The sequence below is a fragment of the Colossoma macropomum genome, unplaced genomic scaffold (assembly GCF_904425465.1).
Source record: "Colossoma macropomum unplaced genomic scaffold, Colossoma_macropomum, whole genome shotgun sequence".
Lineage (NCBI taxonomy): Eukaryota > Metazoa > Chordata > Actinopteri > Characiformes > Serrasalmidae > Colossoma > Colossoma macropomum.
The window spans coordinates 4,927,008-4,999,096 of record NW_023494803.1 but is presented as its reverse complement, the minus strand read 5'-3'; the positions used below and the strand labels follow the sequence as shown (position 1 = coordinate 4,999,096).

Genomic DNA, 72,089 nt, shown 5'->3' with positions numbered 1-72,089 from the left:
AATCCTGTATCAAACAAGAAAAAGAAAACATTTCTCTTTCAAAACTACAGCAGTGTCTCCTCAGTTCACAAACTCTTACAGAGTGTTGTTAAAAGACGAGGTGATGAAACTCAGTGGTAAACAGCCCCCCGTCCCAACTATTTTTGGAACATGTTGTTGGCATCAAATTTAAAAATGGGCAATTATTTTTCAAAAAACAATAAAATATCTCAGTTTCACCATTTGATATGTTGTCTTTGTAGTATTTTCCTTTAAACATATGGTTTACATGATTTGCACATCATTGCTTTCTATTTTTATTTACATTCTGCACAGCGTCCCAACTTTTTTGGATGCTTACGTTTGTGGCTCCCTCATATTTCTTACTTGCTTCATCTTTCTTTCTTTCTTTCTTTCTTTCTAAGCTATTCTTTCACCTCTGCATCTCTCTCTCTGACACCCTCTCTCTCTCTTTCTCTGTCTCTCCCTTCCAATCTCTCTCTCTCCTCTGTCTCTCTCTCTCTCTGTTGTCCTTGCTCTCTCTCTGTCTTTCTCTATCGCTCCCTCCTTTTCAGCTTTCTGTCATGTTAACAACTTGAACTGACTCTTTCTGTTTGCTTTTCTTTTCTTTTCTTTTCTTTTCTTTTCTATTGACTACCCTGCTGGCTCCATATTAATTTTTTATTTCCTTCATTGATTCTCTGTTTCTTCTCTCTCTCTCTCTCTCTCTCTCTCTCTCTCTCTCTCTGTCTCTCTTCATGCCTCCCATTTTTCTCTCATTGCATCTACCCCTCTTTGCTCACTTTTAAATCCTTCCTTCCTTTTTCTCTTTGCTGTCCTTTCTGTTTACCCTCTTTGCTGCTCTCTCTCTTTCTCTCTATCTCTCTCTGTCTCTCTCTCTCTGCTGTCCTTGCTCTCTCTCTCCCTTTTCAGCCTTTCTTATCTTAACTGACTCTTTTTTCTTTTCTTTTCTTCTCTTTTCTTTTCTTTTCTTTTCCCTGCTCGGTCCCTCTTAATTTTTACTTATTTCACTGCTTCTCTCTCATTTCTTTTTCTCCCTCTTTCTATCTTCTTCCTGCTTTTCTCTCATTGTAGTAACCTTCTTTACTCTCCTTTAAATATTTCCTTCCTTTTTCTCTTTGTCATCCTTTCTGTTCTCTCTCTCTCTCTCTCTCTCTCTCTCTCTCTCTCTCTCTCTCTTTTTTTCTCTGTATGAATGATAATTAAAAGCAGTCTGGAGGAAGTGATGTCACAGGTTTTTTCCCCACTGGCCATATTGATACACCTCACATGAAGATCAATGAAGCTGCGCTACACAGAACAGCATCGATTCAGGCGAAGCGTTAACGGGTTTCTGCAGTGTGTGCATGTAGATGTATGTGTGTGCGCCGCTGCTTTAAACTTGCATGCTGAAATATAATTAGCTCGTCACTAACGGCTCCAGCGCTGACAGCCGAGCACAATACACATAATAGACCCTTCAAACGAGTGATTGGCAGGTATATATGAGCATGTTCATGTCCATCAACTCAGTGCATTAAAAGTTTCAGAATAACAAAAGCACAGAATCGTTCAGTCACAGCCATGAGACCTTAATGCACCTGTACCGTCCACTTTATTAGAGACACCTAATTTGTACTTCCACATATCGTCACTGTCAGGGAAAAAATAACGGTCTCCAAAATGGTAACTTTACAGTAGAAGAAGAAAATGTTCTTAACCATCCATGAACATTAATGCAGCAGTTATTTGCAAGTAACTTCCATATCTGATGAAATATTGATGAAACATAAAGGGCATCTGGTAGCTGACAAATCATATCAAAAAATGAAAAACAACAAAAATAGAGATGTGAAGTTTTATCCTAAAAAGCAATGATATTAAATTTATTGATTAAATGTAAGGATTTGTAGTTTATTGCATTTTATTACAATTTACATAGCATATTAAATAAAATCTTTATCAAAAATGATACATTCTCACATAACATTTAAATAAAAACATGTTAGGGAACCCAAAACGTTCTCAAAATTGGATTCACCTTGACAGAAAAGCACAGTGCCCTCGGGAGTCTCCTAAAGTTTTAGCATTAGCTAGACCCCTGGCCTGTTCCAGGGGTCAGCAACTCAAATGTTAAGTAGAGCCATTTTGTCCTTTCAACAAAAATCAAACCACCTTGGGAGCCACAACGTTTTATGTCCATTCGTTTTGTCCATCTTGCCTGTAAATATGTCTCATTATGTGCTAATGTGCTAGTATAGGTTAAAAAGTATAATATAAATGAAAACACAAACTTACTTTGCTCCGCTTTAAGCTTTAGCTTTTTCACTTTTCTCGCATCTCCAGCAGGAACCTTTTCTGCAAAAGTGGAATAGTTTCTTAAAAATGTCTCTTGATTTTTAATTTTTTACGAGGCTGAAGTCGCTTCTCATTCGCCAACTTCTTGTTTGAATTTTCTCGTTCCACCTTAAACGATGCCTGAGGTGCCAGAATGTTACTGTTGCACTATTTAAGGTGGAGCGGGAGAATTCGAACAAGAAGCTGGCGAACGAGAAACTGACTTTTAGTCACGTGTTTGATAGTTTCTCGTAGCAGATTAAATGTATAAATCAGCTCATCTCCAAATCACTGATGTTCATCTTAAATCTTTCTCTTTGCCTTTTCGTTAGCTACTAGCTGGGTGAGATTTTCTGTCTGTGTTCTTATGGTGACCAGCAGTCTGCACACCAACCTTCAGGATTAAAGGGTGAATTAGCAGTTCTACATTAACTCCAGCATTTAAGACCATTTACTGTTAAACTGTGTTGAACGACCAGCAGAGCTTTATTTCACTGCAAAGAGGATTATTTTATTTTTTATCTACAAATCTAATTCTGCTGTGGAGCCGCGACAGGGCGGTAAAAGAGCCACATGCGCCCCAGAGCCGCATGTTGTCGACCCCTGACCTAGTCATTGTGGCCTTAACCAACAGGTGCAGCATGCTGTTTGGCCAGCCACAGAGTAGAAGTTTTATTTTGTCCCATAACTTCTTTCTGTGTATCAGACATAATTGGTTAACGATGTGGGCTAATAAACATTAGGCTCATTAAAACGTTATTTTCAACAATTATGCCTGAAAACAGCTGCCATGCATTCACAGGAGACCGCTTCACAATGCAACGCCAGGTAACACTAATACATTATAGGCTGTTAAAGACAATATCAATTAGTGCTGAAGAGCTCTTTGCCCACCATACGTGGACAAGGTTGAGTTTGTGCTCACTGTAAGAATATGTGGCCTGCTGGGCTACAGGATAGCAACATATTACACACCAACAGATGGGCTGCAGTCTCTAACTGTGCCCCAGCAAGGTCAGGGTTTCTGGTAAAGTGGCCAGTGAGTGTAGAACCCCCCCACACACACCCATATTCTAGAATATTTTGTAATATTCTGTAATCCCCTGCCTCCTCTTTGCCCATCTCGCTGGGTGCTGTCTCTTGGCCAATTGTGCCGAAAGTTAACGGCGGGACCATTTTTACCTCGCCTTGAATTATTAAGCCTCGTTCATAATTCATTAAGCATAATAACTGTTGAACGCGCACTTGAATAATGGAGGGCTGATCATTTTTAAGCACTTTTTTTTCTCCAGGACTTTGCCTGGTTTAAAAATAGCCGTGCCATTTCACAGCCAGAGGTTACAGGACAGGAGAGAGAGAATGAGGGATTAGACAAAAAAAGGAATAAAACAGCAAAAAAGGGTCAGGACTGATGGACAGAGAGCGAAAAAAGGAAGCAGGAGAGAAAGGATGGGGAGGGGTAGAGCAAAGGATGGAAGGATGAGGCAGCAAAAAAAGGAGAAGGAGGCAGCAGGGGGCAGGCTGTAGTTGTGGGATAAGATTGAAAGAGAGAGCAGAGAAGAAGAGGGAAAGGGAAGGGGGGTCAGAGTGGGATGGGTGGATGGAGGAGGAGAGAAACAAACTGTAGAGAGAGAGAGAGAGAGAGAGAGAGAGAGAGAGAGAGAGCAGGACAAATGCAGCATCATCAAATGTCTGCAGCAACGCATTTATTTAGCTCCTGCTGATTTTCCTGCAGAGCTTCATTGCAGCTCTAATCAGATGCACCTGATTTCTCCTTTCAGATGCTCCGTTATTTTTTTATTTAACCTTTAATTTAACCGGCTGTTAAGCAAGCCATACATGACATACATTAATGCATCATCAGCGTATTCATGAATAGAGCAATTACAGCAGCAGGGAAGATGATTTATAATATATTTAGAAAACTGAATGGGACCTACAATTGACCCCTGTGGTACATCTCTAAAGAGGTCTTTTAAAATCAGGTAAAGGAGGGACTCAAAACCCCAATACTGTGCGATCTGTTCTGTAAAACGGATGATCAACATCTTTCGCTAAAGTAGACGCCAAAATATGATTTATGTTGCTGATAAAATCACTTGGTTTAAAATATTTTTGAAAAGTTAAAAAATCACAGCTTTTTGTTGTCACGCATCCCTCGGGCTCAGAGGTCTCTAAGGACTCCATTTCCCAGAATCCCCAGAGGGATCACGTGATCTTCAGCCTTTGCCCCTTGGACTTTGGTTGCCAGGTTATGTTTGTGTTTTTGTGTCTTTTGTCATTTCTGGATTTGACCTTTGCCTCTGACCACGTTTCTGGATCGCGATTCTAACATTAAAGCCTCACTTTCTCTTTTTATCCGCGAGCGCCTGAGTTATTCTGCCTTGTTACATTTGGCCTATGGTGCATAATGGAACTAAATCAGTGATGTCCAGTCTTATCCGCAGAGGGCTGCAGTGTGGCTGCAGGTTTTCATCCCTCATCCCTTTACTCTCTCATGTCTTTCAGTATGATCAGAAGGATGAGAGTAAAGTAAATTGATAATTGCATTGCTTATGGCTTCTGGATGAGAAGCAAGTGATTAATTTATGGTGTGAATTAAAATTGGCAGAGGAGACGAAATTGAACAGGAATTCATTTTAATATTGTATCAGCCACACTGTGTGTGTGTGTGTGCGTGTGTGTGGTGTGTGTGTGTGTGTGCGTGTGTGTGTGTGTGTGTGTGTGTGTGTGTGTGTGTGTTCAGGGGGGTCACCTCTTTTCTGACTCTATTTGTCGGTGTGCTGCCTGCTGTCGGCTCACGTCCACCTTTCCTCTGATCTCTCTCCCCCTCTCTCTCTCTCTCCCTCTCTCCCTCTGTCACTCTCTCTCACTGAGATTGCTTTCTCACTCTCCCTAAATTCTGTCTTTTTCTCTGTCTCATTCTTTCTTTCTCCTTTTCTCCCCTGCTCACTCTCTCTTTTTCTCTCTCATTCTTTCTGTCTCGCTCTCATTCTTGTCGCCTCTCTCTCTCTCTCTCTCTCATTCTTGCTCTCTCTGCCATATTCTTTTTTTATTCTCACTTGCTCATTCTTCCTTTCTCTCTTTCACCTCCTCTCACTCTCTCTCCTCTCTTTTTCCCTCTGCCACTTTCTCTCCTGTATTGTATCTCCCTCTCTGTCATTCTTTCTCTAATTCATTCTTCCTTTATCTTCTCCCTCACTCTCTTTCTGTCACTTTATCTCCTTCATTCTCTCTCTCTCTTTCTCTCTCTCTCTAGCTCTTATGCTATCTCTCTCTATCGCTCCCTCTCCATCATTCTTCCTTTCTCTAGTTAATTCTTGCTTTTTCTCTCTCCCACTCTCTCTCCCTCCCTTTTTCTTTCTCTCTCTCTCTCAGTCACTTTCTCACCTTCAGTCTCTCACTCCCTCTCTCTCTCTCTCTCTGGGCCCTTTCTCTTTCTCTCTCTCTCTTTCCCTCTCTCTCTCTCTCTCTCTCTCTCTCTCTCTCTCTGTGTCACTTTCTCTCCTTCGTTCTCTCTGTCTCTCTCTCTCATTCTTGCTCTCTGCCATTCTTTTTCTCTCTAATTCATTCTTACTCTCTCACTAAATTATTCTCTCTTTACATATATATATATATATATATATATATATATATGTATATATATCGCCACTGTTTGTGTTGAACCTGCAGGTGTGTTCCTCCTCCTGTCCCTTCCATTTACCCCCCCATCTCCACCACAGACCACGCAGGAGGTCCTCCCTCAGAGCTACTGATCACTCTTAATTTGGAAATTCTGATCTATGAAGCGTCGCTTTGATCCAGTGAAGCTCGGAGCTTCGGTGAATTTGTTTCTCTCCAAGCATGAAATATTAAACCAATTTGGACTCAGCGCCGCTGCCTGTAAACAGCTCTCCCATTATACAGGAATTAGCCTTGAGAGCCAGTCTTCTGGCTATTGCCATAGAGTCTGGTAGGTTTTGTCCCTCAACATGGCAAAGCATTGCTTACGTCTTACGTCTTACGGTTTGGTGATTTCCCTGCTCACCTGATTTAATAAGTTTAGCAGATATGGTGATGAAAATACCCAAACTGTGCTGGACTTTGACCCTCCAGGACCAGAATTGATGACCCCAACCTACTTTGACAGGAAAGTGCCATTTGACTCACTTGCCAAACAACAGATCAGACTTTTACCCAATTTTTACTCATGGCCAATTCCTATCCAGTAAGTCTTCTCCTATCACAATATGCTAACAAGCTGGACGAGTGAGGCTAGTACATGCTTCCCTCAAGGCGCATGAAGCACCACCACATCTTTTCAAACTGCCACTAATGCACTTTCGACAGCTCAACACGCTTGGAGGAGAATGCTAATTGATAATTCTTCTACAGCAGCCAACAAACACCTAGCATTGCATTGAGTGATGGGGGAACAGAGGGGCCATCCTACCCAGCCAGAGAGAGCGAGGCCACCAGCTGTGGTGTATTACCGTCCAGTTCATTCTCTGATAACAGGTACACACAGTAGACCAAGCTGGTCCAGACTGTAACAGATCTTCCATTTGCTGACCACCTGAATGCAAACAACTGGTAGCTATGATCTGATGACGTGGCAGTTTTCTGACTTTAGGAGTCGACAAGGACTGTCCAGTTACAGCATTTATACACATCAGACATTCTGTGGAGCATCTAAAGCTGATAATGTATAGGACTAGACCAAATAATGGAAACCCCATCACAAAAAAAAGAAATATTTTTAGAGGCACAAAACTCACTTCATTTTATTACTATTTTATTAACTAATAATAATAATAACAATCAATATAGTTTCTCTGCCAGAGTTAAAAACAATAGAGCCTTCAGAAACCCACATACCTCTTTTGGCGGCCCGACTTCACCCTAAAACTCCTTCCAAATTAATATTGCATCATTTCACATGATCAATATTTCATGTGACACCCAATTCTATTCATTATTCATGCGACTCATGCAATTTACTCAAACATTTCTCTTTAATAATTAAGAAACGTGCGTTATTTTGGTGTTTTGTTTCATGAACGTTACACGTTTAAGGTAAGTAGTCCTTGATGGTGCCAGCCTCGGAGCTTAAAAGGCCTTATCAGAAGCAAGCAGTTCATTATTTGCTGAGCTTTTGTGCACTGGGCGATGCTTGTTGGAGCTGATAAGGAGACATAATCCCTTTGTTTCAGACACATTTGGCACCCTTATTTTTCCATATTTAACATTACGGTGATCTGAAAGCACTTGTACTTGAAGGGAAGTACTTCATAGACCTGGCTTATGATATATTCACTCACTCACATTTAGCTAGCTAAACATTTGCCACAAGGGGGAGCTGTTAGCATTCAAGTCAATTTCAGAGATGCCAAAATGGGAGGTTGCCCACCAAATTGGGTGGATTTTTGGTGGATTTTGCAGGCTAAAGCGTTTTAGTGGATACGCTGGTTCATCTTTATTTGGCGGTTTATAAAAAAGTATATAAAATCAATAAACTGCATTACTTAGTAATGTGAATGAAACTTGAATAGGCCTACCATTTTCTCAAATTCAGACAGTTGTAAGAACTTGTTTATCCATCTGTATCGTTGGCAAACAGCGGCCAATAATTCATTATTTATTTAATAATTGTGCGTTCTGTCTAACACGGCATAAATAATCTAGTTTATGTGGCAAAAAAAACAAAAAAATTTTTAAACGCTGAAAACAGTGGTGAGTTTATGCAAGTTCTGCAAGTTATGGAAGTAAGATGCACATACAAATCAAGTCATTTCAAAATTTTAATGATATTATTTATGGTTTCTTTATCCAGGCCTTTCTCAGATGCTAAAAATTATGTAAAAAGCTTTGGTTCATTGTAGCAGTAATTAAATAAACATATTTATTAATTTTGGCAAGACATAACCAGGTGACATACCCAGAAGATTATTATTGATGTCTTGGTTAAATGCTGTATTACTGAGCATTATGGTTAAAATAATCTATTTTAGATATGTACTTCTCGGCAGGTTTGGAACATTTTTAGATGGAAACTGTAGAAGCAATCTGGCAACCCTGGTCACTCAACCATGCTTTGTTGAAATGGATGAACCCACACCAGCAGGATCTCACAACTGGATGCGTTTGCCTTCACATATTGTGCCACCAAAGACCCGAAACAAGCCCTAAGCTCATGAATGCAGAATATATTCAATGCTGCCTCCATTGCGGTACAAGAACTGTTTACTGATATGGGAAATGTTTGTGTGATCAGAGTAAATATACTGTATCTCGTGGAGATCACAACTGTGCAACCCAGTACAGGGAGCTGATAAATTGCGCTGCAACTGATGTTCGATCTGTAATTTCAAACCTATATAGTAAACCTATAAGACACGTGGAGCTCATGAAGTGGCCAGCGAGTGGAAATACATGGTATGGGTTTCTAATAAAGTGGACGGTTAGCTACAGACCAACGGAAAAAGCTTTCACATCATTGCTAACTAAAATCCCTCCTTGGACCATTTCCGTGGTAGCAGCATAAAGCTGGCGTATACAGAGAAATAAATGCCTAAATGTGTGCGTCCGTGTGTCTTCAAGACAAGGTGCTAACTCGCAAAGGCCACAGGCCTCAAGGAGAATACAGAGTGTCTGTTTTTATTTACGTCTGGCTGCGCCGTCTGCCGCTTTCAAGGACGACCCTTCAGGCACGTCAAGCAGCCAACAATTTACACTGAAGGGAAGCATCAGGAGCTTCCACACACACCTGCGACACAACCGCTGACACAAAATGCCTTATGCAAGAAAGATTTAGCTGAACTAAGCCAGGCATAATTTAGAAAACATGTTCAATGATTTGCCTGTACAGCCTTTGGTTCATACACTGGTCAGGCATAACATTATGGCCACCTCTTTGTTTCTACGCTCATTGTCCATTTTATCAGCTCCACTTACTATATAGGTGCACTTTGTAGTTCTACAGTTACAGACTGTAGTCCATCTGTTTCTCTGATACTTTGTTAGCCCCCTTTTACCCTGTTCTTCAGTGGTCAGGACCCCCATGGACCCTCACAGAGCAGAGGTACTATTTGGGTGGTGGATCATTCTCAGCACTGCAGTAACACTGATGTGGTGGTGGTGTGTTAGTGTGTGTTGTGCTGGTGCGAGTGGATCAGACACAGCAGTGCTGCTGGAGTTTTTAAACACTGTGTCCACTCACTGTCCACTCTATTAGACACTCCTACCTTGTGAGTCCACCTTGTACATGTAAAGTCAGAGACGATAGCTCATCTGCTGCTGCACAGTTTGTGTTGGTCACCCTCTAGTTCTTCATCAGTGGTCACAGGACGCTGCCCACAGGACGCTGTTGGCTGGATATTTTCGGTTGGTGGATGATTATCAGTCCAGCAGTGACACTGAGGTGTTTAAAAACTCCAGCAGCGCTGCTGTGTCTGATCCACTCAGACCAGCGCAAAACACACTAACACACCACAACCACGTCAGTGTTACTGCAGTGCTGAGAACTATATACTACCTATATAGTAAGTGGAGCTGATAAAATGGACAATGAGCGTAGAAACAAGGAGGTGGTCATAATGTTATGCCTGATCAGTTTATGTTTGCACTGAATGGTAATGATCTGTCTGATGGACATGCCTGAGGGCACTTCTAGGCCTTCAAAGAAGACCTATTGATGTCTGAAAACTGCAATAAATATGTTTCATTTAATAGGATCATTAAATCTTATTTCAAAAAATATCACACTAGGCCTTCTGGAAGTCTTAGACTCGTCACTGACTGGAAACACACGAGCAAAATCGCTGCTTGCTGAATCTACTGCAGTATACATTGAAATACGGTGTAATAGTCTAGATGTTTGTTCATATCAGTTGGACTAGTACACATTTGTTGTGCAGCACAAACCTCAGCATCAATCCTCTGCGTCTCTTCGCAAATATGTTTACATGAGTCTTTTCAACAGTATAAATTAGCCTTTACAGCATGATGTGGGTGTTTCACAGCCACACATGTTGTAAAATGGAGAGAAAATGGAAATAATCATTAGTATTGTACCAACAAAAGCGCCAACAAGACTATTAACACAAATGGATGCTATTGTCTGTAATGGAGCAGCTCTAAGATAAGGATAATAAAAAGCGGAGTCTGTGCTGAAGTCTGCATGAGCACAGTGTGTGTATGTTGTGGAGTCTGAACTCCACATACACATTCACTGGCCACTTTATTAGAAACACCTACCTTGTGCTTCCACTCACTGGCCACTTTATTAGAAACACCTACCTTGTGCTTCCACTCACTGGCCACTTTATTAGAAACACCTACCTTGTGCTTTCTCACTGGCCACTTTATTAGAAACACCTACTTTGTTCTTCCACTCACTGGCCACTTTATTAGAAACACCTACTTTGTTCTTCCATTCACTGGCCACTTTATTAGAAACACCTACCTGGTACTTTCTCACTGGCCGCTTTATTAGAAACACCTACTTTGTTCTTCCACTCACTGGCCACTTTATTAGAAACACCTACTTTGTTCTTCCACTCACTGGCCACTTTATTAGAAACACCTACCTTGTACTTCCACTCACTGGTCACTTTATTAGAAACACCTACCTTGTGCTTCCACTCACTGGCCACTTTATTAGAAACACCTACCTTGTGCTTCCACTCACTGGCCACTTTATTAGAAACACCTACCTTGTACTTTCTCACCGGCCACTTTATTAGAAACACCTACCTTGTGCTTCCACTCACTGGCCATTTTATTAGAAACACCTATCTTGTACTTTCTCACTATCTTGTACAAAGCACACTGGCAAAGCATGCTGGTTTGTACACTTTGTTTAAGGACGCTGCCAGTCTAATGATGTCAATTCAGTGCACAGTAACATTAGCTTACATGTAGCAATATTCATATATCGACTCTTTAACAACCTCGTAATTCAGATGTTCCAGTGATAATCGAGAGAAAAATGTTCACTGGATAAAATGTATCAGCTTTGGACCATTTTTGATAACCCCAGGATTCGAATTCGTGGAGGCAATTTTCAAAAAAAAATTTTTCTCATAGAGAAATTCCTTTTAGACTCTGAGCTCCTAATATGGCCATAAGAGCATAGTGCCGACTACAGAATGACGACACAACTTCAGTGGACTATTTAGGATCTATGTATGTAATGTATTGATTTAGGGAATGCTTGTTTCATTCAATACCACTACTGTTTGCTTGAGATGTGTTTTTTTTTTTTATTAAAGCTGCCACTCCTGCTCCTCTCACATCTCCATCGTGGCAAATGGCAAAGCTTTTTCTTCACTGTGTGCGTGGCCCCCTCGCCCCCTCTCTTGGCCGGTGGAGTATAATATTAGAGATTAGTCTGACTGACACACCAATGAGTAAGCACCAGGCCTCATTCTGGGCCCATTACATTACCAAGAAGCCGCCAGTCACACTGGAGAACAGCTGATTGCAGACTTGTTCTCTACACAGAGGCACTCAGGATACAGCTAAATATTATGATACAGTGGCCCCCAAAGGCCAACAACAGGGAAAAACACAGCAGACTGCACAGCGAGGGGCCGCAAATGCACAAGGCTTAAAGTAATAGGCATTTCTATACGGCAAGCCTCATATCTTTGCCACATAGGTGTAACATCTGCTTTGGCAACTAAGCAACAATGTTTATTTCCAATGTTTATTTTCATGGCTTAATATGTTTTGAAAAAATCTTAGCGTCAAACTGGAAAAATGTTTTATTGCTATTACCGATTTGGTATGTGTGTGTGTGTATATGCTATAATAGGAAATAATAGGAACCACTACTAGCCCAACCCTAATCCTCACCCTAATCCTCACCCTAATCCTAGCCTTAACCTTACCCTCAACTTAAAATTTACTGGTTTACGCAAGCTGGTCCCCATACTGGGGTGGTACCCTCAAGGGTACATCTCAGTACCTTTAGTCAGGGAACATAACTGTAATAATCCATTGAAATGATATTTTTAAGTTGTACTGACTCCACACACCCCGTCTCATCTCCAGGCTTTTATTTTACTGTTCAGTTTTAAAACATTCGGTTATGAAAAGGTCCAAATACGAACTTTTCACCTGGAAAAACTTATTTTTGGTTCATAATCAGACCTTAAAACCAATGTTGCACCTTACAGGGTACCTTTACATTGTTTGTACCTCGATGAATGAAAAATGTACCTGAACAGAACCTTTTTTACTAACAGTACACAAGGAAGGCAGGTCCCCACAACAGGAGTGTATGAACAGGTTTGGGCCCCCACAATGTGGCATAAACCTGGTCCACACACACACACATTTATATTTGCAACACAGAGCATAAACAACAGCATAAAGTGTTTATATTATACTAAAACATTCAGTCCAAATACAGCTTTAAAAAAGTGCATAAATTAAAAAAAATAATAATTAATTAATTAATTAAAAATGCATCAGATAGAGGGGCATAAAGCCCCCCCAACATGTTGAGTTGTGGAGCAGTGGAACTGTGTTCTCTGAAGTGATCCCAATACCTTTAAGCTGGGTTGGAGTGCTCCAGAACTGATCATCCAAATGACCTCACTAATGCTCTTGTGGCTGTATGCAATCAAATCCTCACAGCAATGTTCCAACATCTAGTGTACGCCTTCCCAGAAGAGTAGAGTAATACCCTTAACTTCAGAAGTAATTATGGATTATGCATGCATTTATGGATGCATTTAAAGGGTTAAACCACACAGAGCCAGACTGGCAGGTCAGGAATAGGCCTAAATAAACATGCATAAAGATCAATAGTATGAATACAGAGCAAGTCTACCTATAAAGGCATTCGACTGATCTATTCATTGAGTGGAGCTGCTTCCCTCTTGCAGTAAATCTATATATTGAATAAGCTCATCTGAAGCCAGTCTCCAGCCCTAATCAGCCACTGAACATCCTCATTACGTCCAGATCCACAAGCTAAGCATGACCTTAGTCTCCAAAGCCTGACCCAACACCTCAAATGTCAACCAAACTGTAACACTGACCATCACCCTCGTGACCTTAATTGGAGGTTTTCTCCCTTTCTATGCTACATTCATTGGTCAGCTTGCTAAGTCATAGTGTGCTCAAGGTGTTCGAGTTTTGTTGACGGGTCAGCCGTTTGTTGATGAGGTACTCATGTGTCCGTCGATGTCTTCGGGGACAATTTGGCTTGTTAAGGCAGACAAAAGATACACATCGATCATAAATCCAGTAAGTCACACTCTCGAGTGTGTATTTCTATCTTTGTGGGGTTTCCACTGTTGTCTGTAGCTAAATGCTAAATGCTAAACCCTGCTGTGTGGCACCAAACCAGACCCTAACCTTACGTTTTATACATTATTTCCACTCATCCTCATCCCCATCTGCTTGGCCTAATTTATTATCCTTTTTGTGCCGCCATCAACGTTCTCTCACTACAATACCCAGCACGCATTGCACAAACATGTCATACATTGATAATCGCCCAGGGTCATAAAATATTTACTAATTTGGAAGCCAACAAATATGGACGTGATATTGATGTTTGCTATCTGGCTTGCTATCACATTAGCCAGCTAGTTGGGGGGAAACAGCACAGCCCACCAAACACAAGTTTTCCAAAAGTTCCACCTACCTTCAAGTTACATCATCACAAGGGCTTTTCCAAGTCTTTAAATCAGAAAATCTCTCTACTGCAGCCCAGCTGTAGGAGGCTACTGTGCACGTTTACAACCAATGTAGCAACATTTTTCATTGTTGCCCCTTTAAGCCACAGTCAGCAGTCTTAACAGTGACGTTAACTATCTGTCTGCCCTTATTAACCAGCTAACTGGGAAAAAATAACATTTTAAGCCACATGCTTTATGTATCCACTCTGAAGTGCACGACTTACAATTTGATCATTTCACACAGGTACGTAAAGGTAGTGTTGGGAGTCTTGCCCAAGGACTCCTAATAGTAATGTAGTTTCATTTGTGCCAGGGAGCCCTTTTAAGCTGTCAGAGTGAAGTGGACAAAAAGCCAATTTAGGACACAGGACAAGAAAAATGCCTTCATTCCACACCATGCTGGCTTCACGTAGGCGAACTTCAACCTCACGAATTATGCAAACCCTGGAAGTGTGAGCGGAGGGTGAGCTGCAGAATCTTATTTCTGAAAAGAGATAGGAAAAACAAATGAAGGAGCCGCTCCTCGGTCAGTGTAGTGTCACTTATCCCTCACAGTTCTGAAAAACAAGCCTAGCTATCTGGCTAATATTAGCTGTTTACCAAACTGTGTTCCTTCCAAAACTACATCACATCAGGACTGGCATTAAAGAGAAATTTGGCATTTATAATTTCTGCAAGATTAAAGGTTTAAGATGTAAACAAAACCCTTCAGAGTGGTTTGATGTGAAGTGGCTCATTGTAGAGAAACTGTGACTCAGATTTCTTTACAGTGGCGGTGACAGGAACCAGGGGTCGCCATGACTACAACACAAATATAGCCATTTTATTTACTATCCAAAACCACCAGTGACCCTACACAAGTCTTCTGAGCTTTTATACATAATGCTGATGATGGTAAAATAGTTTAAAAAAGGTCTCTTTGGGAACTATCTTGTCTTACAACAGCCTGTATGTACCTCTTGGCACTAAACAGGTTTTAAACAATGTTTTAGGCCAAAACTTCATCTCCAAACTATCATAACACAATGTCTCAGGTATCATGCAGTGAATTCATAACCATCTCGTATAATAACTTTCTGTGAAGGAGCTTTTAGAGGCATTAAACTCTTCAGATGTCTGGTTCCTATCGCCATCACTGTGAACTATTCTGACTCAGTGAGTTTCTCTAGAACAGAGCATTTCACACCAAACCACTCTGAATGACTTTGTTTACATCTCAATCATTTAATTATGCAGAAATTTCCCCGTTCTGATATATGTAAATGAGCTCTGACATCACATTGAATTTTTAGTATGGGCTCAGTTCTCATATATGTACTGCATGCACTGGTGAATGAGTGGTTACATAGTACGCCGAACTCTTTATTTAAAAAAAGGAGTTTTCAGTGAAGTGTGCCCTTCAACCCCAGCAAATATGGCCTTTTTTTCAAATAAAAGTTGTGCTTTTGGTATTAAAAACTGTATAATGTCCTCACGTTTTCACATTTTCCATCACTCTGGGGACACTTGGTCCCCACAAGGTGCTAAATACATGGCCACACACACTTCTCTCAGTGCCGCGTTTCGAGGTCTCTAATCAAAGCCCCCAGAGCTTGCTCATTATTGGCCACCTGTGTCTGTCCCAGCCAATCACGTCTCCTCCCTCCTGCATAAACTATCAGCAGCGCTCCTCTCCTGCAGATATGATGATTAATAAACGGCTGCCCGTCGCTGATGGAGCTCTTCTAGAAGCTGCTTAATTTGTTTCCTGACGCGTCCGCAGACAGCCTGTCACGCAGGAAAATTGGAAAAGCTTGTGTTGGGTTGTGCCAAAGGAGGATTTAGACGGCATCTATAAACCTGACAGCCGCACCGGCCTTCACTCTCTCTCTCTCTCTCTCTCTCTCTCTCTCTCTCTCTCTCTCAGCTCATTATTTACCTGTACGGTCGCTCTCTCAGTCCGCTACCTGTACAGTCCCAATCTCTGTCTGACTCTCTCTCTCTCTTCTCACTTTCTCTCCTGTCCCTCTTTCTCTCTTTCTCCACCCTCTATCTTCCTCTCTGTATTCTCTCTTTGTTTTCATTCTCTCCCTTTACACACACACACACACACATATATATATATATATATATATATATATATATGTATATATATGTATGTATGTATATCCATTCCATTTTGTCACTAACAAAACAATCACAACACTACTAAAACTACAAAGTTTCAGTAGTGACTGTTCCAGTGGTGACAATTTGAACTCATTTTAAGCAGAACTCAGAGACGCTAGACAGTACATGACCAGCAAACACAGCTCTGAACAGCTGTACACATAAAATCGTCATATTTTTCTTAAAACACAAAAAGTTTACTCAATTGCAGAAAATATGTGTTTCGGTAGTGACATTCCTTAATGTTACACACTGATTTTCAGACTTTGAGACACATTTACTTCATTACTACAAGGGGATCTAACTGCTCACCATGTACAGGTATGCAGCCTCACTTCTGCTCTAAAATGCTGAGGTGAGGCTAAAATAAAGGTCTGCCTACAGACTAAAACTCTGTGTTTCGGTAGTGACCGAAACACACGAAAAGGCAGGGCAGCATTTTTTATGTATTTTATTTCAAAAGTAAACTCATGATGAATCAAAATATTTTAACTTCACTTTAAAAGGAATTAAAAAGATATGTTTAAAAGAAATTTGAGAAAAAAAATACCAAAAAATAAATTTAGGGGTTAGGGTTTGGGACAGACACCTCTCAATACAAAAGTAATATATATATATATATATATATATATATACATATATACATACGTGTGTGTGTGTGTGTGTGTATTACTATCTCTAATAATTTACTGGCTCTCAATAGATTGTAATATAATCCTTGAAGATTTTAAAGTCTGAATACTTACTACATCTAATATCCTCTCTCTTTCTCTATATATATCTCTCTCTCCCTCTCTCTCTCTCTCACTCTCTCTCTCTCTCTCTCCTCTCTCTCTCTCTCTCTCTCTCCTCTCTCTCTCTCTCTCTCTCTCTCTCTCTCTCTCTCTCTCTCTCTCTCCCTCTCTCTCTCTTTCTCTCTCTCTCCCTCTCTCTCTATCTCCTCCACTGGTCAGATAAAGTTGTGTGAGGCAGCGTGTGCTGATAGTTGTGTGGAGGTTTCTCTCTCGTCTCGGCGACTGAAACCTGCTGCCTGCAGCTGATGATAAAGGAGCTCCGCGGGCTGCAGATCACACCGTCTGAAAGGGGCCTACCAGATCGCTTTCCTCACTCCACTGATGCGCTGAGAATAGCGCTACGCCAAGCTTCAACTACTGGCCATCTGACAGCACAGCTTTGATACGGACAACGGGCGCCAATTAGGTGAATGTTTAGCAGAGCAGACCCGAGGGGCGCTCACCTGGAGAACGCCGCAGAGTGTGAATGGAGACGTGTACCTGCAGCTTCAACTGAAATATTAAAAACCCACAGCCTGTCAGGTATAGTTAAAGCCAAGAGTCATCTCCGAAACATTTTAACATCACTCTGGATGGAGGAGCCGACTACCAGTGAAAAAGATGAAGTCAGAAGTTGGTCTGGAACAACCCCATTTCCAAAAAAGTTGGGATGCTGCAGAATGTAAATTAAAGCAAAATTCAATGATGTGCAAATCATGCAAACTATATATTTAATTGAAAATACTACAATGACAACATATCAAATGTTGAAACTGAGAAATTCTATTGTTTTTTGAAAAATATATGCCCATCTATAATTAAATGCCAACAACACGTTCCAAAAATACCACTGTGTTTCATCACCTCTTCTTTTAACACACTCTGTAAGCGTTTGGGAACTGAGGAGACACTGCTGTAGTTTTCAAAGTGAAATGTTTTCCCGTTCTTACTTGATTTAGGATTTCAGCTGCTCAACAATTCAGGGGCTCATTTGTTGTATTTTTAATTTCATAATGCACCATATTTTTTTCAGTGGTGACAGGTCTTGATTGCAGGCAGGTCAGTTTAGCATGTTGTAAGGAATGTAGTTTGACATTGTCTTGCTGAAAAAGACGTCGTCTGGATGGCAGCATATGTTGCCAAAACATGTATATATCACTCAGCATTAATGGTGCCTTCACAGATGTACGTCACCCATGCCATGTGCACTGATAACAAGTTGAGTGGTTTTAGCCCGGTGTCCATGATTTCCAAAAACAATTTCAAATGTTGATTCGTCGGACCACAGGACACTTTTCCAATTCACCTCAGTCCATTTTTAATGAGCTCAGGCCCAGAGAAGGTGGCAGCATTTCTGGATCCTGTTTATATTTGGTTTCTTCTTTGTGTTTTAGAGTTTTAACTTGCATTTGTGGATGCAGCGACGAACTGTTTTCATAAACAGTGCTTTCAGAAGAGTTTCTGAACCCATGAAGTGATTATTATTATTATAGTGTTATTCTTGAATTGTTGCACTATTTGATCATGCAGTCTTTCACAGAGTGGTGAACCCCTCCTCATCTTTACTTCTAAAAAGACTCCGCCTCTCTGAGATGCTCTTTTATACCCAGCCATGTTACTGACCTGTTACCAATCAACCACCAGGTGTTTTTTTCAGCATTACGCAACTTTACCAGCCTTTTGTTGCCCCCTTTCCAACTTTCTTGGAATGTGTTGTTGGCATCAAAATGGGCAAATATTTTTCAAAAAACAATAAAATTTCTCAGTTTCAACATTTGAAATGTTTGTCTTTGTGCTATTTTTAATGAAATATAGGGTTTAAATGATTTGCACTGTAACACTGCACAAGCACAAGAAGACGCTCGCGGATCTTAAAAACAAAAGGCTGTTTAATGAGAGAGGTAAAGATGGAAAGGCAGTTTCAGGGCAAATCCAAAATCAAGATCCAAAAACCAGGCAAGAGTCAAAAACCAGAAAAGACAAAAAACATACAGGCAACCAGATCAGAAGGGCAAATACAAAAAGCAAAATCCACAAAACAGGCAAAGGGTTCAAAACACAAGTCAAAAGATCAGAATAACAGTGAGGAGAGCAAACCAAAGACTATTTAAAGTCTGAGACAAACAGACACAGGTGAATCGCATTAAAACTCAGGTGACTGAGTACGAGGCAGTTGCACGTGATTGGAGGAATTGGTGACATCATAGGGACTGGAATTATGGGAAATGGAATCCTGGAGCGTGCTAGGCAAGGAAGGAGAACCCGGAAGCGTGATATGCACATCATTGCATTTTGTTTTGATTAACATTTTGCACAGCATCACAACTTTTTTGGAAATGGGGTTGTATTACGTGTACCGTGCTGTACACATAATACAATCACAGGCCACCCTGGTTAATTTCCAGTTAAGTACATATGATTCATTTTTCAGCATCAGGAAAAAAAGCAGAATGTTTTTATTAAATATATTTATTAGAAAATTGCACAGAAGCCTCAACAACTAAGCATAATACAACATTCTCAGTATTTAGTGTGTCCACTCTTTACCTCTATTACAGCTTCCATTTTTTCCACGAGACTCTGCAGGGATATTTTTCCACACCTCCAAAGTTCAGTCTTAGAAGTTGGTTGCATTTTCTGCTTCTTACAATCCAAATAATCCAAACACATGCAGTGATGTTAAGGTCTGGACCACCGCCAACTTATTCGTTTGATTTATAAATTATCTTCCTTTTCTCAGGAAGAACTTCTGAACTGCCACACATCCTTTCAGACCCATAGCGCTGAGTTGTTATCTCACAGTGGAAGGATGGACAGAAACACCTGTGGATGTTTTCAGATCTGAAGCAGCTTGATTTTCTCCTCTCTCTCAAAGATGGAAGCTTTAAGTGCTGTTTATCTGTTGGGGACTGTCTTGGTGGTCTACCAGGTCTTCAAGGTGGTTGGAGTCCCATTTTCTCACTTTTCTCACTCATTTTCCTTTGATTTTTCATTTTTTGTATGTAAGTGGAATATCTTATATGTAATCTCATCAGAAGTATCTCCTGAGAAACCGATAACTTAGTGTTTAGTACCACCCACTAGTCACTGCACCACAAACCACCAAAGAACATTTGATGTTTATTACTTTCAGGCAAGTACGCTGTATTTGTGGTGCCTCACTTCCACTTTTAATTAAGAAGTACTTTGACAAAAGTTCTTTATACTTTCACTTAAAGAGGCAATTCTCTGTACTTTTGCCACCCTTGGCTAGCACAGCTAGGTTTGAAGCACTCTTTAGGCACAGACCAGTCATATGATGCCCTATATAGCAGTGGTGGACAGTAACGAAGTAAATGTAACTCGTTACTGTACTTAAGTAGTTTTTTCGTGTATCTGTACTTTACTGAAGTTTTTCCATTTGGGTGACTTTTTTCACTCCACTACATTTCAGAGTCAAATATTTCACTTTTTACTCCTCTACATTATGAGAAATCTGTCGTTCCTTTTGGTTTATGTGTGTATAAAAAATGTAACATGTCAAAACGAAAGAATCGCAAAGCAAAAACACCAATCAGGGCACAGCGCACTTTGTTTTGAGCTTGTTTTGACCTGTTGGTCATACCGACCCAGTGCAGCACACGGTTCAACATCAGTGCAGCAACGTAAAATTTTGGGAGAGTCTATTCAACATAAATGATGAACTAACCTAACTTTGTGTAAATAGACCACAATATAGAAATATGTACACATATGCAGTTGTGACTGACGTGTCTTTATTCTGAATTTATACAAACACATTTCATTTTATAGTAAATTTGTTTTGGCTAGTTTATGTTTATGAACAGAGACCTACAGATGCAGTTTAGTAAAGGAAACTCATTTGTGAATCTGAGATTAAAACAAGTTTTATTCAATTTAGTTGTTTAAATTTAAACTCATTTTTATTTAAACTAGGTTGCAAATAAATCTTAAACCAAAACTTCACTTGTTTGCAAAAAAAAAAATTCAGTCCATTCAGTTCTACCTGATGGAAACTGTTTCCCTTCAGTGTTTTGTGCTTATTATCATTTTAATAGACATCAGCGTCACTAATTAATGACATTCTATTAAAATATTGTTACAAGATTAAAAGGTGTTACAAGAGAGACACTGGAGTTTTTTCACCTAAAATGAGTTAATGAAGCGAGCCTTGTTACAAAAATGATAACAGGACATTAAAGTCATAATTAATCTTTCAGTACTTTTACTTTTGATACTTAAGTACATTTGAAGGTGAATACTTCTGTACTTTTACTCAAGTGGAGGTCTAAAGGGAGGAACTTCTACTTTTACTGGAGTAATATTTTACCTTGGGTCTCTCTACTTTAACTCAAGTACATGGTTTGTGTACTTCGTCCACCACTGCTATATAGTGTGCACTAGAAAGGGAGAGTAGAGCTATTTGAGATGTGTCCTAGGTGAATTTAAATACAGGCATTATTTACGTTTTATTCGTAGTCAACCGGTCAGTTAAACATTACAGCACTTCAAGAGAATGTTTTTATTTTTGTTCTTGCATTATTTTTTTAAGGTCGTCGATAATAATAATAATAATAATAATAATAATAATAATAATAATAATGATAAATAGGAAGAAGAAGAAAAAGAAAAGAACGAAGAAGAATGGTACTAATTAATTAATTTTATAATCCTATGAATAAACGATAAACGATACACGATGGGATGTTTTTAGGCAGGCATGTCTTTCGACTCCTTGTTGTGTGTTTGGGACCTCTCTCCTCGTTTGAAGATGGCGGCGGCCGCTGGGCTAGGCTGTGTCCTCCGTGTTTCGGCTGAAGGTGAGGTTCTCCTCTCCTCTCTTTAGTTTAAACCCCTCACAGCCTCTGATGAACTCAGCTCAGAGCGACCACCATCCGCACTGGTGTAGCTCCACAGCAGTGAAGCTGCAGAACACAGAGTTCGGGGTGGTAATGTGCAGCGTGGGTCTGCCGCGCATGCGCACTGTCATTGACATTAACAGTACATTAATGACTTTCTGAGGGTTTCTTATTTTAGTCAGTTGGTGCTTCTGCTAGTCTCATTCTCTGATAAGATCATGCGGTTCTGTAGCAGACAGTCCGTCCAGAAAGGCTGACTGAGCTGCGCTCACTGACCGCTTTACAGCGACCAGCCACTTCACTATGACCACCTCCTAGCTTCTACGCTCACTGTCCATTTTATCAGCTCCACTTACTATATAGGTGCACTTTGTAGTTCTACAGTTACAGACTGTAGTCCATCTGTTTCTCTGCATACTTTGTTAGCCCCCTTTTACCCTGTTCTTCAGGGGTCAGGACCCCCATGGACCCTCACCGAGCAGGTACTATTTGGGTGATGGGTCATTCTCAGCACAGCAGTAACACTGACATGGTGGTTGTGTGTTAGTGTGTGTTGTGCTGGTCTGAGTGGATCAGACACAGCAGTGCTGCTGGAGTTTTTAAACACCTCAGTGTCACTGCTGGACTGAGAATAGTCCACCAACCAAAAATATCCAGCCGACAGCGTCCTGTGACCACTGATGAAGGACTAGACGATGACCAACACAAACTGTGCAGCAGATGAGCTATCGTCTCTGACTTTACATCTACAAGGTGGACCAACGAAGTAGAAGTGTCTAATCGAGTGGACAGTGAGTGGACACAGTGTTTACAAACTCCAGCAGCACTGCTGTGTCTGATCCACTCGTACCAGCTCAACACACACTAACACACCACCACCACGTCAGTGTTGCTGCAGTGCCGAGAATGATCCACCACCCGAATAGTACCTGCTCTGTGAGGGTCCATGGGGGTCCTGACCACTGAAGAACAGGGTAAAAGGGGGCTAACAAAGTATCAGAGAAACAGATGGACTACAGTCTGTAACTGTAGAACTACAAAGTGCACCTATATAGTAAGTGGAGCTGATAAAATGGACAGTGAGTGTTATACAGGCTGAGATATAGATGTAGAGTTATAGAGAAGAGGTTCCCAAAGCCAATCATGGGGACAGAACACTATTCACATCTGTGGAAACTGCTTGTCTCTGCTTCTTAGTACTCTCGTATAGCTAATACTTTTTCTCTGGCTCTCTTCTTTTCTAAAGCTGTTGGGATGTTCCGAGCACTGCGGACCGCTGCCCTCTTCTCGCCTTTGACCCGACCCAGTTTGACCCATCATGGATCAGCGGTTGCCGCTGCCACCCCAGCCGCCTGGCAGCAGACTCGCTCTTCCAGCTTCTTCAACAAACGTAAGCGGTCAATAGTATTTGGGACCACTTTTCCAAAAGTGTCATTGCCCAAACTGACAATACAAAATGTGCTTCCGCATCTTGCGTGCAATTACATATTTCCACCAAAGAGGTCTCCAAAACCCAAAATCTTACATAGTGCTCCTTTTATTTTTTTTGACTATTCACTTTCATTCATTGTTAGCAACATTAGCTTTAGTGACTGAACCATTGCTTTATTTTTTTAACCCACTCCTGCCTGTATAACCAACATTAAAATATCAAATACCAAATATAGTGCAAAAGCAGGACTATTAACATTTTATAAAAATATATATTTTATAAAATAACTTTTCTTTTTTTTATATTGAAGATGCGCATTCAGTGTTGATATTTGAGTATCTGTAGGAGTTAATGAGCGACTATCCAGTTAACCACAGGGAAGAAAACATCAACAACAGAAAGGGAAAAAACAAACTTTGGCTAAAATAAGCGTAGTTTAGTGACACAACTTGCATATAGTATGGCTCTTATTCAGGTCCCTTTGCCCTTCAACTTCACAGAAGCCAAATGAAGTCAGCTTCTCTTTCAAATTCTCGTGTCCACCTTAAATGGTGCCATATTTACATTCTAGCACCTCAGGCAGAATTTAAGGTGGAACGGGAAAATTCAAACAAGAAGCTGGAGAATAAGAAGCTGATTTTAGCCTCGTAAAACAGTCGAACGCTGAGAGACATTTTACAAGAAACTATTCAACTTTTGAGGAAACGTTTTCTGGCGGAGATGGGAGGAAAGCGGCTATAGCTAAAGCTTAAAGCAGAGCAAAGTAAGTCCGTGTTTTCGTTTATATTGTTTAGCCTACACTAGGACATTAACACATACTGAGACATACTGGACATTAAATGTTGTGGTTTGATTTTTGTTTAAAGGACAAAATGGCTCTTCTTATCATTTGTGTTGTGACTCCTGACCTGACCCAGCTTTAATGCAGAGGGAGCCGGTCGGATTTCTCGCTTCTCCAGTAGTGTTTTTGTTACGTGCCGCCACAGACTGTCCGGGCGCTGCACCTCCGCACTTCCAAGTTCCGCCTTTTGCGTTCCGTCAACATTACGTTATAAATTAAATATTTAGAAACTCGATTTTTGACATTTGTGAATCGATTCAGAATCGTTCACGTCCGCGTCGCGATGCATCTAAGAATCGATTTTTCTCGCACCCCTAATGATGAATACCCGAATACTGATTTCAGTATTCAAATACTGAGTACTCAGCTACCCCTGCACATCTCCTTACATTTAAAACCACACCTGAGCAGCCCAGTCTAAATTCTTATAGTCTTATAATGTAGTTATAATGGTCTGTATCCACCAGTTAAATGGCCCTGTTTCTCTTCTGATGCTCCAGGTGCTGCAAGGTCTAATTCCAATTCATGCCATGTGCCTGGCGTTAGCATACATAAAGCTGTAAAATGTCTTAACATTCATTTCGCTGTGCTTCGTGTGACTTTGTGCCATCGTTGCTGATCGCTGGAGTGCTAGTGCTAAACGTTGAGACGCACAATAGATTTGCTTTAAAACCTTCCAACCAAGACAAATGAGTTTGATGTTTTGGACTAATTGGATGATTCATGGAGAGTCTGAGACTCGTGACTGTGACAGTCTGACTCAGTGACTAGCATTTATTAGCTTTCTGAAAGAGATTCAGGAAACATGCTAAGATAATTTGCGCTCTTCGTTTAAAGTACTTCCAGGAAATATTAGGATTTATGAGTAATTTGCAAGAAAACACTCTGTTTGGCTCTGTGTAACTATTTACTTAGTGACTTATTTATTCATTTAATTCTGCAGCATCACGTACGGTTAATCTTGACTACCGTAACTATTTATTTTTTTATTTTCTGTCACATAGTTAATTTTGACTGCAATAACTGTTTACTTACATAATATTATGTATATTTAAGTGTTTTTCTTAACTATCAATATCAACAATATGTTAATCTTCATTAGCATATCTGTTTTCACTTTTTATTTGTTTATGCAATATTGCATGCAGTTGTTCTGGACTATCATATTTAGTTTTATTAATATACATTTAGGCAATATCACACAGTTAATCTTGACTATAATGACCATTTATGTATTTATTTAGTGTCACTCAAACTTAATATTGACCATTGGAACTATTTATTTGTTTGTTTGTTTGTTTATATATATATTTATATATTCCTGTTGTGTATATTTTACCTCAACTACCAAAACTATTTATTTACTCGTTTATCTATGCAGTATTACATTAGTTAACCTTGATTACCCAAACTATTTATTTATTTATTTATTTATTTATTTATGCACACTTGCATGCAATATCACTCTGAATTCTGTTTTTTGAGACTTTTCTCTCGGATTATTCTTCAGCTGTAGTGACTTCTTTGACATTGCAGCAATTCAGTTCTCAAGCACGCTGAATGTGTTTGCAGTCAATGTTTTTTTTTGCGGTTTGGCATGGTTATAGAAACACAGACTGCACAATAAACAATATCTCAGTGTTTAAAAATGACGCGTACCAACTTTTGTGTGCATATCCGGCAGCATATGGTCATCGCAGCACTGAGAAGCTGAATTATGCTTAAGCTGACGTTTCTAAAATGGGATCTTCCGTCTGTTAATGCGCTTTTACTGCTAACTGTGCCGAGTCGTCTCATTTTGCGAGCGCTGTTCTTCCTTTTACTGCAGCGTTACACCAGAGTCTTTTGAGGATAGCCTTGATTTATAATACGTTCAGGCCTGTGTGTAAGTCTCGTCTCAAACGCTTCTGTTTAGCCAACTTCACAAGGACGTGCTCCTCATCTGTGTCCTCGCTGTTCTGAATGCACTGTGTGTTATTAAGCACAGCTGTTTATTGAGAAGTGCCAAATGTGAGAGCTGAAAAAATCAGAAGGTGGCTAATAAGATGATGTATTGTCATTACGCTAATAAAGTAATTGACTGTTGTCTGTATCAATTTGATGCAGCAGCAAAAGCAGGAATGCCTTTTAGCTCATGTAGTATGTAAACAGTGTTAGAAGTTCAGTCTACCAGTCCATAGAGTCCATATAAGAAAACTGACCTGCTAAAACAGCCTGTTTTGAATTCATTGTTGTGATGTCACAAAAACAAGCCAGTGTGTTTAAGTATATCAGCGAGTTCAGTCTTCAGCAGTTCAGCCCTGCGTATTCACATGGAGGTTATAGAGTGTTTCAGCCTGTACTGCTTTTTGAATGAGGTACAGTACAGGGCAGCCAATCAGAACAGAGCTCATTTACATATATTATTGTTAAAGCTGTTTAGACCTCTTATACTTGTGGGTATATTTTGTTTTTTTCATCTGCATTTACATGCAAAAATCGTAAGACAAATTATTCAGTAACGGCATGAAATAAATTTTGTAAAAGCTCCCTCAAATGAAAATGAGGGACATGATCTCTCATTTATGATCATAAAACACATAAAATGTGTTTTATGATCATAAACATAATGCCATATACTTACAATTTACTGCTGAAAGCCAAAAATCTTAGATGCTCTTTATTTTTTTTATAAAAGTAATTTTTACAGAGCAGATCACTGAAGAGACGCCGTCTGTTTATAGTTTATAGCCCAGATTTGTGGAAAAATGTGTCGACTTTCAGTAGAAATAAAAATTGTGAGTTCAGCTTCTTTTATTATAAAGTTTTATAATTGTATCACACATCTGTTTGACTGGAAAGAAGACAGTTACAGCTCCCATATGACACCAAACTTTTGAATGTAGCTTATGAAATAGGAAAGTTATGTTATAAAGGCACCGGTGGTTCCAAGGAGTTAAAGAGGTTAATTTTAAACAAAGAATGAGAGGTTGGAAAATGGGCATGTAAAAATGAATCATGACTGTTTTGAGTACATTAAACCATCATATGTGAACCTTGGGGTAAAATTGAAATGCAAAAAGTAGAATTTTTAAAAACGAGTTGAAATGAGAGGAAATTGAAGGATTGAGTCTCACAGTTTGGTGATGCATAGTGACAGATTGATATTTGGACCAGTTGAAGTCAGGAGGTGGTCTTGGAACATGTGCTGGTTTTGAGTTCTATTTAGCAGCCAGCACAAACTGTGGCTTACAAAAATTGAAGTATACTGGCAGTCATGGTGCGCCAGCAGCGATGCCGGTTGCCACGTTTTTCAGGAGCGTGTGTGCCAAGTATTTTACGTTTTAGTGTCAGTTAGGCTGGCATTACAGGGTAAAACTTTCACGCAACTTTAGTTGTCAGTTTTTTAAAAAATCTACTGTACGTTGGGGACATTTAAAAAGGTTTAACAGTTATCCACAGATAATGTAGTCAATTGCTTTATAGAAAACTATTTTTAAAAATAAAATTATTTTTGAATTTTTCAGTGTTGTTGTAGTTTTGGCATATTTTGAATAAACAATGGTCAGTTGGGGTCACGGCAAAATGTTAAGTAAAAATAAAATAAAAACACAGCTGGCCCACAGATCTGTTAAATTTCTTTAATACGGCCCTTTTAGTGGTTAAGTCCGACACCCCGATATAAAGCACGACGCAACTCGCTTGAAACTCAGCTGCAACAGTTGCAAGCATATCAGCTTCATGGAACAAGTTTCATAAAACAGCCAGTCAAAACAGCAATAACGAGTCATGTTATCACGACGAGTGACATACTTTGTTCTGAATCAGTGGACAAGATACTAAATAGGAGATGGTTTTTTTGGTTGATTGAAAAAGGGACCCTCTGTTGTCACATGATCTAAACGTGGCACCGCCCATGTGTGGACCCTCACGCCTTTATGATTAAATTTATATAAGCCTATGAAGCCATTTGAGCCTTTGTTTCAGGTGAGTCTACTTTATGAAAGAAACTGAAAGACAATGACAAATCGCTTCTATACATAGCATTTGTTTGTTTTTTTGCTTATTGCTCCTTTAAGTAAACCTGTTTTTTATTTTTATTTTTTTTGTTAACATTAGCTTATTATTCTGTCCCTTAACTGCACTAATAAGATCTAAAATATTTGAATTGTGCAAAATAGTAATTCTCATCTTTTTTTCTACATGGCCTCGAGTTTTTTTGTTCCACCTTAAACGGAATGGCAGTTACATTCTGCCTCTTGTACAGGTGCCTGAATGTAAGTGCTGCGCCATTTAAGGTGGAACAGGAAATTTGAATAAGAAGCCAACTTCAGCTTTGTCAGATATCTCGGGTCATTTGTCTCATATGTGCGTCCCATACTCGTCCCTCTTACCCCCAGACTCTGACAGAATTTGGGAAATGTTAGTCATTCACAGTCATTACAGGAATTAGACTTTTGGGCAGAAGGCCAACAAGAGGCAAGTGAAGTGCGGCTTTTCCTCTGGTGCCCAAGTTAGACTAACCCCAAAAGACCAGCCACGTCCGCTGCCTTGTAAACAAAGTGGACTACTTCAGATGCAACGGACTAGACGGTGTGAGGAGATCGAGGGATGGCTGTGCTTTCATTGTTGAACTTAAAAAAAAATTGAGGAACCCAGATGCCTTAAAGAAGTTAAGGAATGTGTAACGAAAACTTGAGTTAGAATAACTAATTTTTGTGTTGGGTTAACACAAAATGCATGTTATTAGGTTAGTATAAATGCATGTTTGTTCATCTCGTAAATTCTAATTATTTTAATTCAACGTTTTTAAATTGCAATTTAATTATATGTTCCATTAGGAAACTAAGAATCAGAAATTTTTCTGATTAAGTGATATCGACCGCTTTGCCAAACAGCCAAGGGTTAACCTTTAGTGTGTATGTGGTCACTGACCAACGCAAACCCCGACTCATCAGCGAAGTTAATATTAACCTTCGCTTTTAGCCAACAACACAAGGTCAGGCAGCTGAATAAAACATGGGTCGTTCTATAGACATGTTCATTTTTGTGTCCCTAGCGTTTACAGATATATTACACTTTAAATACATGTTAGGGTTACAATTTATTTATATTTAAAAATAAAACTAAGTTATTTGAACAATTACACATTTTCGTTTTCATTTGAAACGTGACTGAAACATCCCTCAGCCACTCAGCTAAACGGGATAACGTTAACGTGGTTTGCATAGCGTATTGCGGTGTGCGTACACGGCCGTGTGTATGCGTGAAGTGGTGTTTGGGATGTCGGCGCTGTCAGATAGAATTATGATATTTCTTTTGCTGCTTTTGTTGCGATCTGATGCTTCATTAGGCCTGCCAGGCCCTTCCGTCTCTTTTAATTAAGTTCTAATTAAATCAGAACAACATCAAACAACTCCCAACATCCCACTACAGTCCCCCCCCGAAAAAGCTACAGCGGCAAGAGGACGCGAGAGTGGGGTGGGGTGGGGGGACCCACGGCAAAAACAAACTGAGCCATTCTGAGAGCAAAACGTGCTGTTTTTATCTGAACACACACACAGTGGATCAGGCTGCACAGTGGAAGCCGAATGTGAGATCCGTCATGTTTTCAGGCCTGAATAGAGTTCTGTGATTGACAGGTTTGCTATTTAAGTGCTGTGTGTGCAGCCTTTTCACTTCCTCTCTTGTCTGTGGAGCACCTGATGTCTGCACTGTCTGTATCTGCTTTATGGAGGAAGTTGGGACTGTGGCTGAGTATCGAAATTCAGGGCTTTTGTGACACTAACCCAGTTAGTTCAGTACTAAAGAATAGGGGTGAACTAAAATATCAGCCAACGGAAATTTGAAAAGTAAAAAGTGGCATTTTTGGTTTTTGTCTGAAAGAGAAAAACAGGAAATTTTAATTTAAGAAATGGATAAAATAGACCTACAATTAGTACTAATTTAGTACATTAATGGTGATGAAGATGCAATAATTAAAAACGCTGTGTTTTCTCTCACTCTCCTGTGCTGTTCAGCACAGATGTGTTCAAACCCTTAAAGAAAATGGTTCTTCAGGGGTTCTTTAAAAAAGAAAAAGGTTCTGTATAGAACTCTGAACACACATGATTAAATCTGTTCTTTGCATCATTATATAGTTCTTCAGATTAATGGGGAATATGCTGTAGATTGTTCTATATAGTACCTTTTTGAGTACTTTTTTGTACTCACAGTACCTTTTTTGAGGTTTGGTGTGAAATGCTCTGTTCTACAGAAACCTGCTGAGTCAGAATTGTTCACAGTGGTGGTGATAGGAACCAGACGTCTGAGGTGTGTGATGCCTCCTAAAGCTACTTATTATTACATGAGGAGGATATGAGTGCTGTCACTGATGTCTGGAACATTGTTTTATGATAGTTCTGTAATACTGGCGGAGACATATAAGCATTGCCATGCAAGCCAAGTTCACTGGGTATTTTGCGTAGTATACAAAAAAAATGGTAATTTTACAGGAGAAGGAAAAAACATACTTTACTTTCAATGTAAGTCAATGGAACCAGACTTTTTTAGAGTAATTTTGGGCCATTTCTTTTGGTCTATTCTTCTAATTTACACACAATGTAAAGAACAGTAGGTAGATTCAAATTATATCAAAAACTGAAAAACAACAAAAAAAGAAATACAAAGTTTTGGTCCGACAGCAGTGATATACTTTGTAGACATCGAGGCATTTGGTTCATATCACCACCACTGTAAAGAAATCTGAGCAGGTAAACTTCTCCACAAATAACTATTTCACATCAAACAACTTTGAATGGCTTTATTTACAACTTAACCACTGAATTATGCAGAACGTTTGTGAAATTGGTGGAACTCCCCCTTAAGGTAAACAATTAGACCTTAAAGATCATGTTGTACCTTTGAGGGTACATTTAGACGTGGTAGACGAAGTATAATAGCTTTTTTTGACAGAGTATATACTGATATACATATAAAGTACAGTGCAAAATTACAATTTGAACTGCAATTTTTTTAGGTAGTATTTGTTTATTTGCTCAGAAAAAGACTAATATTAGAATAATATTAGAATAAACACAAAGAATATTACTATAGAAAAATAAATAGCGATTTATATATGTCAGCATGGGTTCCGTGTAGCTAGAACAAGTTTAGAACTTCTTTTTAGAATGCGTTCATTAATTTGAGTTCAGTTATTTTTGTTTTGTTTAGTTTTTTTTTATTTTAGAGTGAATTTTTTACTTTAGAATAAGTTATTTTACTGTAGCTATCCTGCCATTTAGATTATTCACTTGTTTGCCGAATTTCACTACACGTATATGTTGCCCCACTCCCACCTGCACTGTGCTGGTTAATCACCTGCTGCCATGCGTGACACTGAAATTTAGCCACGCACTCCAAAACATTGCAGACGCTGTAGTTCAAACTGTTTGAGCAGCAGCAGATCAACAGTGAAAATGCCCGTTGCTACCCAACGGTCTATAATCTCTGTTCATGCTCAAGACATGATACAAAACAAAAAGCTTCTCCACTACGGGTTTGATACACCTTTTAAAAACACAGCATCCTGCTTAATACGCAGAAAACAGCAAAACAGCAGAAGCTGAAACTCCCTGTAAGCATAATGACAATGAATGCAGCCCCAGTTTATGAAATAAACATAAATGACAGCCAAAGTGGAAAATATAACTAAAACATAATAAAACTTGTTGCTTTGGATGGCCAGCTGTTCTCCCTTGTCGAGGATATATTTTGTGGTACATACTGTATCCTACATACTCTTACTGTTGATTTTTTTTTTCCCACGATTCCAATGTGGTATAACTATAGCTGTGTTTGTACTGTCTGCTTTGTGGTGCTGGTGCTTCTCAGCCGGTGTAGGGTGGCCTTTAGACGGCTGCAGTATTCTTTCTATGTTTCCTTCTTTGGACTAAACAGATAAAATATGCTGAGAAGAACATCAAACAGAGGATCTGCACTGCCCTCTGGTGGAGGATAGAGTTCAAAACTTGTGGCTCTTAAAGATGTGAACGTGTAACGTTAGAGAGAAGTAAAATTTCTTATCAGAATTCTAATTTACAATTTTTTAAGACCTTTTCTGTGACTTATCCCTAGTTCCATTTTAGACTAAATATTTTTAATATTTTTTTTAATTATTTTATTCTGTTGCTGTTGGTTCTACTTTTTTCTCACTGGAGCTTCATCGCTTTATTTTAGACCAGAAGAATCCAAGAAAGAAAAGAACAGCAGCTGAAGTTCCTATGCTGATAGAAGCTGGATGGTCTAGTGCTACGTTCACATTACCAGGCTGAAGTGGCACAAATCTGATTTTTTTGCCCTAATGTGACTCAGATCTGATGTTTTCAGAGCTGTGTGGACACGCAAATCCGACCTGAGTCACTTTAATATGTGGTCCTACATCAGATACGTATCCGATTCGAGGCCGTGCGACCTTAATGTGACGCTCAGATCGGAATTCATGTGCTTTTTCTCCACTGCGCGTGACCATCATTCAGCGTTACCATGGCAGCAGCGCCGAACAGAAGTTAAAGCCTGTAAACGGTGGAAAAGCAGCTCATCTCACCTTTTTCTCCTTCGTCTCGCTCTAATAATGAAGCTGAGAGCTGATCAGAGTTAATGATCTTCTCAGCGAAGCTCGTTCTGCTCGTTAGTTTGTGCTGATGATGCTCGTGATTCATTCACGTGACGTTACTGAGTAGGATGTGCTCATGAGGGTCATTTCAGGACGCCGGTTCATCACATTAATGACAGATTTGACTCATTTACCTAAACCAGTGTGAACCATCGTGTCAGAGAGATCGGATTTGAGCAAAAAATCAGATTTGAGTGACGAGGCTTGTAATGTGAGCGTAGCGTAAGAAATTCCACGGCAGCTTTATAGTGAATTCGGTACTGTAGCAGTTTTTGGACCACATGTTTTTGGTAGCTTTACCTGCTCACTCTGCTTCAGTCATTATTGGCCTTATTAGACTTTTTTTCACCCTCCTCTGAGATGTGGATTGAGCAGCGTGAGGCGTTTAGTGATTATTGATTGACGTTTGAATGCCTTTGCGGAGTTCCTGCACTGGGACAGAGAGGCTGCGCACACATTCAGCCAATAACTATGACATGATTAGAAGTGAATGAATGAACTCATTTCTTCTGTCACTGGTTTGTCAGAGTACAGCCAACTTTACCTTGCTGAGTCATGCAGAGCAGTCAGCCATGTATGACTCATTGAGGGAACGTTGAATATATTCTGGCAAGTAAATATTGATGACACATACATTTTCTGATAAGATGTGAATGTGTAAATAGGCAGTGGCTCAGGACAGGACACTGGATGCTGTTGCTGTCAGTGAAGCACGTTCAGATTCTGTTGGTTTGAGCAGGTTGGATTGCTCCAACCTACAGTTTCATTTATTTCCATATATGAAATTGTAAAGCGTACAGACATTTCCAGAATTCCGGAGCTTCTAGAGTGAAGAATGGAACCAAACCAACTGCAGTGTTTTTCATAAAGGAAGAAAAATGAGTATTTTGACTTGTGTGGATATAAATATTGCAGATTGTTTGCCAGGGTGTTTTTAGCTGCATTATACAGTATTTCAGGCACTCTGTGAATAAGAATTTAATGTTAAGTAATAAATTCTAATGATTTATTTTGTGAAGTTATCTGGCTTGAGATTTGATAAATTCTGAATATTACTTATAACTTCATTCTCTTCACTTTTTTTAGAATGTTCTTCAGCTCCGTTCATCATTCTATCTAACGTCAATCACATCTACATACATACATACATCATCTAAACCGCTTATCCTTCTGGGTCGCGGTAGGGTGCTGGAGCCTATCCCAGCTGTCATTGGGCGGAAGGCAGGATACACCCTAGACAGGTCGCCAGTCCATCACAGGGCAGACAGAGAGACATACACATTCACACACTCACTCACAACTAGGGGCAGTTTCAGCATGTCCAATTGGCCTGACTGCATGTTTTTGGGAGGAAACCCACACAGACACGGGGAGAACAGGCAAACTCCACACAGAAATGACCCTGGTCACCCGGCCGGGAATCGAACCCAGGCCATTCTTGCTGCGCCACCGTGCCGCCCAATCACATCTAACATACCTTCATTTCATTTACAGCTTCCTAGTGACCCACTAATTGTTTGAAACGTGAAGTTTAGAATCATTTTATACATTGTTTTATATGAGTGACCTGATTGGACCAATTAGCATAATGGAGAAATATATTTAACATAACATAATAGTTTGTAAGCAATTTTCTGCCAATGCTGATATGATCATGCATCCCTATTTTTAACAGGATCCATTTGTTTGTACTGTTACAGCCTTTTTTGTGAGAGATGCTAAGGGTTGGGGGTCTTGCGTTGTATTAGGGCTGAAAGATTAATCGCTTTTATATTGAAATTGAATTTCTAAACAAGCAGTATTCGAGTCGTCTTAGCAGGTTTTAACTGGCGAAATTGAGCCTAATAGAATGGAGCTTGTGAACTGTCTGTAGAAGAGTTGGAAGCAGTTAAAACCCCCGTGTGCTGTAACATGGCAGTCGGGCAGACCTTCAGCCTTTAAGCCAGAGAAAGTGGACATGCTGATGTTTGTGGTCCAAAACTACAAGACTGGACCTTAATTGATAAAGAAATAATTGCAATTTAAAATACTGTCACTATACTGGTCAGAGCTCACCAGCAGTTTGCACTAGTAGTTAATGTTCAGTAGATATAAAATTTGTCAACACATCATTTATTTACAAACAAAAGGCGCCCTAGAATGTGATAAAGACTGCAATGCACTACAGAAAACATAGGAGGCGATACGACTTGCAAAGTTGCACCATAAAAGAAGAAATGGCTTGTATTTCATGTGTAACTGAGTGCATATCTCTGTGTTTTACAGTGACGGCTGAGGAGTTGTGGCGCGGCGTGGTGGCCGACACTGGCAGTGGTGCCAGGAAGGGCAGAGGGAAGAGAACCAAACGGAAACTGAAGAAGGACCTCAACCGTGGTCAGACCATCGGAGAAGGTATGATCAGAGAACTTGTAGAGGAGAATTACTGCTCTGCAGTGTCTTCAGGGTTTCTCAAACGCTAGAGGGCGCTCCCGAGCGAGTCCAAAATGAACGGGTTGATATGGAGGATTTGAGCAAAATCATAGTTTATAAATGCTGAAACATTTTTAATGTGAAAGAATACAATCATTTCCTGAACACAGAGCAGATTAAAACATTTTAACACCGCTGTTATATTTGTAAGAGCTTTTAAACTCGAGTTATAGGGGTTTAAAACGGCGCCTCATGTACGTCCATGACGTCAGTGAGTGCAAACAGCCAATGAGTCAGTCATCACACTCTAGCAGTAATGCCCGCCTCTTGCTGCCCTAAACCTGTTTGCTGTAGAAAAAAACAAAATATAAAGGTGGGATTTCTTTGTTTTTGTTTTTTTAGTGAAATACATCCTTCTACTTTCTAAAATTATTAGAAACTATTTTAACTGTTCGTTTTTTAGCCGTTGAGCTCCATTCACTCCCATTCATTGAGGACTCACTCGGGGGCGCCCTCTGCTGTTCAGCAGTCCTGTTTTTGATATAACGGGGGAAATAAGAAGTGGCCAGGCTCCTCATAAACCGGCTCTGGTACAATCACTCCCCACTGACGCAGTATCTACTGTAGCTTAACCCCTAAAATTTAGTGCACTTTTCCTACATCGATGTCTGTAATTATGTAGAATCATATGTAGAATCAACAAAGCTGATATTTTTGTCGAGCATAAAAACATAAGCAAAAACACTCTGACTAGCGTATATCACCTTGGGAGAGTCTTTACAACGGAATGTTTTTGGAGCCGATGCCAAGCTGTCGGCCGATAGCCGATCGAGGGCCGGGCTGGGTGCCGCATTTAAAGGCGCAGTGGCGATTTTCAACAGCAGAACAAATGCACTCCTCTCTTCAGTGCTCCTTCAGAAGCTCTGCCCCCCAAATTCATGGACACACATTACCAAGACGAGCAACACTTTTTATAGGTCTTCGTAGCCATAAAGTCATTCGCAAATGTTGTACAGACAAATATGATATAACGTCAGAGCGAACAACACAGGAAGTAATGTCACCAACATTAGCTAGACTGTGGGTTAGCAAACTCACTATAAACTCACCGTTTGCTATCTGGTGTTGACCAGAGGAGGATGGGTTCCCCTTTTGAGCCTTGGCTCCTCTCAAGGCTCCTCCTTTTGCTCTTAGGGAGTTTTTTACCTCCTGTAAAAAGCGCTATATAAATAAACTTTGACCTGACTTGACCATAGTTGCTACTGCAAAGCTAACCACTAACATTAGCAAACGGAATGTAGCCAGTGCAGTGTAAGCCAAGCTAAGATTAGCACTCGGATGCTTATATGCTAACAGAAACTAATCTTCGAAGGACAAACAGTGTTAATTACGGCTCTGCACGTTCACAGGGCGAGTTTACAGCAGAAAAGGAGACAAATATGTGATACAGCTCCGGAAAAATGTTCTTCATTAGTGAGGCTACTATGATGAGGCTGAAGTTGGCTTCCTGTTTGCCAGCTTCTTGTTCTAATTTTCCCGTTCCACCTTAAATGGTGCAGCAGTTACATTCTGGTGCCTGAGGGGAAATCTGGCTCATGTGCGTTATGTAAATGATCAGCTCTCAGGATTGGGCTGAAAATCTGTCAATACTGATCCTTCCATTTCTGATGTTCAAGTACCCTTATAGGTCTGGAGCAGGGGTACTTAACTAAAATGGTCCAGTTAGAGAAAATATCCTCAAGCAAAGGTCCAGAACATCATAATGTCTAACTTGCACCATGATTCAGTGCCATATACTGTTTACTGAAGTAGCCTAGTAGGTATATCAACATCTTATACAGTCAACAACTGAATATCAGATCAAATAAAGTACAGTTCAGTAACATTTCAACAACATTTATAGTCAGTTTTCTCTTTTTAGAGCACGACATGTGAAATAACTTGGATAATGACTCACTTTCTTCTCTGACTGCTGTTTCTCGCCTCGTCCCTCCCCTGTGTGTGCGTCACTCACTCGAGTCTCAGTGCTCATCGTAATGCTCAGATCTGATTGGCTGAGTATTGCACGTGTGATACTTACAACGCATGCGATTGGTCTGTGAGTTTCCCGGGCCGCTAAAGCTACTGTAAAGGCTAGCAAAGCTACACCGATTAAAATAGTAAAACCCTGTCGAAATTAAATAATTCTCCATAGCTTATCGGTTATAGGTCCAGGTCCGCACAGGACAGCATCTGGGTCCGGACTCGGACCGGGGTCCGTCTATTAGTGACCTCTTGTCTAGAGTCTAGAGTAGGTACCAAAAACCATAAAGCAACAACCCTCTGCACTGGACCAATGGCCAAAGACCAAAAGCACAGCTCCAGTTTTCTGATTCTAAACCTTGGACGGTGTAAAAATGCTAGTTTAACTGTAATGATTGCATCTCTGTAATAGAGCTAAGCTTCCATTCTGCTTTACTGAGACTGAAGCACTGCATTCGATACACTCAGTGTAATTTCTGAATAGTTCTGTGTGGCTCTGATTGCTGCCTCAATCATTTAAGTTTTCCCTTAGGCTGAAATGAGCAGCACTCAGTGCTTGAGCCAACTCGCTGATATGACTGTAATAAGCTACAGAATGAATATTCCACAATTTCACAAGTGCTGCTGGCACTTAGGCTAATGTTACATGGCCATATATTCATTAGTTAAGCAAGAGCCACCATTTACTCTGACTTTAATAGAACCTATTACTGAGTCACTCATTCACTTACTATATCCTTTTATTTCTAGAACAGAAATGTCCCCAGAATGTTAAAAAACATGAGTGTGTGAGACTGTGGGGATATTTGGCTGATCTTCATGAGAAAAATTGACAAAAGCTACATTTTTTTATTAAGAAATAGAGCAGAAAGATGATCTTTTGGTTGCCGAGGTTGAGTTTAGGATTGGTTTAGGAGGAGCACAGCAGCATTTAGAATGGAATGTCCCTACAAAGATAGGAATACAACCTTACTAACATGTTTCGTTCCCCCTTTTTCAGGTCGCGGGGGCTTCCTGTGGCCCGGCCTCAATGCTCCTGTGGTGAAGGGCGGGACCCTCCAGTCCTTCTCTAAGCGTGGGGAGGATGAGCAGCAGGAGGTGAGGGCGGAGCTTGTGAGGCAGAGGGACGAGTGGGACAGGAAGAGGAAGATGAAAATTAAGAGAGAGAGGGGCTGGACTGGCAACTCCTGGGGTGGGATCAGTCTTGGACCCCCGGACCCTGGCCCTAATGGAGGTGTGTGTGCATGCTGAATGGATTAACTTTTCATTAATATTGCACCCAGGGTTGAAGACTTGCTGTTCCAATACCGTCATACCTTGAATTTGATACCAAAATGAAGTTATTTATTAATTTTTTTATTTTAGTGATGCGCCGAAAATATACCGAATTTCAGGAAACCCTCTAAAAGAAAGGGTTTATATATAATCTGCCATTTTATTCATGCTTTTGAATTAAGGTAATAATGCATTCAATGCGTAGGGCTATCGCCTCACAGCAAGAAGGGCCTGGGTTCGATTCCCCGGCTGGGTCACCGGGGTCCTTTCTGTGTGGAGGTTGCATGTTCTCCCCGTGTCTGCGTGGGGTTCCTCTGGGTTCTCCGGTTTCCCCCCACAGTCCTAAGGCATGCAATCAGGCCAATTGGACACACTAAATTGCCCCTAGGTGTGAGTGTGTATGAATGTATATGTCTGTCTGTCTGTCTGCCCTGCGATGGACTGGCGACCTGTCCAGGGTGTTTCCTGCCTTCCAAACAAAGACTGCTGGGATAGGCTCCAGCTCCCCCCGTGACCCAGAAGGATAAGCGGCTTAGCAGATGTGTGTGTGTGTGTGTGTGCGCGTGTGTATGTGTGCATTCAGTGCTTCAAAGGCGATAATCGCCATGTTTGGAAAGAGAACTGAGAGACCTCGAGGACTAATTTAGCTTAAACAGCTTGCTAAATTATATTAAATATTAAAAGTTGTACAATTATGAAAATATAATACTTCATGGCTTCTCAAAAGCATCTAAAGGCCAATTTATCGTCCAGACGATATTCGTCGCTCGACAAAAGATGAATGTAAAAGAGACTAAATTTGTGTCTGGTAGGGTGTCACAGACGTTCTATGTTCTGGATCGTTGCCGTGGCCACCCTGTGCAACTGTGTGTACTTTCTTGCTGCTCAGCTGCTTTCAGAAACAGAGCGGGTTGCCAGTTATTCAGAACTAGGATCACTAAACATTTATATGATTATTTGTTTTCATTTTCAAACGTTTTTTCATGACTGCGATTACTTTAAAAAGTAGTCCAAGCAGAAAACACACCCCACAACAGTGTAATTTACCCCCCACACTGCACTTCCAGAATTTCTCAGAATTTTTGGGAAAAACTGTGAATCTGGCAACCCTGCATGACTGAGAAAGAGCTTGTGAGTGGAACATGAGTAATATTTCTGGTTGCCGTAGCAACCCTTCATCTTAAAATCCTACTGTTAATGCAGTTTGACTGTAGCAGCTGTTTTCAGACTGTTCTGTCTGGTTTCACTGCTGTTTAATTAGCTGCATCGTCGTACAGTTTTTCGTAGAAACTACAGATGATGTCCTATTCTGACGTTGTGTCGCTGGCGCAGGACTATGAAAGCCTACAGCGCTGTGACGTCTGTCGACCACAGTATTTTTTGTTGAGTGACACCTGTCGCCTAGACTATAAAATAGCCTTAAGGCCGAATTTCAGATTGAATTTAATTGGTTAGCATCAGCAGGGATCGAATTTGCGTTATCCAAAAAATATGGTCAGTGCTCAGAAGGCTGTGCCGCTTGAGAGACCCTCAGTACCCCTTTTTTGGGATCTTTTATTGCAACAGAAGTCAATATATTTTGTATCAACCTGATTCATACTGTATAAACACTAAACAAGATACATGTACTGCCCTTTTAGTTCTTAACAAAGATCAAAATACAGGAATCTTGAAAAAATAATCGGAGCGCCTCGGAAGTCGCATTTCGTCTGTTGGTTCTGGAGTTTTGGAGGTGCTTGGAGCGTTTTTCATGCATGCACAGTGGCTACAATCAGGAAACCCTTTCTTTTTTTTATAGTGACCTTCAAAGAATGCACATTTTCGACAAAACCAATATTAAATAAAAATGAGTATCAAATATTTTTTAAGCCTGACAGAATGCCCACTGCGAACACCGTTGCCTTGGTGGTCATTTTGAGTGTTTCAGGTCTCACAGTACATTCATTCATGGAGAGAAGATGCCCGGCTGTTTGTTTCTCTTGTTCTCTGATGTGAAAGGAGAGGCGTGCAGTGCTGTAGAAGAGCATGAAGAAATGATGCTGATGATGAGCAGCGCGTTCTTGATCTCCGGAGAGCTGAATTCCAGCAGGAGGATGAATGAACTTCATCTGGCTGCGACTGTAACCAGTCAGCACGACTCTCAGACACTGAGACTTATATCATTGTGAACTTATGGCTCAAAGATGCAGCTTCAAAGTGTTATTGCCTCCAAAATCCAGGATATTTTTGAGATATTACCTTTTTTCCCCCCTTATTCTCTCATACTTCACGTCTGTCTCCACATTCATTACAATCTCTCTCTCTCTTTCTCTCTCTCTCTCTCTTTCTCTCTCGCTCTCTCTCTTTACTCTATCACTCACTTTCCTTTCTCGTTTCTCATCCCTTCGCTTTTCTCCTCTCTTCTGTCTCCTGTCTCTTTTCTCTCCATCTTCTCTCTTTCTCACTCTGTCTGTCTTTCTCTCTCTGCTCTTGTTTATTTTCTCTCTCTTCTTTGTCTCTCTTACAGAGCCCCACCGGTGACATCATGTATACATGAAAATAATGTGTGGCCATGACTTGTGGGAACTAGATCCTAATGCATGGCCACGACTTACTAAGGCGTGGGAACGAGATCCTAATGCATGGCCACGACTTAGTAAGGCGTGGGAACGAGATCCTAATGCGTGGCCACAACTTAGCATGGCATGATCTCATTCCCATTACCATTCTAAGTCGTGGCCACGACTTAATTATCTCATTCCCACGCGTTAGTAAGGCATGGCCACACTTTATTTTAGTTTATATGGGATGTCACCAGCAAGGCTACATCCTCTTGCCCTGCTTCCTCTCTTTCTTTTCTGTCGCTCACTTTTTCACTTTTTTCTTCCACATTCATTCTCTCATCTTCTCTCTTTCTCTTTTTTCTCACCATCACTCTCCTCTCTTTCTTGCTCTCCTTTATCTTTCTTTTCTCTCTGTCTGTCTCCCTCCCTCCCCATGCCTATCTCATTCTCTTTCTTTCTCCCCTCTCTCACTCTCTCCCTCACCCTTTTTCTCTCTGCTCCTCTCTCCCCATCTGCCTCCCTTCCTCTCATCCCCTTCTCTGTCTCCCTTCCTCTCATCCCCTTCTCTGTCTCCCTTCCTTTCATCTCCTTCTCTGCCTCCCTTCCTCTCATCCCCTTCTCTGCCTCCCTTCCTCTCATCTCCATCTCTGCCTCCCTTCCTCTCATCCCCTTCTCTGCCTCCCTTCCTTTCATCTCCATCTCTGCCTCCCTTCCTCTCATCTCCATCTCTGCCTCCCTTCCTCTCATCTCCATCTCTGCCTCCCTTCCTCTCACCCCCTTTCTCTCTCTCTCCCCTTTTCTCTGTCTCTCTCTCTCTCTCTCTCTCTCACCCCCGATCGGTTTACCGTTGTGCACAACAAAGGTGCTAAACACAGCAATCACACACAAACACACTCACTGTGCAGTTATTTTTACACACACACACACACACACACACACACACACACACACACACACACACACACACTCCGCAGCCTCTCTTTAATTTACACTCGCTCGCACGACTGTTTATCTCTCTCTTCCGCTGCTCTCTGCGACTCGGTGACGATTAGATTCGCCGCTTGCCGATTGGCCGGCGGCGGCAGGCCTGGCGTCTGGTCATCATGGTGATGGATTGCTCAGCATCTTTGCGGCCAGATTCTAAATCACATAAAGATCGGCCCTAACCCGTCCTCGCCCCCGGGTCACCGAGGAGACGCCTCCCTCTTAAATCCAGGAAATGTCCCTGTCTTCTCCCATCCGGAGTGAAACACCTGTCATGAGTTACAGCGGCAACAGCGAAGCCTTGAGCCCAAGCCCGATATTACGACAGCAAGACTGACAATCTGTCTGCACTCGCACTCACAGAGGAGGCGGCAGAGCGGACAGATTAATCACAGCACAGTTACTTTTGTCCAGGATATAAACTTGTGGTCACTTGCGTTGACCCTCTTGGGAGAATTTGGCACTTTAGCCTTCCCTTTAACTCAGCTGTGTAAAGGGAAATTTGAATTAAAAAATTAAATAAGAAGTTTAGATGCAATTTGTAAACATTGTCAGCATTTTAAAATGTGCTAGATCCATATATGGAAACTCATATATATGGAATTCATTGTTTTTGTGATGTCATGAGAACCAACTCATTTACATATATTCATCTATTCAGCCTACAGCGGTTTAGCTCCGCCCATTCAACATATTCAGTTCAAATGATAAGTATTTCAGCCCTGGCTGCTTATTGTATGAGGCACGATACAGGGAAGCCACAGCCATCAGAACAGAGGTCCTTTTTATGAGTGTATTTATATTTTTATATATATATATATAATCTTAACGGCACAACAACATAAACAGTCTGTTTAAGTCTACGAGATGAAGAGAGCTTTGAAGATGGTCTTGTAAAATAAATCAGGACATTTTTTGGTACAGAAATCATACAAATGCTATAAGTGGACCTTAGCGGGCCCTTTAAGTTTTAATCGGGTTTTTTGCAGTTGATAAATTTGAATTTACAGTTTTGAGGGCCCATTTCATATCATACCTCATATCATATTTTTCTTTTTTTTTCCTGCATGTTATTTTTGAGTGGATGTGGTCCACTTATAATGTGGTTTTATGCACCAAAAATATTCATAATCCCTTTCACTTTCGAAAAGCAGTCCAGGCAGAAACTCTTTCTGAGTTCAGTGTGAGTGGGCGGAGCTAAATGGCATATGTAAATGTTTTGCTTTTTGTGACATAGCAAAAGTGAGTTCAGAATGGGCTGTTTTTTGCAGCTCACTGAGCATGACTGGACTGTGTGGACTGATGAGTGAACTGTAGGTTTTGAAAATGTTTATGTACTTAGTCGAATTCTAGGCCCTTTAAGTATTTCATGCAAATACTTTTCCAAGTGACTTCTGTGATTTAATGTCTAAAAAAAGTGGTTTTATTTATGATGTTTTTCTCATTTTCAGAAACATATGAGGACTTTGACTCCCGTGTTATTGAGGTGAGTGCACAGACACCCATGTCCGTCTCACTGTGTGGATCTCTCTGTCTTCCCTCGCACCTGGGAGCCTGTTAAACAGACGGCTTTGAAGACTCCTAGAATCTCCGGATATTTGGTTCCAGGGAGGACTGCCTGGTTTGATGTGTATGTGTGTGTTAGCTCCAGCTGCAGCAGCTAGATCAAAGTAGCAGCACCTCAGGCTGAACTCTCAGAGGAGCGGCGATGTGAGGGCGTGTTGCAGAAATGTTTTAGCAACCCTGTCGCAACATTCTCGCAACGTTGGCACGGCTGCCGTTGTTCTGTTAGAGCACAGCTGTCGGAGGCTTTGCTGAGTAGGAGACTTTTGAGGAGAGACTTGTAGCTTGGCCAGCTAACAGTACTCTAGAGATGAATCCAAGTCAGCTCAAACCAGGCCTAAAGTTAGCTTGCCAAGCTACAATTCTCCTCAGAAGTCTCCTCCTCAGTTCAGCTCAAACCAAGCCTGAAGTTCCTGATAGCAAGAGGAGAGCAGGCTGCGCTTGACCCACTGACAGCAAAGCTAGCGGCCCACTGGTTTTGAGCTCAGTGTGATCAATCAGAGTATTAGACAGAGCGCCACTTTTCATCGCCCGTTTTCAGTCCAATTGACTTATTTTTCCTTCATTTCTTTCGTTCATTGTCCTTTGTAAATTAGCATTAGCAAAAAGCGTTTTAACAGCAATCCCTTCTGGAAGAAACCGCACACGTACCATGCTGGTATATGCTGGTCGGGTGCTGGTTTAGCTGACCACCCAACATAGTTATGCTGGTCGACCAACATACCAGCATCCAAAACACAACATATCGCTGTTGTCGGAAGAAAACGTGATCTCCATTTTTGACGTTTTTCAGTTTTTGACATAATTTGAAAATGCTTGTTGTCCTTTACATTGTATTTGAATTTCATGATGAATGGACCAAAGGAAATGACGTAAAATGTATTGGAAAAAATTCTGGTTCCACTGACTCACATTAAGAGTAAAGTAGGTTTTTTCCTTCTCCTGTAAAGTTACCATTTTGGTCATACGAGGTTTTGTTCCAACAACAGCGATATGCTAGTTTTGCTGGTGACCAGTCATGCTGGTCTATGCTGGTTTTTCTTGCAGTGATATCATAAATTAAGCCGATTACACAGCGGTAACCAATCTAGCTCAGTGTTAGCAACAACATTTTCAACAAAATCTGGTAATTATTTTTCTCTCGGTTGTTTGTGATATTCGTCTTAATTTATTTGTCAAAATAAAAGACGGTGTGCATTTAAAATCTGCTGGAGGAGATTAAAAACTAGTTAGAACTTGTATGCCAGACAATAATCTGGGTGGTCCGAAGGTGGACCAGCAGTGGCATACAGTCAGCGGGGTGCTGACCTCGTCAAGTCGGCGGACCAATATATGCTTGCCATCTGGGGCATTAGCTTGCCAAGCTACAGTATCTCCTCAGAAGTCTCCTACTCAGCTCAGACTAACTGGTGAACAGTTCCTTGGCGCTCAAGCTAACGTCAACCTAACCTTCCACTTTATATAGTGCAGTTACAATAACACCTGAGGCACCAGAACCCATGTGTCAAACACAAGGCCCGAGGGCCAAACCCAGCCTGTGATACAGTCCTATTCAGCCCGTAGAGTTGTTTTAATAGCCCCTTTCACCCTGAGATGCACTGCAGTTCCCAACATGCACTGTAACATATTGTGTGTTGTCTGACCCCCTTCCCCCAACAGCAGTCTGTGGGCCAGCATAGATTAAATTAGCCTTAGCCAAAAGCATTTTAACAGCAATCCCTGCTGGAAAAACAGCACACGTACCATGCTGGTTGACCAACATACCAGCATCCGAAACACAACGTCGCTGTTGTCGGAAGAAAAACTTGTATCTCTACTTTTAACAAAAAAAAAGTCTGGTTCCATTGACTTACATTAAAAGTAAAGTAGTTTTTTCCTTCTACTGTAAAGTTATCAAATTAGAGATACGCACTGCAACATAGTGTGTGTTGTCTGGCCGCTTCCCCCAAAAACAATCTATGGGCCAGCAGTTACACAAAAAGAAAAGCTGCCTGGTGTCTAGTTCAAGCAAATAGGAATAAACAATGGCACAGCTGGCCCACAGATTTGTTGAGATTTCTTAATATGGCCCTTTGAGTGGTTGAGTCAAACCCCTGCACCAGAATTGAACTACTGCACCATTTAAGGTGGAACGGGAAAATTCAAACAAGGAGCTGACAAATAAGAAGTTGACTTCAGCTTTGTGGTTTATTGCTGATAGGATTTTTGGATAAGGCGATTAAAGCTATCAGGCTATCCTACCTACAGTTTAATGTGAGAAACTACCTTTAAGTACCTGTAAATCTGTGCTGCGGTCGTACATTTTCACAAGGCATCACAATTCTGAGGACGGAGGTGCTGTGGCGTCTTTGCTAAAGCTAACATGCTGCGCTTCTTCAGATTTATAGCATGTTGTATTTGTTTCATGAGCTGGCTGAAAAACGGTCCGTAACATCCTTTATACGCAACTACCGTTGTACATATAGTGCATTTAGCTGCATTATAATTTAATTAGTAAAGTGAGCCCACACTTTTGAAGGCCTGACCCTTTCAGCTTTGATTGGTGAGCACAGAATGACGCTTGGCATTTGAAATGGTTAAGGTAGTCAGAGGCGTGCGAACACGCAGAGCGTCCCTCTTACTGATCCAGTCTAGCACCAATGATTTGAAAATGCATGCTATGTAGAATGAATTAGCATTACATAAACACAGATGGCAGCATCGTTTCTCCAGGAGCTTGTCGGTGTTTTGGTACTGACCAGTCAGGAACCAGTACCAATTTAGTACCAGTTCTCGAGACCCATACCTACTAGCCAGTGAATCCAGCTTTGTGGTACAACTTCCGTTGACCATAGGGAGCAGTATTTTCAAACGCAGTGTGAAACTATCTGCCACATGGTTTGATGAAGACGTGACGCTGCCGCTCCCTCAGCTTCCACCGTGAACCCAAGTTCAGCAAATTAGCACCGTGATTTAAATTCACATCCTTTTTATCCCCTTTTTACTCTCAGATGTCTTTCTTTCAGTTTTTTTCCACTTTTTTTGTTCTCTCATGAGATCTGTCTTACTGCTTTCCCACCTCCTCTGAATTTCCATAAAGCTCTGCTTGGCAGAGGAATTAGCCGTTTCACTGGCCAAGCATTTTCAGCGACTTGCCCGGCGAAGAATTCTGTTAACGGAGGAGGCAAGGAAACAAAAAGTTGAAGAGTTTGGCGTGTAATCATAGTCATTCTTCGCCTCACCTTCTCTCTCTCTCTCTCTCTCTCTCTCTCTCTCTCTCTCTCTCTCTCTCTCTCTCTGTCTCTCTTTCTCTCTTTCTCTCTCTCTCTCTCTCTCTCTCTGTATTTGATGGATGTCGTCACCTGCAAATCGCTCCAACCTGTCAGTCACCACCCACTGAGAGATTAGCCGCTGCACGTTAGTGGGACCAGCTTTGAAGAAAGAACAGTTGAACAGAACTCAATGGGTGGCAATTAAAGATGTCAGCTACCCTTGACATGCAGTGAGCTGTGAGCTGCAATTTCGGCACGCTGATGTTGTAAGGTCTCGCATTTTTAGAAGTAAGGGGGGCATCGAGTTTGTAGGTGTTGATTCAGGATCCCCGGATCATTTTACCTGCTGTCTGTAGTAGTATCACTTGCAGTATATCACACAGGGTAATAATAAAAACACATGCTTGCAATAAATGACAGGAAGAGCTGGTTACGACTCGGGTTCAGAGATCCCATCCACTTATAAAGGCGCATTAATTAAATCAAAAGTTTCCTGGAAGCCACGGACGCCACCCCCCCCCTCCAAGGACATCGCTTTGCTGCCAAGACCGAGACAGGCCCATAAAGAGAGAGGTTGGAAGTGAAACAAGTGCTGGTGCTAAAGGAGAGAGAGAGAGAATGAGAGAGAGATGTGGCTGGACAGAAAGAGAGAGAGGGCTGGTAAGAGGTAGCAGGTCTTGGGGAAAGGCAGAAGGCCTACATACTGAGAAAGCAAACTGTAACGAAAAGTTTTTATTTTTCTTTTCTTTATCCTCCCTTGTGAAGAGTAAATTGGCTTAACAATTGTGTTTACCAATAATTAACCAACTAAGTACTTATGCAACGCCCTGTTTCACTAGTAAGTACAGAAAGTTTGCATTACGTAAGACCAAAAACAAGGAGGATAGGGATTCAGCCCTGTGACCGGATGGTCGCCGGTTTGATCCTCTGAGCCGGCAAAACGTGACTGAAGTGCCCTTGAGCAAGGCACCTAACCCCCAACTGCTCCCCGGGCGCTGTTGATAGGGCTGCCCACCGCTCCGAGCAAGTGTGCTCACTGCCCCTAGTGTGTGTGTCCACTAGTGTGTTTGGTGTTTCACTGCATGGATGGGTTAAATGCGGAGGTGAAACTTCCCCGTTGAGGGACTAATAAGGGTCTCTTAATCTTAATACACATCCTTCATCAAATTTTGACGGAGTTCTCTTTGAATGCTCTTTCAACGTACTCAGATCCTTCCGATCTGAGAAGAGGTGTGAAAAACAAGCCGTGTTACCATGTTGTTCTTGCACAGGTTGCGTGCAGTTACACATTTACACCAGAGAGGTCTCCAAATCCCCAAAACATGCATAGCTCAGCTTCAGTTGCTCCATAACTGTCATTTGCTTAACCGGTTGTTACTTGATTCCTGATATAGTCTAGACCTAAATTAGTTCAGTTTACTCAGCTCTTTCCCTGCTCTACACAAGTTAGTAACTTGTTCTTGGCCAATTATGTTAATGATTCAATTTAGCCTTAATCAGCTCAATAAGTTTTTACACTTGCGCGCACACACAGTTTCTACTTTTAGCTCCAAATAATGTCTCCCTGTAGTTTTCCCCAAACCCCATGCGCTCCCTCATCATCCCTCCCTCTTTCTCTTTCTTCTCAGGAACTCTGATGGTGTTTTGCTTGCTTAGTTAGCCCCTGCAATTAGATTTCTCGCTGTGCTGTCGCAGGCATTCTCTTTTCAAACGATCGCAAGCTGCTTTTGTGAGTTCGTCCCTGTGCTGTTTGTTTTGTGGGCTTGTCGTTGAACTGAACTGAGCAGAAACAGTATATCTCTCTTATTGTCTTCCTCTGTGTGAGCCTCCGCAGTGAAGATGGAAACGGCAGCAGGAATAAAACATGAAAGCAGCTTAACGACTTGGCCAACTTAATTACCATGCAAGAGGACTCTCTCTCTCTCTCTCTCTCACTCACTCTATATATCTCTCTCTCTAAATCTCTCTCTATATCTCCCCTCCCTCCATCTCTCCATCCATCCGTCCCTCCCTTCCTCCCTCCCTCCTGTCAGATCCGCTCATTCTCTAAATTGAAATGGTGCTGCGCTTTCCGGTAATGGTTGCAGATTCCATAATGACAGAGCCACGTTCATTACAATGAATGAAACGTAAGCCAGTATTAATGCTAGAAAGGATGTGGCAGGAGCAGAACAGCTGTCTTCCACCATCCTGGAGAAAATCTTCCCTCCCCACATGCGAAATCTACCTTGCCTGGTAATAACAGGCCTGTTGTGGAGTGTTTAATCACATGAGCCGCGAAGAGCCTCTTTTGCCTTAGGAATGAAGTGCGATTACTCGGTTTTATTCAAAAGATAATTATGCGTTAGGCTAGCAAACGTTGTGATTGGGTAATAATACGGCCCAGCCACAACGTCGCTAATAAGCAGATGTTTTGTGTTTGCGTGTGTTTGTTTGAAATATTGTTAGCAAGGAAATGAGGGTTTGTGCGACAGTGCTGCTGTATGTGCATTATATTGAGTGTGCGTGCCTTTAGTAATGGCAGTCTGAACAGATGGCTGCTTCTTGCTAGTGTCACACTAGCAGCCTGCAAGTGGGAGTCGTCCACTTTTTTTTTTTGCTCCCACTGCATTTCCTTATGATTTGGTTTTAGGTCTTTACTTGAGACTAGTAATCGCTTGCATGAGTTGCATATACATAAGCAAGCCTTGATTTTAGGCATAGTCTGTGTGTCAGAAAACGTAGTAGTTGTTATGACTAGTAAAGTATTTTTATATTTTTAGAGATGGGGGGAAAAAGTACATTTTGTGGTTTAAAGGAAAAGATGTATTTATAAAACAGCATCGGACCTAGAGCTGATCCCTGGGGAACACCATTTTTAGGCTTATGTACTTTGATGGATGACACCAAGTTCAATATGTAACTCTCCAGATGGTCAACCTTAAAGTGCAGCGCTATGAACCGTGAAAGGTTTTCATGTTAAGTAGACAATGTTGCCAGAAAGCTTAAAAAACATTAACAAATATTGATATAATTCATCAAAATAACTAACGTTAAAGCTAGTTTGTGTGGCATAACCCATCTTGATTCAGCGTAATAATCAAGCTGTAAAACTAAACTCCGTTTTAACAGGCCTACATTTGGTCAGCCTGCCTCTCAGCATCTGTTTGTGGAGTGATGTTTCACTTAAAACATTTTAAACTAAATAGTCGCATAGCTTAGCATTATTGAAAAGTTCTATCGCCTTACTTTGTGGTCAGTTACAAAAAAAATTAAGTAAATAATGAGTGTGGTGATATGCACTTAAAAAAAACTGCAGAAAATCAGATTTTGTCAGTAATCCAATGAACGCATTTACATGCACTTGAGTAATCAGATAATGGGGAAAACTCCAGGTCTACTAGTCGGACAGTAATCAGATTTCTCCTTGGCAACCACCCAGTAAACTCACAGAAGACGGCATAACGTAAACGTAACATAAAGCTTAAACTTCATGCCGCGTCGAGCCACTTTACCTGAAAATATGAATCTACATCGTGTAGAAGGTGAAGAATTTTTACAACTTTTAATTTTGTCACACATGTAGTTGGTTTCAGGATCGCTCCAGAAGCGTTTTGTTGGCGTCTCGTGGGTGGGTGTGCTAAACGCTGCTTGCTTATTTCCAGTAACATGGCCTGACTGAGAAATCTGAAAGAAATCAGAGTAAGAGCATCCATGCACTGATTACTGAGCCAAAATCCAGCTCACTTTATCCGATTTCTTAATCGAATTTCTAGACCTTATTTCCATTTAAGAAAATGGAGTTTGTTGTTTACACAACCATTTGATCAGATGACAGGAAAAATCTGATTATGATTGGATTATTAAGTGCACTCAAGTGTTCAAAATGGAAGCTCGAACTTTTTGTACTTTCTGCTGCTGCTGACTGTTGTGCTTGTAGCTGTTGCTGCAGAGCATCTCAAATCTCGCACCAATTAGGCTTCTTTACATAAATCACTGCCCATGTTCATCTCGGTTTAGTTGACGTGAAGTATTTGCGGTTCTGCTGCTCGCAGGGCTCCATCGCCCACTCCTAATCAGAAGCCTCATCTATCTTAATGTCAGGCTGCCTTTGCTTTTAAAGGAATAATTCAGTTGGAAATCAGATTTGCATCATTTTCTCCTTGGCCCAAGCAAAGTCAATCAGCCAAGACATATTTGGAGTCTGAAGTTTGCTTCTTTAGTTTTGCACTGAAGTTATAAGGCTAATGTAGCTAACAAGTAGTGGAAGCTTATAGCCTGCCAAGCATAATAGTACTAACTGTGCAAACAGGCTGCCTCAAACAGCATCAAGGTGTGAAGTAATCCCAGATATGTAAAGAAGACTAATGGGTGTTATTTCTGACACTGTGGCAAAAGTATGTGTTGTAGCTAAAATAGCTAAAAGAGTAGTTGCAAACTGAATTTTGTTTACTTTTGTCCATTTGTGTTTACTCTGCTATGTCGTAGTGTCAAACCATATAAGCAAGTCTGTTTATGAATCCCTTAAAGGGGAATTCTTCTGCAGAAAATGGTTCTCCTACATAATTGAATTGTTGAGATGTTAACAAAGACATTCAGAGTGGTTTGATGTGGAATGGTTGAATAGAAACTTGCTGACTCAGATTTCTTTACAGTGGTGGTGATGGGAACCAGGGGTCACCATGTCTACAACACAAGTGTAGCCAATTTATCTGCTATCCAAAACCACCAGTGAACCTACTCTGAGTTTTATGTAACATTTGTAATGGTAAAATGGTGGTAAATCTGAAAAAAAAAAAGGTTTTATTTCAGGACTATTTTATGTTACAGCGCCCTGCATGTACTCTTCCACCATGAATGGATTTTTAAAAATAATGCATTTTAGGCCAAAACCTGATCTCAGAAGTATTGAAAAAATTGTCTTAGTATGTTTCTTTGTTGATGTATGTTTATATATTTTCAGGTAAAGTGGCGCGATGTGTTTTTAAAAAAAATGCTGCGGCCTGAAGTTCAAGTTTTATGTTACGTTTACGTCACGTCTTCTTCTGTGAGTTTATTGGCTGGTTGCACAGCAGAAATCTGATTACTGCCCGACTCATCTAGACCCAGAGTTTCCCCATTATCTAATTACTCAATGCATGTAAACGCATCGAGCAGATTACTGACAAAATCTGATTTTCTGCAGTTATCGAAATTATTAGGTGCATATAAACACACTCAGTCGCCACGTTTACATGCAGCCTAATAATCCATTAATAATCCGACTAATAGCTCAATCGGAATAGAATACGTCCATGTAAACACCTCAATCGGAATAGACTAGTCTGATTGAGGCCATTCAGAATACAATTTCTATCCGACTGATCGATGTGGGTAATCCTGTAAATAATCCGTTAAATAGAAGAATAACATCCGTGTAAACGCCTGTATCTGATTACATTCCCAATCGGAAAGTTTAAGTCTGTTCTGATCATGTTCGTCACGTCATAGCGACGATTTTGTAACGTTCAACATGGCGGAGCAGAAACTGGTCTGCAGAGGAGACGAAGTTCATGCTCTGATCTTTAAAAGACGGCGGTGGGACGGACGTCCAGCTTGTGTGTCTCAGAACACGACGTCTTCCTCTCGGCCTTCTTTAATAAGGACATGTGAAGGACGTTTTTCTGAGTCTGACCTATTTAAAGCAATTCAAAACACAAGCACTGCTCACTGCTGCTCATCTCACTCTGACTGGACTCAGGTGATGTTCGCTGTCATGGTAACGTTTACTCTAAGTGGTGCTCCACGCATGTGCGTCGTTTAGGAGTAGATTAGTTGTAGTGAGCATGTAAACGAAGATTTTCCATCAGCTTGTTGAGTAGAGTGAGCATAAACACCTCAGTCTTAATCGGAATGTATTCGGATTGTATTCAGTCGTACTGGCATAAATCTTTGCATGTAAACACAGCCAGTGATATTCCCCTTTAACACACCTGCAGGGTGAAATGGATAAGCAGGCAATTTGGACCAAGACACCAGACATGTCTTGGCTTATTTGAAGTCGTGGGGGAAATTGTGCAGGTTATATTTTTCTCCAAACTATTCTTTAACTCTAGCAAAGCGCCAACGCAAAGCAGTTCACGTTAAACTCTGAACTCTCCCTAGTGGCCGCATGTGTGTTTTGCAGGAGCGCGTTCTCCGCGCTGAGGGCTTGAGGGTTTAGAACCACGATGCCTGACAGCACAGGAGGAAGAGACATGAAGCCTCTTTCACCTCCTGACACTGAGGCTGGCAGGGCAGAGAGAGACAACGAGAGAAAGACACACAGAAACGTGGTCGAACGAGAGGGGGAAATGCACAGGAGAGAGAGAGAGAGAGAGAGACATGACCTTGACTCTGACGTGGGTGAACGATCACGTAGCTGAAAGCTTTTGGAATGTTCTGTCGCTCAGACCCAGAATGACCAAATTTGTAGCGCTTGGCGAACACACGCCAGGGTCAGTAGCCTTTGCTGCTGGTGGCGTCTGAACCCGGCGTGTGGTCAGCGACACCCTCCAGCGCCGACTCTCCTCCCTCTAATCCTTACATAAACCCCCCCCATCTCTCTATCTGCCTCTGTCAGTCTTTCATCCCTCGCTCTGCTCTCCCGCCACCAGCACTGCCTTCACAACTTCAGCCTTTAGTTTGGTTCTCTCTCTCTCTCTCTCTCTCTCTCTCTCTCTCTCTCTCTCTCTCTCTCTCTCTCTCTCTCTCTCTCTCTAGACTTTACTCTCTCACCTTTCTGTTCACTGCCCCTTCTCAATCTTTCTATCTCTCTTTCCCCATCTACCTTTCCCTTTCTCCGTTTCCTCTTGCTCTCGCTGTCCTTACCCTCTCTTTCTTTCTCTTTTTGCCCTTCTTGTCTTTTTCCTCCTTTCTGTTTCTCTCTCTATCTTATCTCTCTCTTTTCCCTCTTTCCATTTCTATTTCTTCTCTCTCACTTTTCTCTTTACCGCCCGTCTTCTTTATCTTTCGATCTCTTTCTTTCCCCATCTCTCTTTCCCTCCCTCCCTCTTTCTCTCTCTTCACCCTCTTTTTCTTTCTCTTTTTGCCCTCTTTTGTCTTCCTTCTGTCTTTCTCTTTCCTCTCTCTCTCCTCTAACCCTCTCTCCTGTAACCCTCTATCTCTCTCTCTTTCTTGTTTTTGGCCTCTTTCTCTTCTCTCACTTTCCCTCCCTCCTTTTTTTGCTTCATGCTTTCTCTTGCTCTCTTTATTTTTCCTTGTCCCTTTCTCTGCCTTTCTTCTCTCTCTTTTTCTTCTTTCTTCCCTCCCTCTCTCTTTCTGTTCATCTGTCACCCTTTTTCAACCTCTGCGTCTCTTTTGCCTCCGTCTCTGTCTTTCTCGCTTTCTCACTTTCTTCTCTGTAGGTGTTCTCCATCTTTCTCTTTTGCCCTCTCTCTTTCTCTTTTCTCTCTCCCTTCCCCTCGTTCCTTTTTTACCCGATGCTGTCTTTTGCTCTCTGTTTCCTCCCTCTCTCTCTCTCTCTCTCTCTCTCTCTCTCTCTCCCCCCTTCCTCTTTCTTCGCTCTTTCTCTCTCCTTTTCTTTTTTCTTATGCTCTCTCTTTCCTCCCTCTCTCTTTCTGTCCCCTCTCTTACATTTCTCTTTCTCTTGCTCTCTTTTTCCTCTCTCTCTTTCTTTCCTTCCTCTTCTCTCTCTCTCCTTTTCTTCTTTTCTCATGCTCTCTCTTTCCACCCTCTCTCTTTGTCCCCTCTTTTACATTTTTCACTGTTTCTCTTGTCCTCTGTCTGTTTTTTGCTTTTTCTTTCTTTCTTTCTTTCTTCTCTGTATTTCTTCTCACTCTTTCTCTTTAGCCCCCCTCTTTTCCTTGCATCCTAGCTCTCTTTCTTTCTGTCTTTCTCTTTGTATAATGTGTGCCCCCTTTAGTACTAGACAGAAATCAGACTTCACTCACGTTCTTGTCTTTCCTTTAATGCTGATCTCCACTGCAGATAGTCTCTCTTTCACGCTAACGTGAGGTGCCTCCACACTCGTTTGGCCTCAGTCCTGCAGATATTTAATAATGTATGGGAAAAGACTCACTTCCATTGATTTACGTCTCACCATCTGTCTCGCACACGCCGTATACCAGTGCATGCCATCGTAATCTAGTGTCTCCGGCACTGCATTGCTGCATTTGCAGCAGGCGTAGCTACTAAAGTGGTGTTCTGAGGGCCATTAACATTGTGATGAAGCTGGCGCTCCACTTTTGCTGGTAAATAATATCGAGCTAATGTAGCGTAATCCACAGTGGGCGAATGCATTGGGATGTATTGGGGATCTATTCTGCTGTGCTGCAGTGAAATCAAGACCGTTTAGCAGTGCGGCTGTGGAAGCCCGTTGCGTGTGTGTGTGTGTTTCTGCAGTATGAAAGCTGCACTGCTCATGCTGCAGTCCACTCGGGCTGTGAGGTCATACTGCCCCCTGCTGGCGGCAAATAGGACCTGCATGCTCCCCACTCTTCTCCCGTCAGTCTGAAGTTGAAAATGACATGTTTATGTTTACGTGTTGTGCACATTGCTTTGATTGGCAGGTGAAGAGCGTGTTCAACATGACAGCCAAAGAAGGCAGGAAGAGATCAATCAGCTGCCTTGTTGCCGTAGGCAACGGCAACGGAGCCGCAGGTGAGTAAGAACAGATTGTCATATACAGAGTTCATGTTGATCTGAATAGAGCTGGAGATGGAAATTCTATGAGTAATATTGAAATAGTTGAGCTTGAATTTACTTCAGCCTGCAGTCTTATACACTATACACTGATCAGACATAACATCATGACCACCTCCTTGTTTCTACGCTCATTGTCCATTTTATCAGCTCCACTTACTATATAGGTGCACTTTGTAGTTCTACAGTTACAGACTGTAGTCCATCTGTTTCTCTGCATACTTTGTTAGCCCCCTTTTACCCTGTTCTTCAGTGGTCAGGACCCCCATGGACCCTCACAGAGCAGGTACACCACCACCACATCAGTGGTACTGCAGTGCTGAGAATGATCCACCACCCAAATAGTACCTGCTCTGTGAGGGTCCATGGGGGTCCTGAGCACTGAAGAACAGGGTAAAAAAGGGGCTAACAAAGTATCAGAGAAACAGATGGACTACAGTCCATACAGCTGTATTAAAGTATGCACCCCTGGCTCCCTGCCCAAGTGACATCTTGTTCATTGTTGAGTCGAAGAGAAGTAATCACAATCTCTGCAGCAAACTGCAAATGTTACTTCACAGTTGCTTTATATTTGGTTAACTTAAATAATGGTTATAGCATGTGCGAAAGTTAGTGACAGCCCTTTTGGCAGATATTGCAGCTTGCAAATGGCTTTATAGCTAGGGATCTTTTTTATTCATATTTTAGGAATTTTCACCCAGTTTTCTTTGCAGAACATTTCTAGTTGTGCGATATTCTTGGGCCTTATTGCGTGCACACCATATTTAGGTTCTATCCACAAATTCTGCTTCTATAAACTGCTAATATTGAGTGGAATCCACTCCTCCATCTACCTGTGCAATTTTTCCTGGGCCACTGGTTGCCACACAACCCCAAAGCGTAATAGATCCGCTCCCATGCTTAACAATTGACAAGGTGTTCCTTTCATCAAATGCTGCTCGTTTTTTCTCTAAACATACCTTTGTGGCCAAAGAGCTGCATATTTATCAGAGCACTTGTTTCAAAAATGCCACTGGTTTATGTAGATGTTGCTTTGCATACTTGAGACTTTGAGTTTTTGTGATGAGGTTGCAAGTAAGGTTTTCTTCTGATGACTCTTTCATGCAAATTGTGTTTGTTCAACCAATGCTTCACAGTTGAATGGTGCACCACCTCTCCAGTGTCAGCCAAACCTTCCTGCTGCTTTACTAGTCAGCATATGGGCAGTTCCATCTGAGAGTTTTCTTGATCTTCCAGGTCTTGCCTTGACTTTCACAGTTCCCCTTAACTGCCATTTCTGCTTTGTAGGCATCAGTTATCTTCATTTTTACATCCTCAGGCAGCTGCTAAGAGAAGCCCATGGTTATTGAGTGTTGGCGAAAGATTTGAAGAGTCATATATTTTATTATGCTCTGAATTTGTAATCAGTTAACACTTGCTTATGACAGTTCTTGACCTGCTTAACCGATGTTACCGAATCAGTTAAGGCCTAGTAAGTTAATTAGGTTCTGAGACTTGAAGGGTGTCCAAATGGCGTCAAATATAAAGTAACTGTACATTTAATGTCGGCAGAAGGCTCCAGAGGTTGTGTTTACTTTTTTTCAATTCAGTCAACTACATAATTTGGCTAGAGTCGCTCACACTTTCGCATACAGCTGTATAATCTTCATAGAAAAGCATTACCAATGAAATGAGGTGCTCCGGAGATGTACATGAACCTAAAGTCACCATGCGCAATGCAAAAAATTGGCTGGAGGGGTATAAAGCCCCCCAGCTTTGGGCTGTGGAGCTGCGTTCTCTGGAGCGATCCATCCAAAACCTTTAGGATCAATTAGTGCGACACCTGATAACTGACATCACTCATGTTCTTGTGGCTGAATGCAGTTAAATCCTCACAGCAGTGTTCCTACATCTAGTGTAAAGCCTTCCCAGAAGAGCAGTGGCAGTTACTGCAGCAGAGGGAGGACAGTCAGTGTGTAAGAGTTTGACGTGCTCTTTTCTGTCCTCAGGATTTGCTTTGGGAAAAGCAGCAGACCGAACAACAGCCCTGAGGAAGGTGCGCATCTCCCTGAAATGAACTCACACACTCAGAGTTTGTATATAGCACTGTCATGATGTCAGACTTTCAGCTTTAGTACTGATACAGAGTGTAATATCACAATGTTCAGTACCAGAATTGTACCACGGCAAAAAATAAACAATTGTTGTTGACTGACATGCAATCCTGATTGGACTGAATGTAGAAAAACAGTCAAATTTAATGCTGTTTAATTAACATCTCTAATTTACAAATTCAGTGTTTTTTTAATAATGTAAAACTCTTCAGATGTTAAAGTATGAAAATAAGTGTTAATTTTAAATGTGCCTATATGTCCCACACAGCCTAAACAAAATGTGAAAATGACCATTTTCCAACCGGTCTTTATCCTGTAAGATTAAAAAGGCAGTTTGGTTACTGTGCCTTTGAGCCTGTTATGTAAATTAGCTCTGTTCTGATTGGCTGCGCTGTATTTGTGCCTCATTCAAAAAGCAGTCCAGGGTGAAACACTGCTTATAACTTTAGCATGAGCAGACAGAGCTATACTCCTGCAAACTGAGTAGGTCACAGAAACAGTGACAGAAACAAGCTGCAGCCGTGTCATTTGTGGACTGGGGAGTGAATTGCACTCTTTGAAATGTTAACAGTGGTTACATATTAAATTAAATACTTTGATTTGAATAAAGCTACAGGAATTGGGTTTTTATTGATGTGCTCCCTTTGATGCGGGCCATTTAATGTGGGCTATAGTAGGCATTTCAAACTGGGGACCTTCCAAGAGTGCTGTGGAGATTCACCTCCATCTAACGCTCTGAATTCAGTTCATGAAGGCTTTTCTAATTAGCTGATGAGCTGAATCAGGTGTGTTTAATGAGGCAGTGTGCTGAAGTCTGCAGTGTTTTGGCCCACTAGGACTGAAGCCTGAGACATGTGGGCTGTAGCCAAGGGTTGCTTGTGGTAGCATACCATCAAACAAAGCCTTGTATCTCCATTTTTTACCCTTTTTTTTTATTATTTTTTTACATGATTTGAAAACATCAGCTGCTCTTTACACTGTGTCAAAATTTCATGATGAATGGACCAATAGAAATACTCCAAAATTACTTGAAAAAAATCCCATTAGACTCACATCAGAAGTTAGAAAGGTTACCAATTTGGAGGTACAGTGCAAAGTTTTGTTCCAACAGCACCGAAATGTTACTGAATAAAATTTGATTTGTCCAAAGGCAGAATACAGCATCAATACTGTGTTTTAAATGGAAGTGTAAAGATCAGAAGTATTGAATTGTTGACCTTGTTGTCATTTGGATGTGTTTTGATTCTAATATACTATCATTTATGTATTTCAGGCCAAGAACAGAGCGATACACTATCTGTATTACATCGAGAGATACAACAACCACACCAGTAAGTCATGGCTTGTGTGTGTGGAGGGCATATGAGTCTTGTTTCCCCCAAAACAATGACACAGGCTGTGTGTGTATGTATATGTGTGTGTGTGTGTGTGTGTGTACACTACGTCAGCAACTGACTTTCTGTTTGACCTAAAGCTATGACACACTTGCTGTAATGCAAACACACTGCTAGGGTGATGCGTACATGTGTAGATATGTGTAATGGACTCTGACACAGATAATAAACCCTCACCACAGACACTGACTGTGTGTTTAAGATAGTAAGTGATAGTGAAAGAGAAAATATAACCAAATCTCAGGGAGTGTTTTCACACTTGGACTGTTTCAGTGTCTCAAATGAACTCAAACCTCTCTAAAAGGTCCCAAGAACACACCGAACTCAGACCCCCTCCTAAAAAAATAATAAATCAAACCACCATCAATGCTTGTTTAGATGGACGCAACAAGCAACATCTTTACAAACACGTGTTCCTGCTAAAGCCTGAGCAGACTGATAAATCAGAGTAATGAGGGAGTTATTTATGGCTACGTTCACATTACCAGGTTGAAGTGGCACAAATCTGATCTTTTGCCCTAATGTGACTCAGATCTGATGTTTTCAGGGCTGTGTGGACACACAAATCTATCTTTTTAAATCCGACCTGAGCCACTTTCATATGTGGTCCTAGATCAGATACGTATCCGATTCGTGGCCGTGCGACCCTTAATGTGACGCTCAGATCGGAATTCGGGTGCTTTGTTCCACTGCGCGTGCACCATCATTCAGCGATACCATGGCAGCAGCGCCGAACAGAAGTTAAAGCCTGTAAACGGTGGAAAAGCAGCTCATCTCACCTTTTTCTCCTTCGTCTCGCTCTAATAGTGAAGCTGAGAGCTGATCAGAGTTAATTATCTTCTCATCGAAGCTCGTTCTGCTCGTTAGTTTGTGCTGATGATGAACGTGATTCATTCAGGTGACGTTACTGAGTAGGATGTGCTCATGAGGGTCATTTCAGGACACTGGTTCGTCACATTAATGACAGAATTGAGTCCCTTACCTAAACCAGTGTGAACCATCATGCTAGAGATCGGATTTGAGCAAGAGATCGGATTTAAGCAGTGAGGCTTGTAATGTGAACGTAGCTTATGTCAGCTTTACTGAGGTCTTTTGAGGGATAGTTGAGTGGATAGTTGAGTTTCTGGGTGATAAGCTCAGCATTGGCAATGTACTGGACGTAGGCGTTGGTGATGTTACATACATGTCATCGCATAGCTGCTCACTTTATTCTCAAATTTGCAAATCTTTGCTGTTGGGATCTTATGAGTTGTGGCTCTGGTGGGAGCAGCAGTGGACCGAAGCAGGCGATGACAGAAAAAAGTAATAATTCAAAAGACAAGCATGTTTATCATGAAACATGGGAAGAACTCAGCCGCTGTAATTTTTAATTAAGTCACTTTACTGGTTGTCAGTTTTCTTCATGTAATTCTTCCATGTGCTGTGTGAATATGCATTCTAAATTTATTCTGAAGATGTTTTGACCCCTTAATGCCCAAAGTAAAAAAAAGTACAGATTTTTTTTCTGTTTGACAAAAGTAGCTCAAATTTTGTGTCAGGCCACTTTGTTGCACTGCCTATCCAACCAATATATGAGCATTTTGATAACCCTTATATTCCATATTTCTAATATTATTATAAGTCAGAATTTTGGTCAAAATAAAGAAAAAATCCCAAAATAATCTCAGACAATAATTCCTCATTATTAACACAAGTTACCCGTATATTATTGTCATTTGACTTGTTCTGGATAAGATGGTACCACTTTTTTATTCCAGCTCCTTGTTGTTTTTGTTTAAAAGCCATTTTCTTATTGTACTTTTTTAGTATTTGGTCCAAAAAGGCTACTTTTTTTGTAAGTTTGAAATATGTCCATGAAAATTCAATTCAAAATGTATGTTCTGTTTATCACAGTTTCGTCATTTTTCATGACATAACAAAATAGGCCGTATTTCAGTACATTTCAATTGGAAGCCTCTCTGTGTGAGAGCTGAGTGTTAGGCTGATATCTCCCATTTTAGTGTCTTTCGCACTTTCCTCCAAACACACACACACACACACACACACACACACTTAATGGGTGGTTGTTTAGTGTTGTATGAAGCCCTTTTGATTATTTATAAACGTTCATATACAGAATTACCAGAAGGTACACTTACCTTGTCTCTTCACTCACTGTCCATTTTATTAGGTCCACCTGCCTCAAAGCTCCACTATATAAGTTTACAATTACAGACTGTAGCCTGCCTGTTGCTGCACAGCCCCTACCTCATTCTTTATTGGTCAATTTCTGACCACAGGACCGCTGTTGTCCATGTATTTGAGTGGTAGACCAAAAAAATCGGACACTGTAGTCAAACAGTTTGAACAATTTAGATTTTTGGATTTGTGCTTTAAGAGCAGCTGGGAAATTCAAAAATTCCAGTATAGACATGAATGGAATAATGTATTTTAAGGCAATACATTAGTGAATACATTCAGTACAGTGTTTTCAGTATTCAACCATCTACTTTTCCAAAGTATTCTGTCCATCCCTGGGTATGACACTATAAGTGAATTTCTGCCCTCTTCAGGTTTCAGTCCTTAATGCACTTTAGGCTGGACGCTGCTTTAAAAATGTAAACGAAAAATCAACAATGAAAATTTTTTGTCGACTTTGTCAGTAATAATGAATAATTATTTTAGCTGTAAGATATTGTGGGGCAGGGCTTCTCTGAATTATTCGCAGAATTATTTGGTCTGGTTTCTGGTATTTACCTCTTATTTTTCTCATTTTTCTCCTCATAGTAAAAGGGTTTTATGTTATATTAGAGCTGAGCTATATGACACTATTTATCATTATTGTGGTAAATTACATCACAATGTGTCACAATGCTTTTCTGAGCATATCGTGGATATTGTCAGTACTGCGTGATTGATTAAAAAGAGATTATGATTTGTAATGTTTAATTGGATTTGGTGCAACACCCTATATGAAATATTTAATCCAAATAGTTGGATTCACAGGTTTTGATTTGTATTTTTAAAATATGTCTCTTATAATTTATCAGATGTCAGAAAACAAATATCAGGACATATCGTGTACCTTAAAAAACGTCCTAAAGTATTGTGATTGTGCATTTTGCCGGATCACCCACCTCTGTGTTATATGCAAACTATTCCTTTAAGGTTACGGTCAGAATCTGGCGGAGGTACAGCAGTACTTTGTTACTGATCTTGTTGGAAGACACGGATGTGAATTACGAATGTGTTTGTGTGTGTGAGAGAGATGCTGTGTGATGGAGTGAGCGAGAGATGGAGGGTGAAAGGGAAGAATGAAATTCCCTTCATCGTATGCGCTCTGGGTGCTGGATATCAGATTTGTACATTGTATTTTCTGGCAGCGGCTGTGTTGAATTGATGTTTCTTTTTCACAGCGTAGCCATGCTGAAAGCACATTTCACTGCATGCTGATTGATGTTTGCCTGATCTGTATGCACCTTAGGAGCTTTTTCAAGTGTGTGTGTGTGTGTGTGAGTGTGTGTGTATGTGGGTGTGTATATGTATGTGTGTGGGAGAGCGATTATGGCGGTGTCTGTTGTAAAAAGCGCTATGCAAATAAATTTGAATTAAATTCTTGCTTTCTGAAGCTTTTTGATAGTTGCTAGTTTGAAGTGCTACTTCTGCACTACTCTTTCAATAAGAGTGACTGTTCAGTTGTGTCTTGTCTTTGTCCTGCTCTAGTATACCACGACATCGAGTCCACCTTCAAAAGAACCACGCTACGAATGAAGAAACAGAACAAAGGTAAATGCCACTGAACAAACACCGCAGGCTTCTCATTCTCACAGCCTTCCTGTACTCATCGAACGGCCCTATTGCCAACTTGAAGTCTTGACGCTGAAGTGTTTTATCATCAGAAACATGAAGGAATTTGTAGCCAAGTGTATTTATTTGTTTTCTTATTATTTTCTTCTTATTTTTTTTCATTATTCTTATTATTTTCTTATTATTCGCCGGTCAAAAAGGCCATAAATGCAAGTTATGGATTTTGCAGAGATTAGATAATCCACACATAAGGAAGGAGAAACTGGAGTCAAAAACATTTAAAACTTACAGGGACCAAACAGCACTTAAAGCTTCCATCTTTGAGAGAGAGGAGGAAATCAAGCTGCTTCAGATCTGAAAACATCCACAGGTGTTTCTGTCCATCCTTCCACTGTGAGAAGACGACTCAGCGCTGTGGGTCTGAAAGGATGTGTAGCTGTCAAGAAGAACCTCACTGAGAAAGGAAATAGAAAAAAAAAAAACAGAAAAAAGAAGCCTGTGATGTTCCTGTGACAACTGACCTCAACATCAGTGAATGTGTTTGGATTATTTGGATTTGGATCAGCTTCGAAGATTGAACTTTGGAGGTGTGAAAAAAAAAATATCCCCTGCAGATTTCTTTAAAAAACAGAAAACAAGTGTCCTCAAAAGAGTGGAAGCTGTAATAAAGGCAAAGGGTGGACACTCTGAACACTCAAAAATCTGGTATTATATTATAGTTGTTCTGTTGCTCTGGGTAATTTCCTGTTAAATATGTTTTCTACTTTTTCTGGCACAGATCCATGAATAACTTGCACCTACTAGCCATTTTGACTGGAAATTAAATAAGTGAAGGGTGGTCTTTCTAACGATTAATCCATTTTTCTGCGCTTGCAATTCATGTTTGTTTTATTTTCAGAATTAATCAGAATGTAAAAGTTTTACTGGCACCCAGTTAGTGCAACATTGGCTGCATGTTCCAACCAGTGAGTGTATGTATCATATAATAATCATATCACTTAATGAGCACTTTATTAGATACACCTCCTTCTATCTACAGTCATTTTATCAACTCCACTTACCACATAGGAGCACTTTAAAGATTACTACAGTTACAAACTTTACTCTGTTCTTCAATGATCAGGACCCCCACAGAGCAGGTACTATTTGGGTGGTGGATCATTCTCAGCACTGCAGTAACACTGACGTGGTGGTGATGTGTTAGTGTGTGTTGCGCTGGTGCGAGTGGATCAGACACAGCAGTGCTGCTGGAGTCCTCTCACTGTCCACTTTAGTAGACACACCTACCTTGTTGGTCCTTCTTGTAGATGTCAGAAACGGGGCTAACAGAGTATCAGAGAAACAGATGGACTACAGTCTGTAACTGTAGAACTACAGAGTGCACCTACATGGTAAGTGGAGCTGATAAAATGGACAATGCGTGTAGATAGGTAGGTGTACCTAATAAAGTGCTCAGTGGGTGTGTATTATACAGTCACTGGTTTCTTTTATTGATCCTACAAAGGAAGTTTGCCATTTGTCATAACTGTGCCTGGTCTGGGAGCGGCACAGCGTTACAGGGTAAAGCGCCTTGCCCAAAGGCACAACCGGAAATACCCAGTCAGACCCGGGATATGAACCCACAACCTGCTGGTTGCTGGCTCGATTCTCCTACAACTAGGCTACCAGCCACACCCACTGTGGCGTCACGTTCTCAGTCTTGTTCTTACGGCTTATGCATTAGATTGTATTAGTATTTATAGTTCGCTGCTCGTTGATTTATCCGTAGGTCTCCCACAAGCACTGTGCAGCATACAGTGCACTGCAGCTGGGCTTCAGCCTGCACTGCAGATGGTTAGAGGGTTTAATTTAGAAACATATGTTAAATTATGTTAAAAAATTTGGAGCACGAATGATTAATTTGTCTGTGCGTTAGTATGTTAACTTTAACAGGCCCTAAATACAGTACATAATTTCTAATATACATTGCTTATTGTCTTTCTCTCTCTCTCTCTCTCTCGCACTCACTCTCTCTCTCTCTCTCTCTCTCTCTCTCTCTCTCTCTCTCTCTCTCTCTCTCTCTCTCTCTCTCTCTCTCTCCCCCTCCCCCTCCCTCTCTCTCTAGGTTACGGTCTGCATTGCCACAGGGCAGTGATTACCATCTGCAGGCTGATTGGTATTGAGGACATGTACGCTAAAGTGGAGGGGTCAGTCAACCTGCTCAACATCACCAGGGCACTCTTCCAAGGACTGGCCAAACAGGTGAGTTTCTCCACTGCCATGGAGATCCACACAGTCTTGGCCAATCAAAGGAAAGTCATTCAGGTGACGCCACATTAGTCAGCAAACATACCACAGCCATCACGAATCGAATCTGCCCCAAGAAAGTCCAGGACTGCACATGTGTGGTTAATGTAACACAACCAGCAAGGACAAATGTTATTTTAACCCTCTGAGACCAAACTTCAATAACACGCTGCCTTTAAACTCCGATTCCATCTTAAACTACAGAAGCTGACGTGTGTAGTCTGCGTGGCCAGTAATCCAGTAAAGAAACTGGATTTTATTCTTTTGCACGCTGTTTTAATCTTTTATGTTCGGTTTGCAGTCATGTGTAAAAGTTTGGGCGCCTTGGCCAAATGATATTTTCTTGATTTTCTGAGTGAAGAATGAATACATATCCACTACAGAGGACACTTTTGCACATTTTAATTGTTTATTTCCTGGGTTTTACATATAGGATGAAACATGGGCTGTACAAAAATTATGGCACATTTTCTATTTTATTTTATTCCAATATGAGAAACTCAGCAAATAAGTAGAAATTATGTACTTAAACTTATAGAATGCCATATTTAAGTTTATTCTAGAGGATGTGTTAACTTATTTTAATTTGAAAAAACAACAAAACTATTGCAGTTGAATGGAATGATGTATTAAGAAAGTCAGCCATGATGTACTGACACAGTATTTTTTCCCCTTTTTCTTGATTTAAAAAAAATACATAACCTGCACTGATGAAAATTTTTGTACCCCTTTTAATTTTTTCGAAAGACTTTTCCCATAAAAAGAAAATGACAAAAAATAACACATAATCAACCAAACCAGAGGTGCTCCAACTTTTGCATACAACTGTAATAGAGTTGAGTTGAATCAAAGGGCACACTGTAGATCAGTTAACGATGATGTGATATTACATAGTTACTATGAGAAATATAAAGATATTCTCATGTGCTCATATATTAGGCTTAGATATGAAATGCTTCATATGCACCGATCAGTCATAACATTATGACCACCTCCTTGTTTCTACGCTCATTGTCCATTTTATCAGCTCCACTTACTGTATAGGTGCACTTTGTAGTTCTACAATTACAGACTGTAGTCCATCTGTTTCTCTGCATACTTTGTTAGCCCCCTTTTACCCTGTTCTTCAGTGGTCGGGACCCCCATGGACCCTCACAGAGCAGGTATTATTTGGGTGGTGGATCATTCTCAGCACTGCAGTAACACTGATGAGGTGGTGGTGTGTTAGTGTGTGTTGTGCTGGTACGAGTGGATCAGATACAGCAGTGCTGCTGGAGTTTTTAAACACTGTGTCCACTCAATTACAGTCTGTAACTGTAGAACTACAAAGTGCACCTATATAGTAAGTGGAGCTGATAAAATGGACAATGAGCGTAGAAACAAAGAGGTGGTCATAATGTTATGCCTGATCATGTATATTTCCTATATAATGATAGCAGTGCATATTTTAAGTTATTTGTCTGCACAAGAAGACAATTCCTGCTGGGCAAAACCAACCCCAATATATTTTTTCTATTAACCATATTTAATAATTAACTTTAATGTAGGTTTATCAGTGAAATACAGTATTATAACAATGCAGCAATGTTTCACGGTTGTAAACTGGGTGCCATTAAGCTGAAAATCCATTTTACTTCTTGTCAACCAAATGTGATGCAAGTTTTCAAGAAATCCAGCAGATATTAAGCTAATACCTATATTTTCCTGTGGTGCTGCCCTAATATAATCTCTCAGGATCTCATTATCCCCTCTCACAGTGACTAAAAGTGTTCAGCATAAAATTGGACAAGTGTTCTTTGACTCTTCTTCTCTCTAGCTGGACCTTCGGTCAGCCTCCTCAGAGAAGTGGCCTTCCTCTGTCCCTTTGTCCTCCTGTCTGCCTGGAGCTTGATTTATCTGTCTAATCCAGTGGGGCCTGAGTAGTCATGTCTGGTTCGGTTCAGTTCAGACATTGTTTCCGAAATATTTTTTGGCTTGGAAAAAGTTTAAATTTCACATTCAGGTTTATTCAACAAATTCTGACCTGTATTCATCACTGATTTAACCACCCCCCCCATACTTTTATTACCTTAAACAGTTCTTTAATCTGGCCCACTGCAGTCACTCTTGCTGCAGTGGGGACCTGTAGCGAAGTTGGGGTGGAGGTTAGAACGCTTTGAGCGAGGAGTGTGATTTTCTGCCGCCCCGCTTTATTCATAAGCTCTGATGAGAACATTGTATATAGCTGAAATATATCCAGACTAAAATCCTTTAAGATGTTGTTTGAAGGGATTGTCTGATCAATACAGTAAAGGGAAACAACTGTTTAGACATTTTTTGTTTTTGTATTTAATATACCTCTAGCACATATATCCATTTCAGATTTTCAGGCATAATCCCTTTTGACTTTGTACTTTATAAATATAACCAAAAAAGAGTGAATTCATAAGTATAAACAAGATAGAGGAGAAAACTATTAAGACACCATAAATTATTTACATTGTACTTTGTTGCAAAACCAGTGTTGGCATTTACAGCCAGAATTTTGCAGCATTGTGGTTCATATGTCTCAGTATGTGCTGATGTACTAGTATAGGCTAAAAAATATAAACTAAAACACAGACTTACTTTGCTCTGCTTCAAGCTTTAGCTCAGCTATAGCCGCTTTTCTCGCATCTCCAGCAGGAAACTTTTCCAAAAGTAGAAAAATTTCATTTTTGTATGAGGCTGAGATCAGCTTCTTATTCGCCAGCTTCTTGTTCGAATTTTCCCGTTCCACCTTAAATGGTACCTGCTCTTTCTCTTTGCTGTTTCGTTAGCTACTAGCTAGGTGAGACTGTTGCCTGTGTTGCTATGGTGACCAGCAGTCTGCGCTGATATTCAGGGTTAAAGGGTGAATTAGCAGTTCTACATTAACTCCAGCGTTTAAGACCATTAATTGTTAAACTGTGTTGAACGATCAGCAGAGCTTTATTTTACTGTAAAGGAGGATTATTTAATTTTTACCTACAAATCTGATTCTACTGTGGAGCCGCAACAGGGCTGTAAAAGAGCCGCATGTTGCTGATCCCTGCTCTATACAAACCATCATCAGTTCCCCAAGGTTTCTCATATGGACTCGTATTATTGCTGTATATTTGGGGTCGTTGTCTTGTTAAAACATTCATCTTTCCAGATTCATTTTTTTGTCCGATGAGATTAATTTCTCCTCTGATATGTCCTGTCACTCTATTGATGTTTCCTTTGATGGCGTATAATGCCCTAGAAGCACCCCTGTATCATGATGCTCCCACCTTCATACTTCACTTTACTAAATTAGTTCAAGTGGAATTCAGACTCTTTGGTTTAATTATTAGCCTATTCATTTTTAATCGTCACTACCAACTGAACAGCTGCTGTCTTTAGGAATGTGGAGTTTTATTGATGCTTAGTTAGTGGTGGTCTGGCTCAGGATGGGTTTGGACCACAGTTTCTCAGTTTCAGCCTCCAACTTCACCTAAGAACATTGACTCTGTGCTGTGTTTATGCAAATAACATTATGCACAGTGACATTATGAAGCAGGATCAGGGAGATGGGCCAAATGGCCGTTTAGCGTGATTGGATTGTGACGGCATGAATATGCAAAATCAGGAGGTAGAGAACGCGATGCGGTGTCATTGTCAATCTACCTCATTATTGTGCTCTCATTAGCCCGCATCATTTGCATAATTGTCTATAAGAAGCAAGGTGATTACAAACCGGGTAATGTGACGTTAAATGGATGGCTTTAAGGCAGAGGAGCTGCTGTACTGAAATCTCCTGTACCTTGACTTTTGCATTTTAAACACTGGAACGTGGAGCACCCAGAGATAGCACTGCTTATAAGGTCCTCAGGGTCAACGTTACAGTGTAGTTTTGTTTGAGATATAGTATATGACTCCATATACAGCTTGGCATAGTCAGTCGGGGCCACTTCTCTTGTGTGATACACTGTACCAGTTGCTTGCAATTCCACATTCTCTGTTGTTTTGCATTGCATGCTAGTAATAAATGGTACAAAATAATCACAAGACAGGAAACATCATTGCCTTTTTCAATTCTATACATGCCTTGTTTCAGGGTGTCTCAGCCACTGGCCCGTGGGCCATAAAGTACCTTTCGATGGTCCTTGGGCCAATACTGAGGGAAGATCAGTGGTCCGTAGTGGGCAGGTGATGACACTACGTCATAAAAATCAGTGGCGTAACTTATCGGACTTAAACGGGCAAAAAAAAATAATTAAAATGCTTTCATACAGTGAACAATATTAATACAGGCCCTGCAACAACAGTGCACAAAGGCAGCATTGTCAGCTGATTGCCCCTCGCTTCTAGAAACACCAATACAAACAACATTTCCAAATATTACATTTTTTAAACAAAAAAGTCTGTTTTTTTGCTTTTTTTTCCTGTGGCCCTTTGTTTTCTAGTGAGAAATAGGTGGGCCTTAAAGTGGAAAGCTCTTATTCACCAGGGTATAGTTTGGTTTTTCCATCTGAATCTACATGACCAAATCATAAGGCTAATTATTCAGTAACTGCATGAACTAAATGTACATTTTTTATTTTATTTATTTATTTATTTTTTTTTTTTTTGGTAAACGTTCCCCTCAAATTAACAGAACATGTGTTTTATGATCACACATATTGCTATATGCTTACAATTTACTGCTGAAAGCCAAAAATCTGAGACGCTCTTTGTATTTTTTTATAAAAATAATTTTTACAGAGCAGATCACTGAAGAGACGCCATCTGTTTATAGTTTATAGCCCAGATTTGTGGAAAAATGGGTCGACTTTCAGTAGACAAAAGAAAATTGAGTTCAGCTTCTTTTATTATAAGGGTTTAAAATTACATCACCCATCTATTTGACTGGAAAGAAGACAGTTAGAGCTCTCATACGACCCCCACCTTTAGAATGTAGCTTATGAAATATGAAAGTTATGAAGAATATGACGAAGTGCGTTTTGGAACCACCGGTGGTCTCAAGGAGTTGAAAAGGTTAAGAACCCCAGCCTTATTCGAATACCCTGTTAAGTAAATCAGTATATATAAAATTCATATAAATTCAAATTAACCACGCCCATCCCAGTATAAAACTTCCCAGTATAAATTTCAATGAAATGTGACAATCAAAATACATGCAAATCAAGACTCTTGTGGATGTGGTTGAGCACTCAGCCAAGCTGATCAGTGCTGCCTCACAGTGTGATTTCATGAGGTCAAAAAGAAACCATCCATTGTGATTTGTCCATGAACCACAACTCGGAATCAGCTACTGATGATAAGTTGCGGGGGAAAGATGGTCCCTTAAAGGCCTTTCTCCGAAGTTTTATAGGTGTAAATTGCTCAACAATAGATTGAAAAATCCATTTTACTCTGTGTCCACCAAGCATAATGAGACTTTTCAAAAAACCTCTGATTTAAACGAACCAGCCTTCTCTGCTTGAGACTGTGGAGCTTTTACTATTTTCCTCTCAGCAGATTTACTGGAAAATTGCATAATCTATTCTGTCTGTGTTGTTAAAATAATGATGTGACACTTTGTTTTGGTCCACTGTGTAATATCTAATAGATTCACCTTAACTTTTCCATAACCCTAAACCCAACACTTACTCTGACCTTAACCTTAATGTTAGTCTTCTTGCAAAGTAGGTGTTTAATACTCAACAGTGTAGACAACCAGAAACAAAGGGGAAAAAAAACACTTCATCCAATCCAACTGCCCAGTTGAACGCATACCGTGCCATTTCTCTTTTACGTCTTATTTTACAGTCAGGTCAAGGAAAATGATTTAAAAAGACAGTGCTAACATTTGTGCTTCATCCATTTTGTCACTGCAGCCAGAGCAGTTGTGCTATTGGTTTGAAAAGGCAAATTCGCTTGTAAATGTTCACCAATGTAAAGTTTTGCATGCACAAATTTCATCACTACCCCAAGACTGCATCTAAATCCTTAATTACAATTTCCATAATCCCACAATTTGGATTTCCATTGAGAATAATCGTAATTCTTTTCTGTCGAAAAGCTGCGATGGCTGTTTCACCAGAGTTTCACCTGACAGTGTAACAGTTTGAGCGTTTGTAGAAAACTTATATGACACCATATGAATAAAGTCTGACCATTTTTCCCATCCATAGGAGACGCACCAGTCCCTGGCCGATAAGAAGCAGCTGAACGTGGTGGAGTTCCGCGACGAGCAAGGCCCGCTGCCCGTCGTGGTGGCCAGGCCGCAGCTGGGTGCTCGGAAGGAGCCGGAGCCGGAGGACGAGGTGCCCAACACGCGTCTGCACTGGGCCGACGTGCAGGCAGCTCAGGGCATGAAACGCTCCGTGTGGGCTGGGGTCAAAAGAACAATCTGGTGATGGACTATGTAACCTCAAGTCTAAACGCCAAAGCCCACCCCTGCAACACCATAACTGACCACACAGCTCCCTGCGGCCAGACACAACCCGGAACAGATGAGTTTGACTGAGAGAAGAGTGTGGAGTTGGGTCGAAGAGGGGTGGGCTTGCTGAACGCTCCCTGGCTGTTAAACCTCAGTGTGTCCTTCAGTAAGAAAAGTGGAATTTCAGCCATTCCTGTCCTGCTTCACAGTTCTGCTCTCAGCACTGTGTGAACAGGTTACAACTCATGCATTCATAATTGTTATTATATAGAACCAAATAAATGTCATAGCTTCTGAGTTTGAGTATTTCATTTTCAAATCTGTTTGACTGAAGTTACTGATGCATCTGTTTGGCTTTATTGTGTGGAGAAATTTTAGAAGTGGTTAGAAGTTGCAGTTATTGCTGGTGATAAAACTATATTTTATTATAATTTTATACAACAGTTAGTTCCGGGCACAAAAACTGATTGGTTGAGAAGCGTTCTAACCGTGCTGTTATTTCGCCATAACATCAATATGCCGTTGCTAAGCAACGACTTTGACAGCTGTAGGAGGAGCTCAAGCCATTTGAAAGTTTTACTTCTTACTTTGCCACAAACAGAAAATGGACACTTTTAATATCACATTTGACCGACAGCCGATTTGGTCAGACTCTGAAGATGAGACGACACTAAATTCCCAAACTGTCATCACCACTGAGCAGCTTTTCAGTCGGCAGCTGTGACAGAAGAACAGCTGAACAACCTGGAATCAGCCAGAAA

The 72,089-nt window shown here is 40.8% G+C and overlaps 1 protein-coding gene across 1 annotated transcript; it reads left to right on the top strand.

Annotated features, from left to right (window-relative positions):
• The first annotated feature begins 21,661 nt into the window (after nucleotides 1-21,661).
• On the top strand, nucleotides 21,662-71,625 carry mrps5 (mitochondrial ribosomal protein S5). The gene is made up of 11 exons (XM_036593158.1): nucleotides 21,662-21,732; nucleotides 23,018-23,161; nucleotides 34,942-35,067; nucleotides 38,108-38,341; nucleotides 43,361-43,395; nucleotides 55,252-55,342; nucleotides 57,373-57,419; nucleotides 58,751-58,808; nucleotides 62,574-62,636; nucleotides 64,762-64,898; nucleotides 71,081-71,625. The coding sequence occupies exons 1-11, from the start codon at nucleotides 21,684-21,686 to the stop codon at nucleotides 71,303-71,305; spliced, it is 1,209 nt and encodes a 402-aa protein (XP_036449051.1). The 5' UTR covers nucleotides 21,662-21,683; the 3' UTR covers nucleotides 71,306-71,625.
• The last annotated feature ends 464 nt before the right edge of the window (nucleotides 71,626-72,089 follow it).

What these genes read in the sequence shown, in the direction of transcription:
- mrps5 (XM_036593158.1), top strand. Translation starts at nt 21,684, where the DNA reads ATGGCGGCGGCCGCTGGGCTAGGCTGTGTCCTCCGTGTTTCGGCTGAA. An exon ending in TTGACTCCCGTGTTATTGAG is followed by an intron (nt 43,396 to 55,251) that starts GTGAGTGCACAG and finishes TTTGATTGGCAG; the next exon opens with GTGAAGAGCGTGTTCAACAT. An exon ending in TCCAAGGACTGGCCAAACAG is followed by an intron (nt 64,899 to 71,080) that starts GTGAGTTTCTCC and finishes TCCCATCCATAG; the next exon opens with GAGACGCACCAGTCCCTGGC.